This window comes from Onychostruthus taczanowskii, unplaced genomic scaffold (assembly GCF_017590055.1).
Source record: "Onychostruthus taczanowskii isolate IOZ18803 unplaced genomic scaffold, ASM1759005v1 scaffold6, whole genome shotgun sequence".
Classification (NCBI taxonomy): domain Eukaryota; kingdom Metazoa; phylum Chordata; class Aves; order Passeriformes; family Passeridae; genus Onychostruthus; species Onychostruthus taczanowskii.
Genome location: NW_024503679.1, coordinates 18,227,968 through 18,294,507, shown reverse-complemented (window position 1 = coordinate 18,294,507; position 66,540 = coordinate 18,227,968). Strand labels below are relative to the sequence as shown.

The 66,540-nt window shown below is 63.1% G+C and overlaps 3 protein-coding genes across 3 annotated transcripts in view; 2 read left to right on the top strand and 1 right to left on the bottom strand.

Moving 5' to 3' along the window:
* Positions 1–661: 661 nt before the first annotated feature.
* ANKRD34C (ankyrin repeat domain 34C) lies at positions 662–2,182 on the bottom strand. Its single transcript, XM_041419102.1, has one exon. The coding sequence runs from the start codon at positions 2,180–2,182 to the stop codon at positions 662–664; it is 1,521 nt and encodes a 506-aa protein (XP_041275036.1).
* Positions 2,183–34,812: 32,630 nt separating this feature from the next.
* On the top strand, positions 34,813–61,856 carry RASGRF1 (Ras protein specific guanine nucleotide releasing factor 1). Its single transcript, XM_041418478.1, has 26 exons — positions 34,813–35,088; positions 43,970–44,076; positions 45,060–45,207; positions 47,921–48,013; positions 48,661–48,914; positions 49,174–49,253; positions 49,601–49,794; positions 50,182–50,291; positions 51,078–51,196; positions 51,584–51,744; positions 52,557–52,620; positions 52,873–53,009; positions 53,276–53,358; positions 53,982–54,230; positions 54,503–54,873; positions 55,514–55,639; positions 55,749–55,919; positions 56,207–56,313; positions 56,865–56,977; positions 57,527–57,587; positions 58,634–58,783; positions 59,031–59,228; positions 59,975–60,054; positions 60,891–61,008; positions 61,276–61,344; positions 61,764–61,856. The coding sequence occupies exons 1-26, from the start codon at positions 34,813–34,815 to the stop codon at positions 61,854–61,856; spliced, it is 3,732 nt and encodes a 1,243-aa protein (XP_041274412.1).
* A 1,696-nt stretch (positions 61,857–63,552) lies between these two features.
* CTSH (cathepsin H) overlaps positions 63,553–66,540 on the top strand; it is an 8,235-nt gene continuing 5,247 nt past the window's right edge. Inside the window, exons 1-7 of the mRNA XM_041419111.1 lie at positions 63,553–63,713; positions 63,814–63,845; positions 63,916–64,021; positions 64,111–64,181; positions 65,157–65,261; positions 65,493–65,579; positions 66,135–66,190. Of these exons, the coding sequence (XP_041275045.1) occupies positions 63,638–63,713; positions 63,814–63,845; positions 63,916–64,021; positions 64,111–64,181; positions 65,157–65,261; positions 65,493–65,579; positions 66,135–66,190 (533 nt within the window). The 5' untranslated portion in view covers positions 63,553–63,637. The remainder of the gene's footprint in view (positions 63,714–63,813; positions 63,846–63,915; positions 64,022–64,110; positions 64,182–65,156; positions 65,262–65,492; positions 65,580–66,134; positions 66,191–66,540) is intronic.

Here is a 66,540-nt window from a genome sequence, read left to right as displayed (position 1 = left end):
GGGTCAGCCCGTGTCACCCGCGGTGAGCTGGCACCCCGGGTTCCCCCCGCAGCCGGGCTGGCACCATCCTGCTCGGGGGTTCAGCGCTTCCTGAATTCAGGCGCGGCGGGAGTGAGCCCCCTGAAGTTCAGACGCTTCAGAGTCGAGGCAAGCCCATCCCGGCCCACAGCCGGCGCGGCTGCAGCGGTGCCGGGCGAGCTCAGCCGCCGGAGCTCCGGCGCGCTCGGGAATCGCGGAGTGGAGCATTGTCTCCCTCTCCCGCTCCCGGAGAGCACCGGCACGGTCCGTGGCTGGATGGGTTCCGCTCCTCGAGCCCCTTCCCCTCCTGGAAGGCACTCCATGAACGCCTCGGCCCCAGAGATCACCAGCGGGGGCTCCGGGCCGGGATTCGGTGCGAGAACGAGCAGGATGTAAGGAAAGCGGATTGCAACTGGGAATAAGTGAACTGCAAGGTGGGATCCTTGGCACGAGGCTTGGCGATCGAGGACGGCGGGGGATCGATCTGCCGATCAGCCCGCTCCCGAATCAGCCCCTGGGCTCAGGGCCGAGCCCCCTGGCCACCAGCGTGTCCCCAGAGCCAGTGCCCACTCTGTGGGCACCGTCTCGTCTCTGCGGGGACAGCGCAGCTTTGGCCACTCCCTGTGAGCAAAGGGCGGCACGGCTACTGCGCCACGACCTCCTCAAAATCGGAGAGGTGCCGCATCTGCTCTGCCTGCATGGAATGTCTGCGGAGGAGCTTCCTGTGGGCTCTCCGGTCACCCCGCCGGGGCGAGCTGGGTGTGAGGGGCACCAGCGTCTTCAGCCCAGCAGCCAGCGGGGAGGCGGCTTTGCCGGAGCCAATGTCAGGAATCGGGGGGTTGGGGTTCACATTCAGCGGGGGCAGATATCCTGGCCTCGTGTGGGAGATGTGGTCCAGCAGCAGGGTCCCGGATCCTCGCCTCTCCAGCACGCCGGGCGGCCGGCGCCGGGCGGTGCTGGGCGAGGCGCTGGCGCTGCCGGACGGAGAGTCACAGCAGCCCTCCAGCAAGGCCAGCTGCGAGCCGCTCAGCCTCCGCCTCTCGGGCGGCCCCTTCCCCGCCTCGCTCAGCTGCGGGTCCCCGTTGTGTTCCGTGCCTGCCCTCCACCGGTGTGGGGTGTCCATCCCCGCGGCCGAGCCGGCGCTCTCCGGCTCCTCCGGCACCGCGGTGCTCCGGGACAGGCACGGGTGGGTGCCTGGGCTCTTCTCGTGGGTGCCTTTCCATGCCAGCGGCCCCAGTGCCTGCTCATCCACTGGGGGGAAGAGAGAGGGGTCCCTTCCCTTGCTGCTGCTGCTGCTGCGGGTGAGGGAGGGCTTTTTGGAGAGCGAGAGGTCGCCGATGCCCGTGATGACCTCAGTGTCAGCGCAGAGCCGCGTGTCGTCGCGGTGACTAGAGGCGGCCAGCACCGAGGGTGCCACCAGCCCCCAGGGCTCCGAGCGCAGTCGCTTCAGGCGGGGCAGGTGGGCTCTCCGGGCCGTGCCAGCTCTGCGGCCCGGGGAGGGTGGCTCAGCTTCCCCCGTGTGGGAAGGCTGTGGGGTGAGAATGCTGCTCTCCTTCTCGGCAGGGGAAGGTGCTGAGATGGGAGTTTTCAGGTGGGCACTGGAGGGGGCTGTGCTCTCCTCGAGGGGAGCCTTCTCCTTGAACTCCAGCGCAGGGGCAACGTTCAGGTACTGCTTGGCGGTCTTGGCGCCAGAGGCTGATGTGTCCATGGTGATGATGATCACCTCCTTCCCCTTGGCTCTGCAGGCATTCAGGAGGCGCTGCAGCACAGCCTTGTCCTCGGCGTTGATGGCGTGGACCAGCGCTGAGGCTCCTGAGTGGTCCTCCAGGCTGGGGTCTGCCCCACTCTCCAGCAGCAGGGACACCACGTCGCCCCCAGCCCCCCGGATACAGGCGTGCATGAGGGCGGTCTTCCCAGACTTGTCCTGGATGTTGGGGTCGGCTCTGTTGTCCAGCAGGTACTTCACCATCTTGGCCTTGTGGATGCTCTGCTGGTCGACGTGCGTGGTGATGCAGGCCACCATCAGCGCAGTCTCCCCCTTCTCGTTGCTCTCGTTGATGTAAGCCCCCCCTTCCAGCAGCAGCCGCGTCAGCCGCAGCCGGCCGAGCCACACGGCCTTCAGGAGGGAGTTGCCCCCCAGCTCCAGCTCCGTCACTTCATCCATGGCTGCTGCTTCCCGCTGGGTGGTGGCGCTGCTGCCTGTGGGGGAACGGCGGAGAAGAGGTGAGCCCGGCTGCTTCGTGCCTGCCGTCCTGGGATGCCAAGCTCCGGGCACTGCCCCACGTCCCACTGTCCCTGTGGCTGTGCCCTCCCACCCTGTGCAGACAGCTGCCCCGATGCCGTGGTTACCCCAGGAGGCCAGAGAGCTTCTGGTGGTCTCCACCGGCCTGCTGTGTCTGGGGGGCCACAGCACCAAGCCCGCTGGAGACTGTGTGAACTTCCCTGATGGCTTCCTGGGCTGGAGCCGGGATCTCTGCCTCCTCACTGCCGGGGGGAAGCACAAGCAGCCACAGTCATGCTGCCTATTGTGTTTCTACCGCCCCCTGCTCCTACCCCCCACTGGCCCGCGCTGCCACCCACTCCTGCTGCCCCCCGCTCCCCGTCTCACTCCTCAGAATGTTCCCAGAGCCCTGAGCAGCCGGTGCCCCCAGAGTGCCCCTGGAGAGGGCACAAGCCTCCCGGCCCTTCCCCACCCCTCCGTGCCCTCCATGGGGATGCTGCGGCCCCTGGACCGGCGGTCAGTGCTCTCACTGCTCCCAGCTCCCCCCAAAGGCGCCCACGGTACCCTCCCTGCCCGGGAGCTGCCCGCGGCCCCTTCCCGCGGGACCCCCCGGACCCGAGGGAGGGAGACCCGGGCGGCGGCTCTCCCCCACTCCCGCCGGGACCGGTGTCCCCCGCGCCCCTCCAAGCCGCGGCCATCCCGCTTCCGCTGCCGCCGCCCCGGCTGCGCTGGGGATGGTGGGGTGCGCTACCCCACCCGGTACCTGCTGCCGGTGCCCGTGGCTGTGGCCGGTGCCGCTCTCCGGTGCTGGTTCCGCTGCCCCGTGCCCTGTGCCGGGGCTGGTGCCGGTGCCGAGTGTTGGGTGCCGGTGTCTGTGCCGGTGCCGGTGTCTGTGCCGGTGCCGGTGCCCGGCGCTGAGCGAGGAGGAGGGCGCGGGGGGGCGGCGCGTCCGCCCGCAGGTGGGTGCGGGGAGCGGCGGGCGGGGGTGTCCGTGTGCTGGGGGCTGCGGGGTCTGTAGGGTCTGTGTCTGTGTGCAGGGGGCTGCAGGGTCTGTGGGGTCTGTGTCCGTGTGCTGGGCGCTGCGGGGTCTGTGGGGTCTGTGTGCGGGGGTCTGCAGTGTCTGTATCTGTGTGCTCGGGGTTGCGGGGGTAGGGTCCCTGTCCCTGTGCGGGGGTCTGTAGGGTCCCTGTCCCTGTGCGGGGGTCTGTAGGGTCCCTGTCCCTGTGCGGGGGTCTGTAGGGTCCCTGTCCCTGTGCGGGGGTCTGTAGGGTCCCTGTCCCTGTGCGGGAGTCTGTAGGCTCTCTGTCCCTGTGCGGGGGGCTGCAGGGGGCTGAGAGGTCTCTGTCCATCTGTGCCCACCCGTGGGGGTGTCTGTGCGTGCCCCACCCTGCTCCTGGGGCCCCCCAGACCCCGAATAGCTCTGAGCCCGCAGCTCTCCCCACCTGGAGCAGGGGGAATTGCGGCCCCCAAGCCCCCTGTGATGTTAAGGACTCCGCGGCTCGGGCGCACACCCGGGAGAGCCCGAGGGCACCCTGGGGCACAGGAGGGCTCCGTGCCCTGCAGGGCGAGCTGGGTCCCGCTGTCTGCTCCCCGGGCAGCGCTGCCCTCGGCGCCAGGGCGATGTGCAGCAGTGTGCCGGCCCTCCTTCGTCCCCAGCTCTCACAGCTGGGCAAGAGCCTGCTTCCCAGCAGCTTCCTCCACCTTCCTCCGTGTCTCTTTCGGAGCAGTCCCTGCAGAGAGGGAGCTCAGAGGAAGAGGGAAATGGTCACAGATGCCCCCGACCACCACCCTGACCCCCAGGGTCCTGCACTTCTGCAGACCATCGCAGCTCTGAGGGTGTTTGTCACCACACCCCCCGTATCACGTTAACATTTGGGGAATTTCTCTTGTGATTAATAAAATATAATCTAATATTGCAGCGCTCTTCATTCAGAGATGATGACAATGAGAATCAGAGTCAGCAGAGAAATTAAGTCAGTCTTACTATGTTAGGGAGCATTTGGCAAATCTTATGGCAGGTTCCTCCTGACTTGGTAACACAGACACTCTGCAGTACCTGCCTAAACTGGCCATAAACCCCCTAAAAATGTGTTTATCTGTCCATTTTCTGATGCATGAGCACACCAGTTTACTTGTAAAAAATAAACACGTTAACTCCTAACACCAACATAATATAAAGACCTTGACAAAATAAACATCTTAAAAATAAACTCCTGAAACTCACACATTTAGAAGAGACAAGCTGTGGTGGCAGGAGAAGCCCAGGCTGCCCAGGGCAAGCCCCCACATCCCCCAGCTGAGGGGGTCTGCTCTGCTCCCAGGGCACCCCAGACGGGTCAGGGATGGTGACAAGGAGGGAGGAGGTGCTTGTGGGGAAAAAAGGAAGGTCCTGGGTGCCTGATGATTGCAATTAGGAGAACGCTGGAAGCAAGGCTTGGGGAGCCTCCTCCCCCACAGCAGCCCCTTGGTGCTCTGGCCCCCTTGCTGCTGCTGTGAGTTCTCAGCCCTGTGCTGGACCCCAGGCTGGCTGCTGCTGGCTGGAAAGCTGTAATGGCCTATCCCTGAAGATGTTAAAACCCTAGAATTCCCTTTCCTGCTTGCTCAGCCCAGCCTTACCAGCTTCCAGGTGTTCAGGGGGTGGGAGATGCCCCAGCAGGGAGGGGAGCGTGGCGATGCCAGCTCCGGTATGCCAGTCCTGGGAGGGGAGCAGGGATAGCCCCTGCCCGCTGCCAGAGGGCCTCAAATCTGCCCCAGCCAGTGTGCCCACCTATCTTCATCCTCCTTGTCTTCCTCACCAGTATCTCTGCCGTCCCTGAGGATGCCATGGCAACGGGGCTGCAGGGATGGCTGCTGGAGGAGCTGCAGCTCTGTGCAGGGCTCTGAGCCACGGCTGTGATCTCAGCAGTGCCCGTGCAGCCTTGGGCAGCAGGATGGGCTGCAGACATGACTGGTTTGGGATGAGGTGCCTTTGAGGTGGCTGGGAGCCACCACGGGGGGCTCTGCCCACACGGAGCAGCCCTGGCAGGGTGTGGAGGGCTGGCAGGGCCTGGGAGCGCTGCAGTGATGCCAGTCCCCTGTGGCATGGGTGGCACTGGCACCCAGCAGCCTCACCTGGGCAGGGGGCTTCTTTCTGCTGGCAGGACAGAGAGGGGCGGAGGTGACAGAGCTGTGTCACTGCCAAGAGCAGCAGAGGTGCTTTGTGGGGCCATCCCAGCACTGCCCACCTGGATGAGCAGCCAGGGACTGCCACCCCTTCATTAGAGCCTGCTGGGGTTATGGCTGGGGTCTGGCCCTGCCTGGAGAAGGGGGAGCTGCTCTCTGGGGCTGTGACGGGGCTGTCTGCTCTCCGTGGGGTGCAGCTGTGGTTCCTGGGGCATTCGAGGGGCTGCAGTGCTGCCCTGAGGGATGAGACTGTGGGAGCAGGGACAGGATGGCCAGGGGCTGTCGGCTCCATGTTCTCCTCATCCCTGCAGGAGCTGCAGCCCCTGGCTGAGCAGAGCTGGGGAAGGACCTTGTCTCCATCTGGGGATGGACTTGTACGCTCTGCTGGCACCTCGGGGCTCCGGGCTCAGGCACAGGTGGTGCCAGGGCAGCCTCGCCCTGGGCTGGAGCAGCCCCGTGGCCCCGGAGGCTGCTGCTGCTGCGGGTTCTGCTTTGGGTGCTGTGCCGAGGGCTGGGTGAGTGTGAGTGGTTCCTGCCAGCTCATCCCTGCTGTTCCCTGCTCACAGCCATGCTCCCTGGGGCTGAGCACAGCCCTGGGGGAGCTCAGCCTCCCGGGGGGACCCCGGCTCTGCTGCTCCTGCTGCCTGGGGCACAGCCCGGGTCCCCCCCTGTGGGACACGCTGGGCACAGGGGGTCCCAGCCCAGCCTCGCCCCTCCTGGGGTTTCATGGAGCAGAGAGTCCAACCATGCCCACAGCACCTTGCTTTCCCTTCAAACATGACCCAGGCTCCTGTACCTGCTTTAATCGGGACCCTGATTTCTCCTGCTGGAAAAACGGGTGTGCTGGAGACCAACCAGCTAAAGTCCATTAGTCAGGGACAGCCCTGCCACCTCCTGTGGCCGTGCAGTGCCACACACTGCTGCTCCTTGTCCCCTCTGGTCCCTGGCTTTGGCCGGACAGTTGAGCTGGCTGTGGTGGGACCTTGCCCAGCCCGGGGCAGCAGAACGAGGGGTGGAGCAGGTGTCTGTGTGACCCCACAGCCTGTGGCACAGCACGGGGGTCTGGCACACACCTCTGGGGCCAGAGGGGGTGTTCCAGGGGACCTGGGGTGGGTGATGCAGTGGGTGATGATGCAGGTGGTGATGCAGCAGGTGATGCAGTGGGCGATGATGCAACAGGTGATGCAGTGGGTGATGCAGGTGGTGATGCAGTGGGTGATGCAGTGGGTGATGATGCAGTGGGTGATGCAGTGCTTCTGGAAGAGACTGCATCACCCAAAAGCAGCTGCATCATCACGGGGAGCGGCTCGGATGTCTCTATAGCAACCGTGGGGTAAAAATAGTGCAGCAGCTTTAGGGAGCTGTCAGGGCCTGGCAGGAGTGCTGCTGGGATGGGTGCGTGGGGAGCACAGGCTCAGGGGGAGCAGGGGTCAGGGGGGGCACAGGCTCAGGGGGAGCACAGGCTCAGGGGGAGCAGGGGTCAGGGGGGGCACAGGCTCAGGGGGAGCACAGGCTCAGGGGGAGCAGGGGTCAGGGGGGGCACAGGCTCAGGGGGAGCACAGGCTCAGGGGGAGCAGGGGTCAGGGGGGGCACAGGCTCAGGGGGAGCACAGGCTCAGGGGGAGCAGGGGTCAGGGGGGGCACAGGCTCAGGGGGAGCACAGGCTCAGGGGGAGCAGGGGTCAGGGGGGGCACAGGCTCAGGGGGAGCACAGGCTCAGGGGGAGCAGGGGTCAGGGGGGGCACAGGCTCAGGGGGAGCACAGGCTCAGGGGGAGCAGGGGTCAGGGGGGGCACAGGCTCAGGGGGAGCACAGGCTCAGGGGGAGCAGGGGTCAGGGGGGGCACAGGCTCAGGGGGAGCACAGGCTCAGGGGGAGCAGGGGTCAGGGGGGGCACAGGCTCAGGGGGAGCACAGGCTCAGGGGGAGCAGGGGTCAGGGGGGGCACAGGCTCAGGGGGAGCACAGGCTCAGGGGGAGCAGGGGTCAGGGGGGGCACAGGCTCAGGGGGAGCACAGGCTCAGGGGGAGCAGGGGTCAGGGGGGGCACAGGCTCAGGGGGAGCACAGGCTCAGGGGGAGCAGGGGTCAGGGGGGGCACAGGCTCAGGGGGAGCACAGGCTCAGGGGGAGCAGGGGTCAGGGGGGGCACAGGCTCAGGGGGAGCACAGGCTCAGGGGGAGCAGGGGTCAGGGGGGGCACAGGCTCAGGGGGAGCACAGGCTCAGGGGGAGCAGGGGTCAGGGGGGGCACAGGCTCAGGGGGAGCACAGGCTCAGGGGGAGCAGGGGTCAGGGGGGGCACAGGCTCAGGGGGAGCACAGGCTCAGGGGGAGCAGGGGTCAGGGGGGGCACAGGCTCAGGGGGAGCACAGGCTCAGGGGGAGCAGGGGTCAGGGGGGGCACAGGCTCAGGGGGAGCACAGGCTCAGAGGGAGCAGGGTGCTCCGGGTACGGGGCTCCAGGGTGTGGGGAGCTGGTTTGACTTTCCAATTGTGGAAAGGTCTGAAAACCAGACTGTGGTGCTCTGTGTCACTGAGCAGCCGGAGCTGCTCCCCTTTTTTGGGGTGGCATTGCTCAGTTGCTGGGCCTTGGAGAGTGGCAGCTCCTGTCCCTTGCTGGGCCCTGGGAGCTGGGCTGTGGGGCTGGGCAGCGTGCAGCTGATGGGCTCTGGGGATGCTCTGGGGATGCTCTGGACCTTCCTCCCTCGCTGGGAGCAGGGCTGGCAGCTGTCCTGGTGGGCAGAGGGGCAGGGGCTAGTGTTTGTCTCCCTGTCCTCACCCTTGGCCTCTTGTGCCCCTGTGTCCACCACCGCACCCCCGGGCACCCCTGTTCCCCCCTTCCCTCTCCCAGTCCTGCAGTTGCTGTTGCCTTGACAACACATCTCTCTCCCTACTCGATTTCCCCTTGGTAATCTGCACATTCTCACACCTCCACGGTGGGCTTTGCCCTGGGTGTGCTCCAGAGGGACGGCAGAGCACCCCTTACCTCAAAAGGCTGGAAGTGCCCTTGATACCAGGGTGGGAATCACCAGATCCCGGCAGGAGGGAGTGAATCTCTGTGGGAGGCAGAGGACGAGGCCACTTGTGCTGGGATGGGTGAATCACTGAATCCCAGAACGGGTTGGGTTGGAAGGACCTTAAATCCCCCCAGTGCCACCCCTGCCATGGCAGGGACACTGCCACTGTCCCAGGTGCTCCCAGCCTTGTCCAGCCTGGCCTTGGACATTCCAGGGATCCAGGGGCAGCCACAGCTGCTCCGGGCAGGCACTGAAGGGATGGAGTTACAATGCAATTTGTGTGATTATTTACCAATTAAGGTGAGAATGTGCTGTGATGGGGCAGGGAGACAAAAATGCTTGGACTCTCTGGGCACTGTGTTTATTGCTTGTGGCAATGGGTGATAAATTCCTTGTGGTTTTGGGGGTCTTTCTGGGGGTTTCCTGGGTTTTGGATAGGTGATTCCCAGCTCCGAGCTCCTGGAATCAGTGCTGCAGCTCTGATGCTGGCAGGGCACAGGTGCTGAGGTCCAGTGTGTGCCTTGCCATGGGCTGGGGATGCAGCTCTCACCCAGCACTGTCCTGTATTTTCTTAATGTTATTAAACTAAGTTTTATAAATATTCATGGCAAGAAAATCAATGCAAAAATATTCCATTCTCTTATTTTGCTTTGTTAATTTTAGAAACTCATTGTCTCTTGAGAAGCCATTACAGTGCTCTTTGGGTTGTGTTTAATTCCCAGTTCTGAGGAATCCCCACCGGGAACAGCAACAGGAAAAGTCAGTGCCTGGTCCCTGGGAATGGCAGAGGTGTGGGGCTCCAGACTGAATTGCAGATAAAGCCCAGCATCTGGGCTGCTGGATCCTGACTCAGCCAAAGCTGAGGGATGAAATGCCTTCAGCCTGGAGAAGAGAAAGCTCTGGGAAAACCTTAGAGCTCCTTCCACTGCCTGAAGGGGCTCCAGGAGAGCCAGGGAGGGACTGGGGGCAAGGCATGGAGCGCCAGAACAAGGTGGAATGGCTCCCACTGCCACAGGGCAGGGATGGAGGGGATATTGGGAATTAGGAATTGCTCCCTGGCAGGGCGGGCAGGCCCTGGCACAGGGTGCCCAGAGCAGCTGTGGCTGCCCCTGGATCCCTGCAGTGCCCAAGGCCAGGCTGGACAGGGATTAGCGCAGCCTGGGATAGAGGAAGGTGTCCCTGCCATGGCAGGGGGGGGATGAGGGGGGCTTTAAGGTCCCTCCGAGCCCCAAGCTCGCCTCTGCCCGGGTGGCACCGCAGCCGCGGTGTGCCGCGCTGCTGGCAGCTCGGAGGCGCCGAGCGGAGGCAGGGGAAGATCCGAGTTTGCACTCCTCGGAGCGCGTGTCGGAAGAGAACGGAGGGCTGTTTGATGACAGAGTGGAGCAATAACCTGCAATTAGCCGCGCTCGGTGCCTGCGGGGGCGGCAGCGGGGGGTGAGCGGGGCTGCGCTGCGCCGGGCCAGCGCCGCTGCCCTTCCCTGGAGGGCCCCCAGAGCAGGGCAGCCCCCCGAGACCCTGCCCTGGGCCCGGCTGGGCTCGGCTGCTGCCCTGCGTGTGTGCTGTGGGTGCCTTACCCTGCGCCCTCGGCCCCCGAGCCCCGCTGCCACCGCCGGGGGCTGAGGCGGGGCTGGCGGCGACAGCGACACGAGGGACGGCGCAACGCGCACACGCGTGTCCCCGCAGCCTTCCCTCGTGCCGGGCTCCGGGTGCTTGGCCCCGGCTGCCCCAAGGGCTGCATCAGCTTTAATATCTCTGCTGAGTGAAATTTCCTGGTGCGGCTTTCATGTCCGCCGGGGCACTTATGAAATATCCGGCCGCTGGTTTTAGTTTTTTTTTTTTTTTTTTTCTGAAGAAGTGGAATTTCCTATTCGGGACTTTAATATCAGGGCTACGTGCTCAGGGCGAGGAGCGGCGCGGCCCCGGTGCTGGCTCAGCCGCCGCGCCCCGTGCCCCGGCTCCCGCGGCCGGCCGGGGAATTCGGCTGCCTCAGGAGTTTTCCGGCGGCGCTAAGCCGCCTTTTCATGGCTGATCACCCCACCTGCCACGGGGGAAAGCCAAACACACACTGACAAGCCGCCGGCGGCTGTTTGCAGAGGGATCACGCGAGGTCCCGGCCCCCCGATGAACCCCTCATGCAGAAGCGGCTGCCAGAGCGCAGGCGCTCACATCTGGGGCTCCCACCCGTTTAGGGTTCCCGGTAGCTTCGGGCACCCACCCTGGCCAGTTTGGGGCTCCCGGAAGCTCCTGGTGCTCCCGGGGAAGCCCCCAGTGCAGAGGGATGCCATGGCCGGTCCAGTTCTGTCCCTCGACCAGGTCAGGGTGGGGTGGTGGGGACGACCCTCGTCTTTCCTCACTTCATTTTGTGGGTCCACCGCCACCTCCACACCTCCCGGAGCAGTCGAGGGGCTGCGTGGGCTGTGTGTACAGCAGCCCTGGGACCCCCAGGTGCTCCGAGCCCACTGCGGTGTGTGCCCAGAGCTGAGGCTCGGTGGGGTCACATCCTGCCCACCTGGCCTGGGTCTGGAGTCACGGGGGGGGGACACAAAGCCATCGACGAGGGGTGGCAGAGCCTGTCCCAAACACTGACCCCTCCCTCTGTGCTCCAAGAGGCTGCTCGGGTTTCATGGCCGGGGGATCCCTGGCATGGCACAGTCGGGGTATCCCTGGCATGGCCGGGACTGGCTCGGCACAGCGCTCGGTCCCCGGCATGGCCGGGACTGGCTCGGCACAGCGCTCGGTCCCCGGTGTGGCCGGGATTGGCTCGGCACAGCGCTCGGTCCCCGGCATAGCCGGGACTGGCTCGGCACAGCGCTCGGTCCCCGGCGTGGCCGGGCTGCTGTGGTGCCATCCACAGCCGGGGGAGCCCCGGGCACGGCCCAGCTCTCCCCAAAGGGCTGCAGAGGGAGAAGGGAGCCGTGCCTGGCACGCGGCGGTGTGGCACCACTGTGGCAATGTGGCAATTTGCCTGGGGGGCCGAGACTCCCACTGGGGCTGAGTCAGTGTCTGGGGCCAAGCCAGGGGTCAGGAGCAGGGGGCTCTGGGTTTAGGGGGTGCATCTTTGGGGGGTGGGTTTAGGGGTGCATCCCCTCCCCAGGCCATGTGCGTGCAGTGCCTGACACGGAGCTGCTCCTCTGCTTTGCTCCCTGCCCTGATGCCTGCTCCTGGGAATTTGGGGATCTGGGACACCCACCCGCGTGGGGCTCGGGGATCCCCTCCAGCCTTGTCAAGCAGCAGGGTGTGCCTGCAGGGCAGGTCTGTGGGGGTGGCAGTGCTTTGGGGAGCCCCGTGGGGCTGCAGCAGTCAGTGGGGTTCGGCCAGGCCAGGCTGTATCCCCTGGGGAAAGAAACCTGCTCCCTGTGCTGGTGCTGGCTCTTTCCTCTCCTCCCAGCCTGCATCCCTGGGCAAGCACCCCAGAATGCCAGCGTGCTGGCACTCACTCTGCAGAACCCTTCAGAGGGGACAGGAAAGATCTCACTGGTGGAAATAGCTGGAAAACTGGGAAAAAGATGGATATTTTGGAAGGGATCCCAAGGTGCTTTAGAGCATCGGTTTGTGGTGCAGGGGCAGCCTCTGTGGGACCCCCGGCAGCCCCAGGCTGGGTGGGATGTGAGCTGCAGCACCCCAAGGGGGATGGGAGCACAGACACCCCCTTACCTCATCCTGGGGCTCGCTGCCCTTGTCCCTCTGCAGTGCTCATCATCTCCTCCGACTGCTGTGCCTGGAGGTGGCTGGCAGGAACTCACCTAGAAACCCAGGGAAATGTTGGGAATAAATAGCTTCAAAGGGGAACAATTCCGGGCACAGGAAAGCACGGGAGTTTTACACTCATTTCTTACTTTTGTAACGATTCTTTACGTTGATCCCAAAGAATTCCCAGCTAACTTCACTGAAACACAAGCAAACAGTAACGCATTAAAAAGCATTTCAAGACCTCTTCCAAAAAAGATGCATTTTCCTGCTGGAGACCTGCTGCAGACGCTGAAAGGGAAAATCCCGGAGTGACGGGATCCGCCAGGTTTTAGTGAAAAAAGATACTTCTGTATGCCCAGCGTTTGCTTTGCGGCCGGTTTGTCCCGAGCCCACGTCTGGGGCTGCTGCTGCCGCTGGAGCCGGGGTAGCCCGGGGCCAGCAGGGCCAGCGCGCCAGGACGGTCGCTCGTGTCACTCGCGTACCCTTATCAGTTCTCCGTCCAACAGTCAGAGTGCAGAAGCTGGGCTGGAAAAGTGATAAGGGCACGAGAGCGGCCTCGGGAGGCTCCGCTGGAGCTGCGGTGCGAGCCGCAGGAAGCCGGGGACCGAGGTCGGGGTGTCACCCTGCGCCCCTTGTCGCGGCCGGCGCTGTCTGCGGCAGGCAGAGGGTGTCCCGGGGACCTCGGGGTGCCGCAGCCCAGCCTGGCCGCGCTGCCCGCAGCGAGTGCCCCGCGCCCCTGGGCTGCCTCTGCTCCAGCCCCCCGGACACTCCCCATTGACAACTTTCATAACTCAGTCCCCTCCCTGCGGGGAGGGACCGTCCCCCCGGGGCTGAGCCGGCACCCGGCCGGCGGGGCGCGGGTGGGACCTGCCCGCCGCCGGATTAAGCTGAATAAATCGCGGGGGTGCAGCCGGGCGGATTCGTCTGACGCTGCAGAAAGGCACCCACAGCCCCCACGGACCCCAGCCCGCCACTGCCGCCGTGCCGTGGGACGGGGGTGGCGGTGCCCCATTCCCCAGAGGAAGGAAAGCCCATCGCAGTGGCAGGGAAGGGTCTGGTGCCGCTGTTCCTGCTCCAGCTGCTCAGAGAGGTGTTGGGGCGCCTGTGCCAGTGGTGACACCCCGTCCTGTGCCCCAGGGCTGCTCCCCCTGTGTCACCACGTTCCCACGCTGTCCTTCACATCCCTCCTGAGCGGCTCCTCCATTCCCATGCCCGAGGAGAGCAGCAGAGCCTGCTGTGTCCCGGGCAGGCGTGGGCACTCTTTGCCACACAGCAGAGCCAAGGATGTCTGGGGGCCCTGGCCACAGCACCCTGACCCGGAGAGCCCCAGCCCTCCTGTTCTCAGCTGCAGCGCTGAGCCCGGAGCCGGCAGGGCAGCTCTCCCCTCCCCGCTGGGGCATGTGTGAGCCTGCCGTGGCCCCGGGCCCCTCGGGGCAGCCGCGAGGGGACTCGGGCTGGGCCGGAGATTCTCCCGGTGTGAGTCAGCGGCGCGCAAAGCCCCGGAGCTCCGGGCTGTGCCAGGCAGCTCGTCCTGGCTCAGCTGCCCTACGGCAAGGGACTTGCATCCTGTGGATGCACCCGGGGTCTGGCAGCGGCAGAGAGAAGGGTGGAGGTGACAAAGCAGCTGGCAATACCAGTGCCTTGGGCTGATTCAGGTGCCTGAATTACATCCTCCCTGTCCTCCTCCCAGCGTCTCCTCCCTCCTCACTCACTGCTTCCCAGGGCTTTGCTACCCTTTCCCAAGCACGGAACGAGCACAGGATGACATTGCAGGTGGAGATAGCATTTTTTTTTATTTTTCAAACTAGAACACCTCTGCAGATCCTGTTGGAGGACAGTGAGCTGTGGGAGCTCCTGCACACGTGGGACACCAAGGCCTGTGTAGGCTGCGGGCTCCGAGTGGCTGTGGCCACAATTCCTTCTGCTTTTGGTCCAGGTTTATTTGCTGCTCAAAGGACAAACGGTGGTGGTGGGCCCAGCACACCCGGCACATGGAGCAGGGAGGCAGCTGGAGGTGCTTGCCAGCGCTGTGCCACCTGTGTCCCCCGGGGCTGGGACACTGTCCTTTGCCCTTGGCCCAGCAGAGCCACCCCACAGGTGGGAGATGATGACAATCACTTCTGTGTTCTGGATGGTGAGGGAGAGAGGAGCTGGACAAACCAGGGCAACAGCAAAAGGCTGTGAGGGCAAGCCACTCATGCCAGGGATCCGTGTCCAACAAGCACCCCCTGCCCAAACTCCCCCTGCCCAAAGACCCCCTGCTTAAGCCAGGCATGGCCACAGCCCTTCTCCTCCCAGCTGTGAGGACTCTCAGGCGGTTTTGGGAAAGCCAGCGCTCCGGGGACAGCCAGCCCGGCCCCGCAGCACTGCTGGCGGCTCCCAGGGTGCTGCCACCCGCCCCGGCAGCGCCGGCTCCCTCCGGGCACGGCAGCAGCCAGACAGGGCCCCGGGGCTGGCTGCGGCCCGAGCCAAGGCTTTGATGTCCCTGAGCGGCGCTGGGCAAGCACAAAGACGCGGGTCCCGTGTTGGTTTTGGTGATTATGTAGCTGAGCGGCTCCCGGGATGTGAACATTCCAGAGTAAACAAGGCTGCTCCCCAAACGGGCCGCTTGGCACGGGCTGCTCGTTCCCGTGGTGGCACAGGGGCTGCTGCCCCCGGGCAGGGAGCGAGGGGCCGGGGCTGAGCAGCGGGGCTGGGACATCCCAGCGGGCCCCCGACCTGCAGGGCTGGGGCTGTCCCGTCACCTCCTGTCCCCCAGCTCTGCTGTTAAACGCTCAGAGCTCTCCCGCTGCAGAGGGGGGGAGCCCTGGCGGGCGGGGAACCCCCCTGAGCTGGGAGGAAATTGCAAATACCTCCGAACTCATCCCTCTGCCGGCTCGGAGCAGCCGGCTGGGACCCCTGAGGGTGCCGAGGGCCCTGGAGGGTCCCAGCAGCCCCCCAGACGGCAGCAGCCTCCTGTCCTGTGGGCACCTCGGGGCGGTGTGCCAGGACTGGCAGCAGACCGAGCTTCCCGAAGCTCCAGCTTGGGTCTGTGCTCGACTGCTTGGAAGGAACCCCACACAGCGCCTCGTTCCAGCCCCCCGACACGAGCAGGGTCTGACCCAGACCTTCCGCCAGCCCCAAAACCCGTCCCGCCCGGCCTTAAACGCTTCCAGGGAAGGGGCAGCCACAGCTTCTGCCCTGGCGAGGTGCCCGCGGTGGCGGTGGGGCTGCACTGCTTCCCGCAGCCGCTGGATGTCACCTAAATATGGGCTGTGCTGGCACGGCTCGGACCCGCTCGGCCCTGACCCCACAGAGACCTGATCCCACAGTCTGTGACCCCACACGGCCCTGACCCCATAGTCTGTGACCCCACACGGCCCTGACCCCACAGAGATCTGACCCCACAGTCTCTGACCCCACAATCTGTGACCCCACACGGCCCTGACCCCACAGTCTGTGACCCCACACGGCCCTGACCCTACAATCTGTGACCCCACACGGCCCTGACCCCGCAGTCTGTGACCCCACATGGCCCTGACCCCACAATCTATGACCCCACACGGCCCTGACCCCACAGTCTGTGACCCCACAGTCTCTGGCCCCGCGCATCTCACGGCTCCTCCCGCTGCTCTTGATGCCCCACTCACTCCCCGAGGCTCGGCTCCTGCTCGACTGGAATTGTCTCTCTGTTCCCACGGACACGTTTCCCAGCTGATGTCCCACTGGGGTTTCCCGTGTGGGGTTCTCACAGCCCCATGGGCCCTGGGGCGGCGGTCGCGGTGCCCTGGGCTCTGCCCCGGTGTCTCGGGGGTGTTTGCTGTGGGGTGAGTGACAACTGTGACATCTCTGACTGCACTGGCACGGGCTGGGAGTACCACACGCTTCTGTTTGGCATTTTTTCCCCTAGAGGGTAAATTATTCCTTATTAAGGTTCGTTTTGCCATCCACGTTGATCTGCTGTTGTGGCATGCTGCCTTTTAACACTCAGGTTTAGGAACTGCAAGAGAATCACAGAATCCTGGAATGGTTTGGGTTGGAAAGGACTTCATGGCCCCCCTCACCCCACCCCTGCCATGGCAGGGACAGCTCCCACTGTCCCAGGTGCTCCAAACCCCATCCAGCCTGGCCTTGGGCACTGCCAGGGGTCCAGGGGCAGCCCCAGCTGCTCTGGGCACCTGTGCCAGGCCCTCACCACACTCACAGGGAAGAATTTCTTGCCAAGATCTGACCCAAACCCGTCCATACCCAGCTGGTTACCAGCGTGGTGCCATCCCAGCCCGGTGCCCACCACCCTGAGGGGGCAGAGCTGATGCAGCCCCAATGCCAAACTTGCTTTTCCAAGCTCAGCCGAAGATAGCAGAACCCTGCCGGGCCCTCGCTGAGCTGTGCCTTGAGGTGCAGGTGGAGCCAGAGCCAGGAGCTGCAGCAGAAAGCACTGGGATTTGGGAAAACGTGTTTTTTCCATAACCTCCTACTCAGCTGTGGCAGGAGGAGGGTGAGGAGCTGCAGCGTGCCCGGCGCTCCGGCTGCCCCTCGGAGCATGGTCACTGCAGAGGGGTTGGGTCTGGGAGCATCCGGGAAAAACAAAACAGGGGATGTGTGTCCGCCTGTGCCCGCAGCCCCTCCCCAGCACTCACAGCCCCTCCCCAGCACTCAGAGCCCCCTGCCCTGTACTCAGAGCCCCTCCCCAGCTCTCACAGCCCCTCCCCAGCGCTCCGAGCCCCTGCCCTGTGCCCGCAGCCCCTCCCTGCCCTGCCCTGTGCTCTCTGCTGCAGGCAGGCGGCCCCAGCCTCCTCCCACTCAGCCCCTCCCTGCCCTGCCCTGTGCTCTCTGCTGCAGGCAGGCGGCCCCAGCGCTGTCCCAGCCTCCTCCCTGACGCCAGTGTCAGGGCATCCTCCGCGTTTCTGGGCTTTCCAGAAGAATGCAAATTGAATAAAGGATCAAAGGTCAGTGAGCAGAGAGCAGAGTATTTCTGGAAAGCCCGGGAGCGGCGGTTGCTCACAGCCTGGCGCACATGGCTGGCACTGGCTGGGCAGGCTGGACTGGCACAGGGGGGTCACAGCCCAGGGCCTGCCCCACGCCGGGATGGCAGCCAGCCTGAGTGCCCAGGGCTTGGGGGGACAGCCCTGGGTCACACAGGGGTCACCCCTGGCCTCGGGTGGGCGTTTGGAGAGCGAGGTACAACCTGCTGGAGTGAGACCAGGCGAGGCCACGGAGCTGCTCCAGGGCTGGAGCCTCTCTGGAGCCAGGCTGGGGGAGTGGGGGTGCTCACCTGGAGAGGAGCAGGATCCAGGGAGAGCTCAGAGCCCTGCCAGGGCCTGAAGGGGCTCCAGGAGAGCTGCAGAGGGACTGGGACAAGGCATGGAGTGATGGGACGCAGGGAATGGCTCCCAGTGCCAGAGGGCAGGGCTGGATGGGATACTGGGAACTTGGAATTGTTCCCTGGCAGGGTGGGCAGGCCCTGGCACAGGGTGCCCAGAGCAGCTGGGGCTGCCCCTGGATCCCTGCAGTGCCCAAGGCCAGGCTGGACACCGGGGCTGGGAGCACCTGGGACAGGGAAACGTGTCCCTGCCATGGCAGGGGTGGAACGAGGGGGTTCCTGGGATCTCTTCCAGCCCACGCCGTTCTGGAATTCTGTGATTTGGCAGCTGTTCTCCCCTCTCCCGAGCTCAGAGTGTCTCTGGCAGGCAGAGCAGTGCACAGCTGTGCTGCAGGTGTGTCTGGAGCCGAGCTGAGCGAGCGCTCCCTGCACTTTTCCAATTACAAACTGCATTAGAGTCTGATATTCTATAGGATAAAAGAATATCTTGACAATGGGCCGGCATCACCAGGAGCTGGTGCAGTGAGATGCTCCTTGGCTCATTCCAGGGACCCTCCCTGGCTCACGAGCCAGACTCCATTCCCAGGCAAAGCCCCCTTGTGCCCCTGCCCCACGGGACAAACACTGCCAGTGCCTCCAGGTGGGCACAGGGCTTGGCCAGGGGCACCCCCAGGCTGGGTGACCCCCAGAGCAGCCCTGTCCCCCAGCCCACGCCCCTCCAGGGACTCCGGCTGCACCTGGGCTCAGCCCACGGGCGCTTCTCCCCGGTGGCTGCGCCGGGGGACGGGCTCCTCCTCTTTCCTCATTCCCATTTATTTTTGGCTCCCAAGTTGTCATAAATGATGTGAGCTCAACAGTTTTTAAAATTTGAACTCCGAGCAGCTATTTAAAGCCTTGACAGGATGCGAGAGTGTATTAGGAGCTTATTTTTAGAGCCTTTCTTAGGGTGAGAGGCTCACTCAGCATCCCTGGCTCCCCAGTGACGGACTGAGACCAGCATGGGAACCCCAGCGAGCCCCGTGGGGCTGCCGGGGGTGACATCCCGGGTTTGGGGAGATGCAGGAAGCCCGTGCCTCGGTGCCAAGAGAAGCCAAGCAGGCACAGAGTGCCCAGTCACCAGATGTGTGGGATCAAGCATTGCACAGCAAAATGGGTTTGATTGGAGAGGGCTTTGGATGTGCCATCCAAAGTTCTTGTGATTAATATAGCAGTTAATTAGCATGGTGAAGGTTTTAAAACTTCTGTTAATTAGAGGTTGATGTTGCTCTGTATCCCAGTGCTTCAGGAGGGAGGAATCTTCCCAAGCAACACCATCTCTCTGAGCAGTGCTCCATTCTGACCTTGTGCACGTGGATTCTCCTCCCACTGTGCACCAGTTCTGGTGGCCTCACACATTTTATTCCTTTATTTTTATTTTATTTTATTTTATTTTATTTTATTTTATTTTATTTTAATTTTATTTTATTTTATTTTTATTTTGGATTTATATTTATTTTGGTTTTATTCTTATTTTATTGTATCCTGACTATTGTTCTGATCTGGTTTATTTTTTTTGGCCTGCACTTAATTAGTCATAATTCAGAGGTTTTCATAAGTCACACAGTGCACATGCTGAAGTGCTAATGAGGCATTTCCATGCTGAATCACCAACTAATGATTTACCACGATGATTTTGTTATTAAATCCCAACCCCTGGCTCTGGCGAGCAGCGCTGGGAGACGCCTGTTTGCTAATACACGGAGACAGTGGAATGCAAGCAGAAAATATTATGAACTCGTCATCAGAGCGCTGACATATTGATGTGGCACCTGCACCTGCCTGCAGGGCTTTCCGAGCCGCGCCGGTGAGGAGCCCTGACAGGTTGTTATCCGCAGAGCCAGGCTGCCTGCTCCGCACGGCCGGGACACGCAGCGCCCCCGTGGCACGGGAGGGAGCCGCGGGCACCCATCCCACCCCCGGGACCCTCGGGCAAAGGGGGCTCGCGGGGGCTGGGGTCTGCACCACCCGCCCTCACCACCAGGCATGAGGGCAACAGAGCACATCGTGGTACCCGGGGACATCCCGGTACCTGAGGGAATCCTGGTGCCCAGGGACATCCTGGTACCCGAGGGAATTCTGCTTCCTGGGGGAATCCTGGTGCCCAGGGACATCCTGGTACCTGAGGGAATCCTGCTTCCTGAAGGAATCCTGGTGCCCAGGGACATCCTAGTACCCGAGGGAATCCTGGTGCCTGGGGGAATCCTGGTACCCGGGGACATCCTGGTACCCGGGGGAATCCTGGTGCCTGGGGGAATCCTGGTACCTGAGGGAATCCTGCTTCCTGAAGGTATCCTGGTGCCCAGGGCCATCCTGGTACCTGAGGGGACATCCTGGTACCTGAGGGAATCCTGGCACCTGAGGGAATCCTGCTTCCTGAGGGAATCCTGGTGCCTGAGCGCATCTTGGTACCCAAGGACATCCTGGTACCTGAGGGAAGAGGGCATCCCGGTACCCAGGCACTTTCTGGTACCCCAGTGCATCCCAGTACCTGAGGGTATCCCGCTAGCCAGGGACATCCCGGTACCCAGGGACATCCCGGTACCTGAGGGCATCCTGGTGCATGGGGACATCCCCGTGCCCAGGGACATCCCGGTACCTGGGGACATCCCGGTGCCCAGGGACATCCCGGTACCTGGGGACATCCCGGTACCTGAGGGCATCCCGGTACCCTCCTGGTGCCCAGGGCCCAGGGACATCCCGGTACCTGGGGACATCCCGGTACCTGAGGGCATCCCGGTACCCGGGGACATCCCGGCCCCCGGGGACATCCTGGTGCCCAGGGACATCCCAGTACCCAGGGACATCCCGGTGCCTGGGGACATCCCAATGCCCAGGGACATCCTGGTACCTGGGGACATCCCGGTGCCCAGGGACATCCCGGCACCCGGGGACATCCCGGTACCTGGGGACATCCCGGTGCCCAGGGACATCCCGGTACCTGGGGACATCCCGGTGCCCAGGGACATCCCGGTACCTGGGGACATCCCGGTGCCTGGGGACATCCCAGTACCTGAGGGCATCCCGGTGCCCAGGGACATCCCGGTACCCGGGGACATCCTGGTGCCCAGGGACATCCCGGTACCTGAGGACATCCCGGCACCTGGGGACACCCTGGCACCCCGGTGCCTCCCGCTGGCTGAGGGGATGGCAGTGAATGCCCCCACCATGCTCTGTGCCAGGGTACCCAGTGCATCCCAGCGGTGTTGGGGCCAGGGCTGGGGGCTCATCAGGCTGGCGGATGGGAAGAGGGCTCCCGCTGCCCCGGGGTGCTGCCCGGGCGGTGGGCTGGCTAGCTGATCCACATTCCCAGTGCCGCATTTCCCGGTGCCGGAGCAGCATCCCGGACGCCGTGCCGTGTCCCACTGGCAGCAGCGCAGACACGACGGCACTTGTCTCCTCATCTTCTCGCTGTGCTGCTGCTCCTTGGCAGGCAGAGCCGTGCTTTGCGGGCTGCAGCGCCGGGGGCAGGTGAGCGCCGCGGAATTCGGATTCTCTCGCTGCCATCGGCACGCCGCAGCCCGGCGGCTCCTGCTGGTGGGAGCATCTCCGCGGGGCAGCGGGGAAGCGATGCATTTAGAGGGATTCTAGCAAGAAATTGCAAAAATGCCTCCCTGGGGCCGAGGTAAAGGGCTGTTAGCGGCGGCGTTTATTCATGAGCACAGCCAGCCAGGGAAGGGTGAATCTTGGAATTGTTCTGGGGGCAGAGCGGGGAGGTGCATCCATTTCTCTCCCTGCTCCACCTGCGCTGACAGTATTCCGTGTCTGGGGGGCGGGCAGGTCCCGTCCCAAGGGGCTGAGGAGGGTGGGGAAATTTCCTTGGAGTGACATGGGGGCTGGGACCAGCCAGATATTTTGGTTGCTGCAGGAATCCGTGTGTGCCAGGGAAGTTTGTAAATGGATGGGCAGGGAAGATCCTGATTAAAGACCCGTTTCAGAATCAGCTGATCTAGGTGGTGAGAAGGAGTATTTTGTGGATCAGCAGTGCTCTGTTTTGGGCTAAAGGGCAAAGAATTGACAGAGCCCTGTCATTGTCCCTGGATTGTATACAATTTTTCAGGTGAATAAATCTGTGAATCCCAGAACAGTTTGGGCTGGAAAGGACCTTAAATCTCATTTCATCCCACCCTTGCATTGGGCACCTTCCAGTACCCTAGGGTGCTCCAAGCCCCGTCCAACCTGACCCTGGGCGTTTCCAAGGATCCAGGGGCAGCCACAGCTTCTCTGGGCACTCTGTTCCAGGGCCTCTCCCCCTTCACAGGGTAGAATTCCTTCCCAAACCCCACCTAACCCTGCCCTCTGGCAGTGGGAAACCATGCCCCATGTCCTGGTACTCCAGGCCCTGGTAAACCTTCTCTCTCTGGCTCTCCTGTACTCTCCCAGTCCATGGATATTTGGAGAGCAGTGGCTGTGCACGGTGTGCCTGTGCCCTGAACTGCTCTTGTGTTGCCCTGGCACCTCCAGCTACACGTTCACCTTCTGTTTTGGGAGAACTCTGTCCCTCCTTTTGCTGTTGCTGTGGTTCTGGGTCTGAGGCAGCTCCCAGCCCCGTGGCTGCCTGCCAAACCTGGGTGCTGCCCCATGAGTGCTGCGGTGGCTTCGGTGGGACCCTGAGCCTCGTGGTGACTTTGGTGGCACTGTGAGCATGGCAGTGGCTTTGGGGTGCCCCCATGGTGCCCCAGCCCCGGGCTGCATTAACCCTTTCCCACAGCCCGGGCAGCGCTGGCACCCTGCGTGCTGCCGCGGCGGGGCAGGGCGTGCGGAGAGCACAGCAGGAATGCAGAATGAGATGAGATGTGACAGCCCGTCTTCCTGGGAACATCGATGTAATCTGCACCAGAATGTGCTCAGCCAGCTGGACTCGCCGCCAGCCCCAGCTCGGTGCCCGGGCGGGACCAGCCCCGGGCACCCCGGAGGTGGCTGGCGGTGCCCGGCTGCCCTCCCGCGTCCGGGCCGGGGGCCAGCAGCAATCCCTGCTCCGAGCCCCGGGCAGGGCTCCAGGCCGGCTCCGTGCACCCCCAAAAGCAGGCGGGGCCGTGCCGGGCTGAACCCGGAGGGCACAAACTCGGGGCTCGCCGACCCCGAGTTGCCACCCCTGCCACCTCTGCAGAGACCGAGGGGCCCCGGGCGAGCCCTGCCCTCACTGCAGGGTGGGTGATGATGGGCGGGCCCGCTGGGCTCTCCGGGGTCAGGGCTGCCCGTCCCCGGCCTCAGGAGCATCTCCAGGGCATGCTGGGGAGTGGGCTGGCAGCGGGCTGGCACTGGGCAAGCCGCTCTGCCTGCAGGGCTGGGCTGCCAGGGGCTGCTCCAACGTGTCACTGCACCCCTCGGCGTGTGATCCTGTCAGAGCAGGGACAGTCCTGGCCTGGGAGCCTGGCCACTGTCCCAGCAGAATTGCTCAGGCTTTGGCTGCAGTCCTTGCTCAGACACATGGCGTGAGTTTTCATCCACAACAGAGCAGCTGGGGCTGCCCTGGATCCCTGGCAGTGCCAAGGCCAGGCTGGACACTGGGGCTGGAGCAGCCTGGGGCAGTGGGAGGTGTCCCTGCCAGGGCAGGGCTGGCACTGGGTGGGATTTAGGGTCCCTTAACCCAAACCAGTCTGGGATTCGATGGAATTGCCCAGCATCAGTGCTGGAAGGCGGGGTGGGAAGGCTGGGGCAGCTGCAGGAGCAAAGCCATTCCTGACCCCACCTGCTGGGAACACCGTGGGGCCTTTGTGGCTCCCGTGCCAGCACCGGAGAGGGGGATGTACAGAGCAGCGGGGAAGTGGACGCGAGTCTCCATGGCAACCGGGATGGAAACATCATCAAAATGTGTCAAACGAGGGGAATTACAAAAAATAGAAACCCAGCGTGGTGTGGGCAAACACTGCAGCCTCACGGGGCTGCTCCTGACAGCAGCCTCCCTGTGCTGTGCTGGTGGTGCCAGCACTGTGCTGTCACTTAGGGGGTCTTGTGGCCCCCAGAGCAGCCGTGAGCAGACCCCAGCGCCCCCAGACCCACCGGGCAGCCCCTGGCTCCTCAGCAGCACGGGGACATGAGCCCTGCACTGTCAGCTCCAGCTGGGCACAGCTGGGCACAGACACGTCCTGCACCTCAGCTGGCACCAGGCACCTCTGCCTGAACCCCCCAACTAATTAATTTGTAATAATGAGCCATGTCCCTGCTTCCAGCTGGTTTTTTTTTTTTTTTTTTTTTTAAGTAAATGGATTTGTAACCAATTTGTGCTATTTTATCTGTCACTTACACTCCCAGGATTTGTAATTTTAACGCATGACATCAGTTAATCACAATTCTCTTCCAGCAATAGTTTTAATTAAAACCACTTTCCCTTTTTTTGGCTCATTCAGTGCTGTCACTGAGGGCTGCAAATGAGATCACAGGCTGGTGGTTGTTGTTGCTGCTGTTTTATATTCACCACTGACGTTAGGAGGTGGGGAGGAGCAGGGATGGGGCAGGGATGGAGCAGGGATGGAGAAGGGATGGGGCAGGGAGGGCGCAGGGATGGAGCAGGGATGGAGAAGGGATGGGGCAGGGAGGGCGCAGGGATGGAGCAGGGATGGAGAAGGGATGGGGCAGGGAGGGCGCAGGGATGGAGCAGGGATGGAGAAGGGATGGGGCAGGGAGGGCGCAGGGATGGAGCAGGGATGGAGAAGGGATGGGGCAGGGAGGGCGCAGGGATGGAGCAGGGATGGAGAAGGGATGGGGCAGGGAGGGCGCAGGGATGGAGCAGGGATGGAGAAGGGATGGGGCAGGGAGGGCGCAGGGATGGAGCAGGGATGGAGAAGGGATGGGGCAGGGAGGGCGCAGGGATGGAGCAGGGATGGAGAAGGGATGGGGCAGGGAGGGCGCAGGGATGGAGCAGGGATGGAGAAGGGATGGGGCAGGGAGGGCGCAGGGATGGAGCAGGGATGGAGAAGGGATGGGGCAGGGAGGGCGCAGGGATGGAGCAGGGATGGAGAAGGGATGGGGCAGGGAGGGCGCAGGGATGGAGCAGGGATGGAGAAGGGATGGGGCAGGGAGGGCGCAGGGATGGAGCAGGGATGGAGAAGGGATGGGGCAGGGAGGGCGCAGGGATGGAGCAGGGATGGAGAAGGGATGGGGCAGGGAGGGCGCAGGGATGGAGCAGGGATGGAGAAGGGATGGGGCAGGGAGGGCGCAGGGATGGAGCAGGGATGGAGAAGGGATGGGGCAGGGAGGGCGCAGGGATGGAGCAGGGATGGAGAAGGGATGGGGCAGGGAGGGCGCAGGGATGGAGCAGGGATGGAGAAGGGATGGGGCAGGGAGGGCGCAGGGATGGAGCAGGGATGGAGAAGGGATGGGGCAGGGAGGGCGCAGGGATGGAGCAGGGATGGAGAAGGGATGGGGCAGGGAGGGCGCAGGGATGGAGCAGGGATGGAGAAGGGATGGGGCAGGGAGGGCGCAGGGATGGAGCAGGGATGGAGAAGGGATGGGGCAGGGAGGGCGCAGGGATGGAGCAGGGATGGAGAAGGGATGGGGCAGGGAGGGCGCAGGGATGGAGCAGGGATGGAGCAGAGATGGAGCAGGGATGGGGCAGGGATGGAGCAGGGATAGAGCAGAGCTGGAGCAGGGATGGAGCAGGGATACAGCAGGGATATAGCACAGCCAGAGCAGGGATGGAGCAGGGGCCCTCTGGGGCTGCCCATCCAGCCCTGCGGGACCCAGTGACGGCACCGGGGCTGGAGGGTCCCTGCGAGGAGCCTGAGCGCTCCGGCAGCGCCATCCCCCGCCGCGGGAGGAGCCTTTGCCCGCGGCTCGGCTTCCAGCCGGTTCCTCTCTGGGCCAGGAGCCGCCCGCAGTGACCCTGCCCGGGCTGAAGGAGCTCAGTGCAAGCGCTGGAGCACGAGCAGCTTTGTCAGATCATGAGCTGTAATTGCCTCCACTTCACGGCCGACATCACACGCTGCTCACTGCAGACACGGCTCCTGATTCCCAAATCCGTGCCCGAAACAAACAGCTCCGACAGCGGCTCTGCTCTTCCGATCCACCCGTGCTCCCTGCCCCGACAGCTTGCTAACGAGCTTCCCGCAGCAGCCAGGAGCCGGGATGAGCCCTGACAGCTTCTGCCGAGCCCGCAGTGGGGCCGGGACCGCAGCGCGGATCCAAACCCGGATCCAAACCCGGACCCAGGTCTGCATCCAAACCCGGACCCAGGTCTGCATCCAAACCCGGCTCCAGGTCTGCATCCAAACCCGGCTCCAGGTCTGGGTCCAAACCCGGCTCCAGGTCTGCATCCAAACCCGGCTCCAGGTCTGGATCCAACCCGGACACAGGTCTGGATCCAGCCCGGCTCCAGGTCTGGATCCAACCCTGTTCCAGGTCTGCATCCAAACCCGGACCCAGGGCTGGATCCAAACCCGGACCCAGGGCTGGATCCAAACCCGGACCCAGGTCTGGATCCAGCCCGGCTCCAGGTCTGGGTCCAGCCCGGCTCCAGGTCTGCATCCAAACCCGGCTGCAGGGCTGCACCCGCGGCAGTGGCGCTGCCGGGGACAAGCTGTGCACGGTGCCCTCGGCGAGCGGCCGGGGCTGTGCACCAGCCTCGGTGCTCTCCAGCCCACCCTGGAGCGAATCCCACCGGTGCCGTGTCCTGGCACGTTCCCGGGCCACGGCCGGGGGTCCCAGAGCGCAGCTGTGGGTGGGGAGGCACCCCCGAGCCCCCCGACCCCGCTCCAGGCGGGCTGAGCCGGGACCAGGCGTGCCAGCAGATCTGCCCGTGCCGGGCTGAGCCGCCCCCCTGCCCGGGCTCCGAGAGGGGGTCTCACCCTCCGAGCAGCCCACCCTGCCCTGGCCACCCTCCCTCCCGCCGGGCGCCGGGGCTGGGAGGGAGCGAGGAGCGGCTGCTCCATCCCTCGGGACACACCGGGCACTGCCACCCCCTGCTGCCCACACTGTGACCACCCGCCAGCTGCCCTTGTCCTGGACCTGCTTTCCCACTGGATATTTAATTTGCTTCGCTCTTGGCAGACTAATTTGTTGCGTTTAAAAAAAAAAAAATCTCCCTTTTTTCTAAACTGCATTTTAGTTAGTCAAAGTGCAGTGATGCTGAGGTCGGATTTACACCTCCCCCAGTCCCCGGCCCGGCCTGGTGTCCCTGCTAATTGTGTGCACACCCAGGGATGGGTCCAACGGGTGGCATCCGGAACATTTTTAACTTAGAAAATGGGAAAAAAATCAAGTGATGACAAGCGTATTTATTTGTGCAGCCGACGCTGCCAACGGCTGGGGCTTAAAGGCGTATTTTTGCCATTTTCTGAAGTCACTTGGAACAGAGAGACCGAATCCAACGCGGTGACACCTCTGACGCCTTGGAAGGGCTCCTTCAGCTGCAGCAAAGCTCAGCAGGTTTGACATTTGAAACGCCCTCATTCCACTGCCAGGCAAAACCCAGGGCCTTTGCACTGTATTTTTCCTGCTGTTCCTCAGTGCAAGAATTCCTGCTTTTTCTGGTTTCACACATTATGAACACACCAGCTCAGGAAAAAAAAAATAAAATTCTGCTGTAATGATAAAATTGGCTGTGGAATAGCAGAAATCTGGCTTGCTCATGTGGTGCCAGGCTCTGGGGAGCTCTTGGATACCAGGGCTGCAGTCATTGTGTCACTGTTCTGAACACCAAACCACCGGGAAAGTGAGATTTTAAAGGACTGTTTGATGTTCGGCTTTTCAGGATTAATTCCTAAACGAAACCACAATCCCTGAGGTGCTGCCACAGGCAGGAGGAAACTGTCCCCTGTACATGCTCCCTGCTGCTCCCCAGACCCCGCTGCTGGAGGGGACGGGGATTTGTCCCCCTCCCTTCAGAGCCAGCAGCCAGGGACCCTCCCCAGCCCCTTCTGCTGGCACAGAATCCGCCTCTCTGGGTTCAGCCCGGGACAGGGGAGCGAGGCAGGAAGGATGCCGTGGGGGAGGGATGCACTGGGAGGGATGTAGGAGGGATGCAGCAGGAGGGAGAATGCAGCAGGATGTAGGAGGGTGCAGCAGGAGGGAGAATGCAGCAGGAGGGGTGCAGCACAGAGCCCTGACCCTTTCCAGCACCCCACCCTGCTGCTGCCTCACTCCCCGGCCACTTGGCCTGGGTTTCTCCTCCTGGGACTGAGACAGCCCTGCCAGGTCTGTGTGAGGCTGATGGAGCAGTGGGAAACCCTGGGATGAGGATCCATGGGCAGAGCAGCTCCAGGCTGGGAAGCCACGGGGTGAGAGCTGAGGGCTCATTAGCCCTCATTAGCTCTCATTAGCCCTCATTAGCAATGGACTCCAAGGTGCATGAGAGGCAATTCACCCGGCACAGGCAGCATCGCTGGGGGTGTTTCTGGGTCATTTTCAGGCATAAAAGGGGCAAACACTGCCCAGTGCGTGCAGTGGGGTCTGTGGGTCCTGGGATGTGTTTGTGGGCAGGTGATGCTGCTGCACAGCCAAGAGCTGGGCATTCCCAGGGGAATCTCCCTCTGCAGCTCCAGCTGTGCATGGAAGCTGACCAGGAGCAGCAGGATTCCTGTCGGAGGTGCTCTCCAGCCCGGGGCCAGGTGAGCTGAGCTGCGTGTGCTGGGGCAGCTGGAATGTGCTCCCGGGTGGTGCCAGCACCTGCCCTGAGCCCATACCCACTGCTGTCCTGCTTGGGGTTTTTGATAAGCAGGCTGGAGGGAAACAGGTCGCTGCTCCTGAGGCTCCTGGGTTACATAAACACCGGAGGAGCGAGCCAGGTTGTGCAAGAGCCTGGCTTGTCTGGGCGTGTGCTGTGGTTTGGGGAGTCGCGGAGGCAGGGACCTGGAAACAGGTCAGGTGAGGTGAGGTGTGAGCAAGGAGCTCTTCCCATTGAGGTTGGTGGGCATTGGCACAGGCTGCCCAGAGCAGCTGTGGCTGCCCCATCCCAGAACTGTTCAAACCCGGGCTGGAGGGGGCTTGGAGCAGCCTGGGACAGCAGAAGGTGTCCGTGCCCACGGCAGGGGTGGGATGGGCTTCAAGGGCCCTTCTCACACAAACCACTCTATGGCACAAGGCTGCCCGAGCACAGGAAAGCATCCCTTGGCCGGGAATGGCAAACCTGGAACGGCTGAGGATGGGAGATAAGGGAGCCCTAGGTGTGAGACAAGTGCGGCCAGGCTGGGGAGGATCCGACCTGTGCATGGAGAGCAGCTCTGCCTTTGTGTGCTCTGCCTCGGGAAGGGTGCCTGGGAGCAGGAGGGATCCCAGGACAGAGCCACGGGACCCCCCCAGACCCCCCCGCGGCACAGTGGGAGGTGAATGGGACCCTGCGGGGGCTGCCCGTGGGTCCCGGGAGGGAGGAATGCCGCTGGCTCAGTGGGATTTGAGCAGGCTTTGCCCTCCCACAGCCGCATTTTGCTGCCGTGAGTGCTAACTAGGTCAGGCAGGACGAGCCGTACCTGTACCTGTACCTGTACCTGCCCGGCACGGCTCGGCACACAGCCCCGCCCGCACCGGGACGGTGCCCGGGTGACACCGGAGACACGGGGGGCGGCGGCAGCGCCGGAGCGGGGCCGGGGGCTGCGGCACAGCCCTCGGGGACCCTCGGGCAACACCTCTGGTGCCTCCATCCTGCCCGGCCGCGCACAGCGAGGCAGCGAGCGCATCCCCTACAGCCTCTTCCTCCTCTTAGGGCTGAGCAATGCTCTTGCTAAAAACAGGAATTCTGCTATTTTAAATACCAGCGTGCGGGATGATTCAGTGTCTGCTCAGGCAGACACGAGGCAATGAGGATGTTGGTCTTCAAGCCTTATTTCAGGGGGAACCTCTTCCTTCCGTGCTGGGTGTCCCCAGCGGTGTGGTGAGGTGGAAAACCCCAGGAGACGGGACAGGGTCCGGTGGCTCCCCTGGGCTGGGACCAAAGTGCAGCTTTCCAGGAGGGGCAGAAGGTGCTGACCCCTGCGGCAGGATCGCCTCTCCAAACCTTCTTTGTTAAGGGTCTGCACAGCCCCCGGTGTCCCTGCAGCTCCCTGTACCTGTGGGGAGGGATTTTCCCTGCCGAATTTTCATCGTCGTGCTGCTTTTCCTTGCTCTGTGCCTCCAGCACATCCTCCCTCCTCCGGGTGGGGAGGTGAAGGTGTTGGGGTGCCCCAGCCCTGGTCCCTGCCCCCCTGCTTTCTGTCCTGGGGTAAAACCCTCCCTCCAGCACTGCCAGAGCTCTTACATGGATAATGTCACCGGGAGCAGTAGGCTTTAGTAGAAAATTCCCTCTTTCAGACGTGATTGATTTGGATTCCCCCCAGTCCTGGTTTCCAGGCACCGACGGCTGCTGGAAACGCTCTCCTGGCGACAGAAAATCCATGGGAAAGCAGGCGGCCTGATGAAGTATTCATGGGGATTTTTATCACTGGTTTTTACCCGCTGCAGGAAAGTCAGCTTTATTTTTAGTGAACGATGGATCCAGCAGAAACACAGGAAAAATATTCCATCTCCCTTGGAGCTGCATGGGGGGCACTGGAGAGGGCCCGTGCCTGGGAATGGGAACCAAACAATCTCCTAAGAGCTTCCTGGCTAGTTCTGGAGTGCTCTGCTGCCCCAAGGGCTGCAGCCTTGGCTCCTGTGGGCCCAGGCAGCTGAGCCTGCAGGGATTCCATGGGCTCCCTCACCCCCAGCCTGCCTCTGTCCCAGGGACCAGGAGAATGAACCACAGCTGATTCATCTGCTTATCCAGGAGAATCTCCCTGAATTAGCAAATGTTTTATTTGTTTCTGTCATGGACAGGAAAGCATCCCTCTGTGCCCAGCAGCTGCACCCATGGCCGTGCCAGCCCTGGGAGTCCCGGTGTCACTGAGCCCTGGTGGGACACTCACATGGCTTCAAATGGTCTTACAACTTATTTCCCAGCCAGCCAAGCTCAGCCTCTGCCTTCCCAGGGTTTTCCCACTGCCTTTTCCCCACGGGCACTGCTTGCTGCCCGGCCAGTGCTGAGATGTGCTCTGTCAGCAGCAGATGCTTAATCTGTTTAAAAATAAATCCATAACTCTCCTGTGACTGACGGGAATCTGTTACAGCAAATCCCACTGCAACGAGGAGCCCGGCCACGGCTGCCAGACTTCAGCACTTTCTTCCCTTCTCTGCAGGGCTCCAGAGGCTTGGGTCCCTCTGCTGTGGTAGCTCTGGAACTCGCCGTTCCCTGCCCGTGTTTTTGCCATTTACTGACAGCACAGGTGGCCCCTGGCAGGGACAGGGATCCTGGGCCTGTCCTTGCAGTGGCACGGGTGACCTGTGTGTGGCCTGGTGTCCCTGGCTGTGGGCTGGCCGTGGGCTCCCCACCGTGCCCTTGGGGAGGATAATCCCAGTGCCCTAAAGCAGCTCCTGACTGGGAGCCTCTGCCCTGCAGCAAGTGGGGCAAGAGCTGGTTTGGTGAGTGACCCCGTGTGCTGCCCAGGGTCACTGTCACTGCTGTGACACCGGGTGTGTGTGTCAGCTGCAGCCAGGGCCTGCTTCACCCCCCAGAAACAGAATAATATTTCCTGTGGCTTCTGCAGCTCCTTGAGCCGTCACCTCATAGCAGGCACCCGAGTGCCTTGTGCTCCCAGCTGGCTGCTGGAGAGGCAGGGAGAAAGGATTTCTTGGTGGCAGTAAGGAATGAGTCAGTTCCAGGGATCTGGGTGTTAAATTCTTAATTAGCAACAGCCTTTGGTGTGCAGGAGCCCAGCAGGGCCCTTCCCAGGGGTGCTGGCAGCAGCTGCAGCTGCAGGTTGATCCTGGTGACCCTGGGGTCTCCTGCTTGGGCACGGCGTGTCCAGCCCCAGGACAGATGGTCCCAGGTGACCCAGCCGTGCCACCTGCACCTTCCACTTGGGCAGGCGTGCCCAGCTTGGGGCCAGGTGAGACAGCCAGGCACGGGGATGGGGATGGATATACCTGATGACATCGTGTACCTGCAGGGACAGGAGACAGCTCTAAAATCCCAAAGCCTTGGCACGCAGGGGGTTCAGTGCTGTTCTGCCTGGCAGGTGGCAGACCCCAGGTGTAACCACAGGGACCTCGGCCTGCAGAGTGCAGCCAAACGTGGTTATAGACCCCCCCTCTCGGCCACAGCGCCTTCTGCGGGCCTGTGACACACAGCAGTGCCTAAAAACACCTGGTGGCCACATCCCTGCTGCGGGTGGGCTCGCAGGGTGTCTGTGCTGCTCGGGGATGCCCTGGGCACTGACAGAGCTCCCAGTGCTGTGACAGCAGGGTGGCACAGGGCCAGCTGGGATGCACAGACCTACCAGAGACCCCAGCAGTGGTGACCCCAGGGGACAGGCTGTCCCTGAGGGAGGGGAGGCTGCCTAGACCTACCAGAGACCCCAGCAGTGGTGACCCCAGGGGACAGGCTGCCCCCGAGGGAGGGGAGGCTCCCCGTCAGGGCCAGGGCAGGGTGAGAGGCTGCCTGAGGCAGGCAGGGTGCCCTCAGTGCCACGGAAGGACCCGAGGGATGGGGAGTGACACCTGTGCTGGCGGTGGCACTGGTGGCACGTGTCTGGGCTGGCATGGAGAGGATGCAGCTGCCAGCCTCGGCGGGTGTCCCCCACCCTGCCCTGGTGCACCAGAGTCTGTTTCAGCCCCAAGAGGAGAGCAGGCTCTGGGTGAGAGCACCGAGAGGCTCGTCCTGTGCCACCCTGGGGGATCAGGGCAGTGTATCCTGACTGAGAGCCTGGCACGCCGTGGGTCAGCTCCCTGCTCCTGCGCCTCCTCCCTCCAGGCTCGGTGGTTGCTCTGCCCTGGTGCCCCCATCACAGGGGTTCAGAGGTCTCTGATGGTGACTGTGCCACTCCCAGAGCTCCCTTGCAGCCTCCCCTGCCCAGAGCAGCGTCCCAGGCCCCTTGTTCCCCTGTGCCAGCTGTGCCCTCGGGTGCTGCTGCAGGTCCTGCTCCCTCTGCCTGGGGACCTGCTCAGGTTGTGCCCACAAGAGCCACGTCCATCCTTGTTTAACACCTCAGTGAGCAATTAAAGCACCTGGAAACCCCGGCAATCTTTGTGGGCAAACTCCCTGTCCCATGGGCAGCACACCAAGGCTGGCCCTGCTGGCCCTCAGAGGTGTGAGGAGCCCTTCCCTCGGCTGCTGGGCAGGAGGGCACACTGCAAACCCCTCCCCTGATGGATGCCATGTCATTGCAGGAAACACACCTCCCTTGGTGCCAGGAATCAGACTTTCCATGGCTGGAGCCCTGGAAGCTCTCAGTGATGTTTCCATCACCCCCTGTATCTTCCAGAGGGGGAGAACTGAACCAGCAGCACTGGGAATGCAGAGGCTGGGCCCCAACCCCAGCATAGTGCAACGCTGCCTGTCCCCAGTGCCAGGGTGCTGCTGTCCTTAGGGCAGTGGGCACACTGACACACAGAGTCCCTGGGCACTCTTCATGCCCAGGTACACCCCAGCCCCTCCAGGCACATCCCCATGGCCAGAGGGCTTGGCAGCTCCCTTCCATACAGTAATTATACAATTATTATTATTATTAATGCCGGCTTCCCAGCTATTATTTCATCCAGGACTTTTCAGGCTGCCACAAAGGGTCTCCTTCTGTGCCACTGCACTGTTCATACGTGGCAGCTTTGGCACAGGAAGCACCTTCTGCTTCGTGCTGGGAGCACCTCTCAGCCCAGGCGGGGGCCGCAGCAGTGAAAGGGGGTGCGGGACCCCCCTGATGGGGCTGGAGAAACGGGCAGGGAGAGAGCCCCGGCCGCGGAGGGGAGCTGGCCGTGCTGGAGCTGCAATCGCGCCTGCAGCTGGCTCAGGGGCACCTCAGCCGGGGACAGAAGCGGGAGGATGAGGGGCGGGGGGCGGCCCCAGCCCCGCTCGGCCCCTCTCTGGCACTGGCCCGGTGACAGCAGGCCGCGGGCCGTGTCCCCTGAGGTGGCCACGGGCCCGTGTTCCAGCAGCAGCCAGGCCAAGTAGCTCCATCCTGGCAGTGCCAGCACCCTTCCCAATTCCAGCCTGTTCCCTCCCGTTCCCATGGCAACCTGTGACCTCAGCGGGCGCCTTGGAGCCCTGCCAGCGTTTTCAGCAGAAATAAAGGCAGTGACCAGGGCTGTCCTGCTGTCCTCCCTGTCTGCAGGGGTCTGTCACAGCCGGGGCTCAGGGCAGCGCTGGCTCTGCCGCAGGACTGCCGTGCCACACTGCAGGTGCCACACTCACTGTGGCAGCTGGCTGTAGGAGGGCCTGGGGTACAGGGGCACCAGGGCACTCCCTTCCCTGCACAGGCTTCAGCTGCAGCCAGTGCCCAGCTCTCCAGTGCCCAGGTCCCAGCTTGGCCCCGCTCAGCAGAGCACACAAGGCCAGGATGGACAAGAGGGGCCGAGAGTGAGACAGACTGAAAGAAATGGAGAAACTGGTCCCTCTGCTCTGCCTGCTGGTGCCACTTCTCTCGAGGTCCTCCCCTGCCTCAGAGTCCCTTTTGGCCTGGGATCCCCTTCCCAGGGCTCCCATCTGCTCTAGGGTCCCTCCCGGCCCGAGGCTCTGGCTGTTCCTGGGGTCCCACGTGCCCAGGGGTCCCCCTTGCTCTCGGGGTTCTGTGTCTGGAGCTGTCTCAGCTCTGGCTGTGCTGGGGGTCGCTCTCGGCCCGGGGCTCCAGTCAGGGTCCCTTTTGGCCTGGGATCCCCTTCCCAGGGCTCCCATCTGCTCTAGGGTCCCTCCCGGCCCGAGGCTCTGGCTGTTCCTGGGGTCCCACGTGCCCAGGGGTCCCCCTTGCTCTCGGGGTTCTGTGTCTGGAGCTGTCTCAGCTCTGGCTGTGCTGGGGGTCCCTCTCGGCCTGGGGCTCCAGCCGTGGGCAGGATTCCATGCTGGCCCCAGGGTCCCACACGGCGGGGGTCCCTTTCGGGCCGGGGGTCCCTCTCGGCCCGGGGCTCCATCCGTGGGCAGAATTCCATGCGGGCCCGAGGGTCCCACACGGCGGGTTCCCTCTCGGCCCGGGGGTCCCTCTCGGCGCACGGCGGGGGTCCCTTTCGGGCCGGGGGTCCCTCTCGGCCCGGGGCTCTCTCTCTGTGCGGGTTCCCTCTCGGCTCGGGGATCCCTGGCGGTGCGGAGCTGCCGGTGCCGGTGCTGGCGGCGGCCCCGGCATCCCGCGGCCCGGGGGCGGCCCCGGCGAGCGCAGCGCGGCGCGACCACCCCCGCAGCCGGCGGCAGGGAAGGAGGCACGGGAGAGCGGCAGCCAAGGAGGGCCGCGGCTCCGCTCGGCTCCGCTCGGCCGGCGGGTGCGGGACGCGGCGCTCACCGGCACAGCCGGGGCTCAGCGGGGCCGGGCCGCGGGATGAGCGCCCGGCGGCTCCCCGGGGGCAGCGGGGGCCGCTGATGCTGCGGGGACCGCGGGGTCTGCGGGGGCGGCGGGGGTGGCTCGGCGCGGCCCCGCCCGCGGCGGGGGCCATGTGAGCGCGGAGCCGGCAGGATGCAGAAGGGGATGCGGCTCAATGACGGGCACGTCGCCCACCTGGGGCTGCTGGCGAAGAAGGACGGGGCCCGGCGCGGATACCTGAGCAAGAGGAGCGCCGACAACACGAAATGGCACACCAAGTGGTTCGCGCTGCTCCAGAACATGCTCTTCTACTTCGAGACCGACTCCAGCTCCCGGCCCTCGGGGCTCTACCTGCTCGAGGGCTGCGTCTGCGACCGCGCGCCCTCCCCCAAGCCCCCCCTCTCGGCTAAGGACTCCCTGGAGAAGCAGGTGGGCGACACGGGGGGCCCGCGGAGGGGGAGGGAGGATGCCCCGCGGGGGTCCAGGCCCCCCACCCCCGGAGCTTCCGGCGCCCGTGACCTGCCCCACGCGTGACCGGGGTGGGGAGGTGAGGATGAGGCCGCTCTGTGCGGGGGAAGGGGGACGATTCCCGGGGCTGCGATGCCGGAGCAGCGGGCGGGTTCATTGTGGGGGTGTCGGGCTCTGCCCGGGGCACCCCCGCTCCCCCTCCCGTCTAATTAACCGCCGGTAATTAGCGCGGGGCTGCGGGGCGCCTCCCAGCGGCCGCGCTGGGCGCTGCAGAGCCCCGCGCCCCCCGCGTCCCCCCCGGCCCGGCGGGTTCGGGGCTCGGGTTTCGGGCTCGGGGCTCGGGGCAGATGCCCCGGGGGGCCGGGGGCTCTGCGGGGCTCCCGTGGGGCGGCCCCGCTGTTTCCCAGACCCCGCTGCCCCTCCGTGCCCCGCGGTTTGCCCCGGCCCGGCGGTGCGAGCAGCCTGCGCTGGGTGCGTGGCGCTCGGCGGGGGCAGCTCAGGGCCTTGTTTTCAGGCAGATTTCACCCTGTTCCGCTCGCCACCTGTGCGCTTTGCACCTGCATCCCCATCCTGGCGGGGCAAAAGCAGAGCGCGGGTCCCCCGAGCCCCCCGTGCTGGCGCTGGGCTCCGGTGTCCTTTGCCACCGCTGGCTGCGGGCGATCAGCGCGGAAACACCAAAGCCCTGCCAGAGCCGGGGACAATCCGGGTGTCCCCCAGCCCCAGGGCTGCTGCGTCCCAGCCGTGAGGACCGCAGCCCCTGACGGGCCCCAGGGGTGGGCTTCTCCCGCCGCCTGTGCCTTTCCCAACTGGGCATTCCAGGGTATTCCTGGAGCAGCACGGCATGGAGGATGGCAGCCCCTGGCGTGTTTGCCTGGGGTGGTTTGCTGGAGCTGGGGTGTGCCGCAGCAGCCAGGAGAGAGGGGATGGTACCAGGAGGGGGAGAAGGGCTGGCTCCCAGCTGCGGGGGCAAACCCCGATCCATCGCTTCCGAGCCACCCCCAGTCTCCTCCTGGGGACAGGAGCCAGCTGCATTCACCCTCTGACCCCCTGGAGGTGTGTGGAGCGTGGACGTGTGCCCGTGGGTGGCACAGCGGCCCCGGGGCCCCTCGGTGGGAGCAGCGGGGGGGTCCCGGCCCCGCCATCCCGGGCTGGGCACGGGCGGGAGGCACCGTGCGTTTTGGGTCCGCTCTGCAGGGCTTGCATAATTACTGCCTGGCAGGCTCCGGGGAGGCGCCGGGAGTGCTGACTGCAGGATGGGGCCCCGGGGCACCCCTGGCACCCCGGGGCATGGGGCAGCGCGGGGGGGAAACCAGCCCCTGATTCTGGCTATTCCTGGCACCTGGAAAACCCTGCCAAGAGAACCAGGCATGCAGCACCACTGCTCCCTGGCACATCCCCTCCCTCCTGGCTTGGAGCACAGGAATATTTCCTTGTGAAGAGGAAAATGCTGTGGTTTTTGCCCAGCTGGGGCTCCTTCCAGCCCAGCTGTGACAAGAGGCACCTCGGGGGCTGTGGTGGCGAGGGGGTTCTGTAGTGGCAGGGGGTCACACTGCTGTGGTTGTCACTGCTGTCCCTTCAGAACAGACGTTGTGTGCTCCTAGTTCAGCTTCCATGAAGTTTACCAGCCTGGCTGCAATCTGTCCTCCTGGCCAGGCTGGAATCAAGCTGGGAATCGAGGCTCTGGGTCCTGTGTTTGGCTTTTCCACCCTGCAAACACCGTGGGGAGGCTGCCACAGCCCCTCTGCAGCTCCAAATGCCCCCAGAGCGCTGATGCTCGCTGAGCCGGGGGCTGCTGGCACAGGGAGCTCCTGCCGCGGCTGCGCGTGGATTTGCCGCGGTTCAGCGCCTGGCCTGGAATTCTGTGTAATTCCCGAGGCCGAGCGGGACTGGAAGCCGGAGCGCTGGGTGCCCGCTGCTCTGCAAGCTAATTAATGGCCCAGGGATGAGATAAGCGGCGAATGTTGATGGTGCGGATCCGCAGCCCGGCGGGCGGGACGAGCAGGTGGCACACCGCGCTCTGGGCAGGGTCCGTGCCCCCACGCCAGGGAAAGCCTCTCCTGGGAGCCAGCCGTGCCAGCAGCCTCCAGAGGGAAGGTGCTGAGGAAATTTCCAGCACTGCCCGTGATCCCAGTTAGCGGTGTGCTGAGGGTGTTTGTCTGTCCGTGCGGTTCCAGCTCTGAGGACAGTGCTCCTTGCAGCAGAGGAGCTCCAGTGTGGATTCCTTCCTTGCTGGAGTGCAGCCTGACAGGTTCCCAGCTCTCTGCAAAGGACAAACTTTAAGAGGTGGGGCTTTCAAACCTCCCCCCCTTTTAATGCACACGTATTTTGCTGTGGGGGGATTTTTTCCCTGGAACACAGTGAATTTTAGCACTGGTATATGCGAGAATAAGGGAGCAAAGACATGTGGAAAACTGGAACACCAAAGCGGGATTTGCTGCCTCTGGAAACTTTTGTTTTGTTTTTCCTGAAATGAATTTTCCCTCCAACCAGTTGGATGGGGAAGACAATTTCCTGCTGGGTGAGGTCAGGCTGTGGCCTGGGGCAGGGTCTGTGGGGTCGGGCTGGGGCTGGGGGCTGTGCCCTGGCTGCTCAGGGCAGCAGTGCTGGGAGCAGCAGGGCTGGCAGCCAGCCCCCTTTCCCCTGCTGTGGTGCCTGGGCCGTGGCACAGCCTGCTGCTCCCAGCCCGTGGGGTGTCAGAGATGGGATGTGCTCTCATGGGGTCTCCCTTCCGCTCCTGGGCAGGATGTGGGGTGCCCCAGGCAGGAGGGGCACGGCCGAGGTGAGATCCTGGTGGAGGAGCTGAGCAGGTGCGAGGTCCAGAGCTGATCCAAGCCCAAAGACACCCCAGTGTGGGTGAGGGCTCTCCTTTGCACGCCAGGAATTGCTTTGGGTTTGCTCCACGGATCCAGCCTGGAGCTGGATTTAGAGTCCCAGCATCACCAGGGCTGGAAAAGCCCTCTGAGCCCAACCTTGCCCCAGCAGCTCCGAGGCTGCCCCTGCAGCTGCGTGCCCCAGGTGCTGCATCCACACAGCTTTTGAGCATTTCCAGGGATGGGGACTCCACAGTGCCCCGGGCAGCCAGGGCTGGCTCCAGAGCCACATCCCAGTGCCACGGGCTGCTCCTGGGCAGGAGCCCTCAGACAGGGCCAGCGTGGTGCTGAGTCAGGCAGCGGAGCCCTCGGGCCCAGGCTCGGGAGCTGAGCTGTGTTCCTGAGCTGGGGCTGCTCCTGGGCACGTGGATGGCATTTCCCTCCCCTCTCCAGAGCGTTTTCCTGGGATGGAGCACCGAGTTCAGCCTGCCCCGTGGGCCCCATCCCGGAGACACTGGCAGTCTGCAATATCTGGGTGCCCTGAGGCCTGGCAGCAGCCCCTGCCAGCCCAGCAGCTCCAGCTGCCCCAGAGCCCAGCCCCAGGCCTGGTGGAGCCGTTCCTGGCAGTGCCAGAGCTGGGGCAGCGCTCCGAGGGGCAGCGGGGGGCTATGGACCCAACTGTGCCTGTCCCTGCGCTGCCCCAGAGCCCAGCCCCAGGCCTGGTGGAGCCGTTCCTGGCAGTGCCAGAGCTGGGAGAGCGCTCCGAGGGGCAGCAGGGGGGCCACAGGACCCAGCCGTGCCCGTCCCTGTATGAGGGTCCCCCTTGGTACCCCCAGGGGGGCTGTGGAGGGGGCTCAGGGGGCCAGACCCCTTCAGTGCAGCAGGGCTGAGCAGGTCACCCGTGGGCATCCTGAGCAGGGAGCTCCCAGGCTGTTCCAAGCTCCAGGACTGATGTCCTGGGAGCTGGATCCCGGATCCCAACAGCCGTCTGGGGCAGTGACAATTCTCCTCCCTCAATGTCATTCCAGGCAATCTGGTTTTTGGAGACTATAAACCACAATTTGTGGACTTAAACCTGAACTGTTCCTCAGCATTGGGGTGACACTGGGTTTTTAATTAATTAGTGTATTGAGTGATGCCATGTGGGGATTTCTGAGTGAGGGGGATGCTCATAGTGTTGGTCCCAGCCATGCCTGCATCACTGGATAAAATCAGGGGGAAAATTGATTTATTTTAATTATTTTATGAATATTTCTGTGCATGACTCCAGAGCCTGCTCCACAAGGGTGATGCTCACCTCTAGTATCCATTTCCAAATATCCTGACAGCCCATAGTGAAACAGAGAGGGGAAATTGCAGCCTCTGGGATATTTTTTCTTATTGTCAGCACGGAAATGAGCTGCTGGAGCATCCAACTCTGAGGTCCTGTTTTCCCAGAGCACATAGTATGTAGGTCAGGGATGTTAAAAGCTGCCATGGCTGGCTGTGGATTTTTAGACTCATCCATCCAGAGCAGGAAAATTCTCCTCCTCTTGCCCTTTGTGTCAGCTGGAATAACCATCAGCTTCACAAACAGGCGGGTGTGGATCTGCAGGGGGGACAGTTCCGAGGGTGATGGGGCATCCCTGTGGGGGAAAACCCCCCGTGAGGCACAGCACAGCCAGGGAAGGGTGACACTCACTGCTTTGGTGATGCTGGGGTGCCTCTCTCGTGGTCCCCCCAGGCTCACACGTGCAGTGACCAGTGCGGGGGTGCTGGGAGAGCGCCCACCCCCAGCCACAGCCACCCAGGGGCTCTGGTGGGTTGTTCAGGCTGAAAAAATGCCCTTCTGCAAAATTCTAAAAAATTCCGTGAGAGGCTGGTTTTATACTTCGGAAATAACGCGTCGCTTTAAAGCTCATTTGAATTTGTTTCGGAGCCTTTGTGCGCATCGGGGACCTCGGGAACGCCGCCCCCCGCAGCCGGGGTGGCCCGGGGCAGCGGGGGACTGTCACCCGGCGGGGTCACGGGGCTGGGGGTGCTCTGGAGGCGCTTTCACGTTCCCCTTGGTGACCTGGAGCGCTCCCGCGCCATTGTTTCGGGCAGAATTGCTGTGAATTGCTGTGAAATCCCCGAGGTGCGGGTGGCTGGGGGGCTGCAGGGGCTGTGTGTCCTGCGGTGCCGGACGGACTCACGGCCGGGGGTCCGGGGGATGTGCGGGCACCATGGGAACGGGGAGGATGGAAAACCCCGGGAGCAGGGATCCTCCAGGAGCCGCATCTGCTGTTCTGGCCAGCGCAGAGCGAGGGGATTGGGATGAGCAGGGTCGGGTCCCCGGGCTGGGAGTTGTTGAGGTGAAAAATGAACAAAAAACGGGTGTGAGGAGAAGCAAAGCGGCGCTGTGGGCAGCTCTGCCCTGCCCCGGGCAGCACAAACTGCCCAGGGACCCGAGCTGGGGCCGTGCTGGGGCTGGGGTCTCACACTGGTGCTCCCAGTGCCGGTAGCTGGCCTGTGCTGGCTCTGCCCGTGGGTCTGGCTCTGTCTGTGGGTCTGGCTCTGTCTGTGGGTCTGGCCCTGTCCGTGGGTCTGGTCCCATCCCTGGGTCTGAGTCTGGCTCTGCCCATGGGTCTGCTCCCATCCATGGGTCTGCTCCCATCCGTGGGCCTGGTCCCACCCGTGGGTCTGGCTCTGTCCATGGGTCTGGTTCTGCCCGGGGGTCTGGTCCCATCACTCGGTCTGGCTCTGTCCGTGGGTCTGGCTCTGTCCGTGGGTCTGGTCCCATCCCTGGGTCTGAGTCTGGCTCTGCCCATGGGTCTGCTCCCATCCGTGGGTCTGCTCCCATCCCTGGGTCTGGTCCCATCTGTGTGTCTGGCTCTGCCCGTGGGTCTGGCGCTGTCTGTGGGTTTGGTCTCATCCCTGGGTCTGGTCCCATCCGTGGGTCTGGTCCCATCCCTGGGTCTGGCTCTGTCTGTGGGTTTGGTCTCATCCGTGGGTCTGCTCCCATCCGTGGGTCTGCTCCCAGCCCTGGGTCTGGTCCCATCTGTGTGTCTGGCTCTGCCCGTGGGTCTGGCGCTGTCTGTGGGTTTGGTCTCATCCCTGGGTCTGGTCCCATCCGTGGGTCTGGTCCCATCCCTGGGTCTGGCTCTGTCTGTGGGTTTGGTCTCATCCGTGGGTCTGCTCCCATCCGTGGGTCTGGCTCTGTCCGTGGGTCTGGCTCTATCCGTGGGTCTGGCTCTGCCCGTGGGTCTGTTCCCATCCATGGGTCTGGCTCTGCCTGTGGGTTTGGTCCCATCCGTGGGTCTGCTCCCATCCCTGGGTCTGCTCCCATCCCTGGGTCTGGTCCCATCCGTGGGTCTGGCTCTGCCCGTGGGTCTGGCTCTGCGCGTGTTTCCCATGCTCGGGGCACAGCGGGCGCTGGGAGCGCTCCCGGGCTGTTGGTGCGACGTGTCACTGCCATGGCAGAGAGGGATCATCTTTAGGCGGAGATAAAAGGTGGTGGGAGTTTTATTATTCAAATATAAAATAACTTCCTCCTTGCCAGCACGCTGCACTTCCTGGGAATTGTGTGGGGATAAACTGGAGCAGCACAGGGAGGGGGATGCTGGCAGGAGCCGGGCTGGGCTCACAGAGCAGCCCTGGCACAGAGCAGCCCAGCCCTGGGGGCTCACTCCCTCCCCGTGGGCTCTGCTGCCTCCGACAGAGCCCTGCGAGTGCCAGGTGTGAGCTGGATCCCCCCTGATGTGCTGGGGGTGCCTCGAGTGGGTGCAGGGGGCAGAGGCAGTGGGGCAGGCGGGCACCTCTCCAGGCCTCCTGCTCCAGTTCCTGGGCTCTGCACCCCTTGTTTCACCCTGGACAAGCCCCGAGGCTTTCCCAGGGCGCTGGGGAGGTCAGGACGCTCCAACCCAGGCCGTGCTGTGGGCACAGGGCTCCCAGTGGTGCCCTCACCCACAGCAGCACAAAGGGCACTGTGCCATGCCCCGGGCACCCTGGGATGTCTGCCAAGGACAGCCCAGGGCTCGCTATCTCCTGCCAGGCAGGGACTGCTCTGGGGGGCTCCTGGAGTGTCTCCCCGTGTTTCCAGTCCCAGGGGGCTCAGCCGAGCTCGGGCTGTTGGTGTTGGATCCTGGAGAGGGAATGGGCACACTGTGCTCTCGCTCCTGCGGCACTGGGAGCTGCCAGGAGCTACCCTGGCCCTCAAAGGGGCTCCCCCGCTCCTCGCTGGTGTTTAGGGGGCATTTCCAGCCTTGCCAGCCTGATGAGCTCCTCTTGATGCAGTTACAAGGGAAGGGATGTCAGGTGGGTGCAAAGCTGGGGTACAGAACACCCCTCACAGGGATCACAGGTGTTTGGTGAGTTTTCCCTCGGAGCTGCCTCTGGCAGTAAAAGCCTTTGGGAGCGGGAGGGAGGGAAAGGGGGTGGGATGCAAAGCTGGGGAGCTGCTGCAGCCCCAGAGGTGTCCTGCAGGCAGCCCCGGGGCTCTGGGCAGCCTGAGCGTGGCAGTGGAAGGGGTGATGGATGGATGATGGTGTCTGACAGGGCTGTGCGATGGACGGTGGTGTCTGACATTGGGGATGGTCCATAAGGAGAAAGCTTGTCCACAGGACCAGCAGTGAAGGATCCTGCACTTAGAGGATCGGTGGCAGAGTGAAGGAGCTGCATCCCCAGCAGGGCCCTGCAGCTGCTGCCCAAAGGTGGAAGCAGTTCCTGAAGGAGGGCCCTGCCGTGCCCCTGGGCAGCTCCCGGCCCCCTCTCCTCCCCTGCCGGACCCGGAGGGGCTGGCTGAGCTCCGAGGGTGCCACCCCGAGCCCTGAGCCCTGCCTGGGCACGGGCTGGGGCTGCTGCCTCTGTCTGTGCTGCTGTGCCAGCTGTGCCCTGTCTCCCCGTCATGCCGGGCTCACCCTGTGTGCAGTCTGGGGGTCCTTGTCCCCAGCACCCCCGGGCCTGCTCGGGACAGGGGGGGAAGAGCCTTGTGGTGCCATCGGTGTTTCCGTGGCACGGCGGGGGCTGCCAGGCTGTGCTCCTTGGCTTCGAGGCAGTTTTCACCTGTGAATTCAGGTCCCTGATGAAACCCAGCGGAGGAGCAGATGATGTCAGGATGAGCTCGTTCCAGCGGGTTTGCTTTAGCCCGGTTATTCCGGGCAGTATCCAGCACTGCAGCGTGGTACCTGTTTCCTTGGAGACTGCAGGGAAGCAGAGGAGCGGCACAAACCCGGCGGCGGCGGCACCGCGCACAATTAGCACAAACACTGGAAATGTCAAGGGAGGCTAAAAATAGCCCCGGGCCTCGGCCACCCCCCCCGAGCCCCGGGAGGGGGACACAGGGACCCGGGCTGTGCTGCGGGGCTCCAGCCCTGCCCCGAGGGCCGGGATGGGGCAGGGAGCACAGCGCCAAGGAAGCCTCGAGGCTGGAAAACACCTCTGGGGCCACCAGGTCCCAGCATTAACCGTGGGTGCGGGTGGGATCAGCATCCCTGCTCCTCTGCCCGTTCCCCACGCGAGGGTGGCCCCACGTTCAGCACTGCAGCGCCCTGGCCTTGCAGGGTTTGGTGCATTTAGGTTTTCCTGGAGCTGGGTCTTTGCCCAGCAGGATTTCCCCTCGGATTTTCCTCGCCAGTGGCACGGCTGTGCTGAGGGCTCCTGGTGTGCCCAAAGGTGTTTATTGCAATGAGGCAGCCTGGGGTGGGTCAGGTATTCATGTGGGTCGGGAAGTGCTTTCTGCCAGCCCTGTGCGGGGTGTGACCGTGTCCCCTGTGCGGGGTGTGACCGTGTCCCCTGTGCGGGGTGTCACTCTGTCCCCTGTGAGGGGTGTCACCGTGTCCCCTGTGCAGGGTGTCACTGTGTCCCCTGTGCAGGGTGTCACTGTGTCCCCTGTGCGGGGTGTGACTGTGACCGTGCCCCCTGTGTGGGGTGTCACTCTGCCCCCTGTGCGGGGTGTGACCGTGCCCCCTGTGTGGGATGTCACCGTGACCGTGCCCCCTGTGTGGGGTGTCACCGTGACCGTGCCCCCTGTGTGGGGTGTCACCGTGACCGTGCCCCCTGTGCTCCCCCCACAGCACTACTTCACCGTTAACTTCAACCATGAGAACCAGAAGACCCTGGAGCTGAGGACCGAGGACGCCAAGGACTGTGACGAGTGGGTGGCAGCCATAGCTCACGCCAGGTGTGCCCCGTGCCCCGCGGGGTGGGGGGGTCCAGGTGAAGCCGTGCTGAGGGGGGTTGGGGGGCAGGGTGAGCAGGACACTTCTGCCCCAGGCCCATGCTGGGGACCCTGAAGCTGAGTGGGGGCTGTGCTCAGTTCTCCCCCTGTCCCCGTTGCCATCCCAGTCCCGTGCCACCGGCCACCCTGGCACTGCCTGTGCCAGCCTGCAGCCAGAGGGATTCACCCTCAGGCTGAAAGGGAAGGGATTCTCCTGGGACGGCAAACCTGGTGAGCACAGGGATTGTCCAGGCTGCTGTGTGTGCCCTGGCAGTGCTGGCACAGCCCAGCTGCCACGGAGAGCAGCCAGGAGCCAGCAGAGTGCAGGTGCCTCTGGGGAAGGACGAGAGGTAGAGCTGTGTGCAGGGAATGGGAGAAACAGCATCCCCTGCAGCCCCTGCCAGGGGCTGGGAATGGGAGAAACGGCATCCAGGAGCAGGGAATGGGACAAACAGCATCCCCTGCAGCCCCTGCCAGGGGCTGGGAATGGGAGAAACAAACAGCATCCCCTGCAGCCCCTGCCAGGAGCTGGGAATGGGACAAACAGCATCCCCTGCAGCCCCTGCCAGGAGCAGGGAATGGGACAAACAGCATCCCCTGCAGCCCCTGCCAGGAGCAGGGCTTTGTAGGAGCTTTTGCCACACGTGTCCTTCTTAAACTCTTGGAACGTGGCAGGTGAAACAGGTTTGGCCACGGGTGTTTGGGGGTCTTTTTGACTCCTGTGATTCCATCAAAGTTTGCTCTGTCCTTTCTGTTTGCCCCTTCGGGGAGCCCATGCCCGCCCAGAGGGTTCCTTTGGGAGCAGCAGCATTCCCAGCTGCCGGAGCTGCCCCAGGATCGCTGCCCTGCCGGGCAGGAGGAGCCCAAGCCCCATGCCCGGGGCTGGGGTCGTGCGGGGGCTCGGGCAGGCTCTGGGGGAGGGACGCTCACGGCCGTGTCTGCTGCAGCTACAGGAACCTGGCGACGGAGCACGAGGCGCTGATGCAGAAGTACCTCCATCTCCTGCAGATCGTGGAGACGGAGAAGACTGTTGCCAAGCAACTCCGGCAGCAGATCGAGGACGGGGAGATCGAGATCGAGCGCCTCAAGGCCGAGGTGAAGAGCCCGGCGCTGCCCCGTGCATGCACTGGCGCTCCTGGGCTGGCCCGTGGGGGACGGTGCCACCCCCGCGTGGGCAGGGTGTCACTGCTGCTGCGGGTCTGCTTCTCTTAGTGACACAGGGCTGGCCCTTCTCCCGCGGGAGGGCGAGGGCATCACCTCCCTAGGGATTTTCCAGCAAGGGGCTGTGGCTGTGCCATCCCAGCGCTGAGCCTGTGGGGGCTCGGGAGGGTTCCTGGAAGCTGCTGCAGCATGGAAGGGTTCACTGCAGCATGCAAGGGTTCACTGCAGCCAGGAGCACTGAGGAGCAGGCTGGGGAGCTGCTGCTTGCCTCTTGTGGCAGAGGAAAGCAGCCTCTGTATCCCAGAACGCCAGGACGGCTGGGGTTGGAAGGGGTCTCACAGCCCGTCCTGTCCCACCCTGCCCTCTCCGCGTCCCCTCTGCAGCACCCCCCCGGCAGCTGCAGCTCCCTCTGGGGCTGGGCTCCCAGAGCTGGGGCTCACCCGAGCGGGGCAGAGGGCACCTCGTGCTCCCCGGATCGCGGGGGTTGCTCCGTGCTGAGACCCCGAGCTGCTGCTGCGGGCTCAGCCCGGGGAGCCCCTGCCCGCAGCCTGCCCCGGAGCCCCGGCAGCAATTCCCTCCCTGGCGCCGGCTGCGGGAAGGGTGACACGGGGCCGGGTACGGCAGGCAGCAGCGAGGTGCACAGATGACTCAGCAGGCAGTGCCGGGGGACACGCGTGTCCCTGGGGCACCTGGAGGAGGAGGAGGAGGAGGAGGAAGCTCAGGAGAGGCCTGTCAGGGGGGTGATGCTCCTGGCAGAGGGGGTGCTGGCAGTGGTACCCCCTTTTCCTGGCCATCCTCGTGCCTGGCACAGCCTCGGCGTGGGGGCAGCCAGGACTGGGCTGGCAGGGCTGGGGCCTTGTGCCCAACCAGTCAGAACCCCAGCATCGCCCCACAAGGGGCATCTGAGGGGGCAGTGGGGGTGGTTTCGCCTGTCCTAATGGTGGGCTTTTCCTTAAATTTTGAATTTTTCAGTTAAAATGCGCAGGTTCATAACAATCCCTGACCGTGTGTTGGGATGAACAACAGGCTCTAAAATCTCCTCTAACATCTGATCCATACAATGAAATGGGGGGAAACAGATGTGTAGAAGCTGGATCAGTGACCATGAGCCTGTGGCCACCAGCTCTGGCGTGTTCCTGCTTTTTCCAAACAGTCCAAACTCCACCATTTTTCCTCCTTTCTGTCCAAAGGGGGACATCTTCCCCCCTCCCCCCCCAACAAAGTCCTCTTTCCAAGTTGTTTCCTTCAAAATCAAAATCAAAATCCAGATCACATTTTCCCAATTTCCCACGTTCTGGATGGCACATGTGCTGTTTCTTGCCTTTTCCTGTCACTTTGCAAGTGGTTTTGGCCGTGGGGGCCGGGACACGCGATGAGCAGAGGAGGGAGAGAAAGTACAGGGAGAAACAGTGAAACCAAAGCCTGGAGCTGATGGCTCTGATCCCACATGTGAGGGAAGCGCCTGGGGGGCTGCTCCCCGCCTGCACACTTTGGGGGCCAAATGCTCAAGATTTTACTGCCATTTTCTCTCCAAGCTGTGTTGACTGAGTTGCTGTGAAGGCATTTTTGGGAAGCAGGGATGGGGTTTGGATTGGGCACCCATCAGGATTTCCAGGTGCCGGTCCTGGCAGGGTTCAGAGGTACTGAGGAGTCAGTGACAGCTCGAGGAGCCCTGACAGCTCTGCCACCTTTCTTCACCTGCTTCATCCACCCCACCCTGGCGGGGTTTAAAAGCCATGTGGATGTGGCACTTGGGGACAATGGTGGGTTAGTGGCAGTGTTGTGATCGGGTGGACTTGATGGTCTCAGAGGGCTTGTCCAGCCTGCAGCACTCTGTGAGTCTGTGGTGCCCATTAGGACAGACCCACACAAGGTGTGCCTGTGTCTGTCATTAACCCAGAGGGTCACGCTGTTCCCTGGCACCAGGGATGCCCTCAACTCCCAGGATACCTTCAGCTGCTGGGATGCCCTCAGTCCTCGGGGTGCCCTCAGCTCCTGGGATACCCCTGGGAGGTGCTCGGCTCCCAGGAGGTGCTCAGCCCATGAGATGCCCTTGGCTCTCTGGATGCCCTCAGCTCCTGGGATGTGCTCAGCTCCCAGGAGGTGCTCAGCTCCTGGGATGCCTTTGGCTCTAGGGATACCCTCGGCCTCTGGCATACCCCCAGCATGCCCTCAGCCTCTGGCATACCCCCAGCATGCCTTTAGCCTCTGGCATACCCCCAGCATGCCCTCGGCCCCTGGGACACCCCCAGGATGCCCTCAGCCTCTGGGATACCCCCAGGATGCCCTCAGCCTCTGGGATACCCCCAGGATGCCCTCAGCCCCTGGGATGCCCTTGGCTCTCTGGATGCCCTCAGCCCCTGGGATGTGCTCAGCCCACGGGATGCTCTTGGTTCTCTGAATGCCCTCAGCCCCTTCTGGATGCCCTTGGCTCTCTGGATGCCCTCAGCTCCTGGGATGTGCTCAGCCCATGGGATGCCCTTGGCTCCCTGAATGCCCTCAGCCCCCGGGATACCCCCAGGATGCCCCTGCCCCCAGGATACCCCCAGGATGCTCCTGCCCCCAGGATACCCCCAGGATGCCCCTGTCCCCGGGATACCCCCAGGATGCCCCTGCCCCCAGCCCCTGCTCACCCCTGTGCCCACAGATCGCGTCCCTGCTCAAGGACCACGAGCGCATCCAGGCCAGCCAGAGCAGCGCGCCCAGCGACGATGACAGCGACATCAAGAAGATCAAGAAGGTGGGTGGTGGTGAGGGTCGGCACCCGGGGGGCCCAGCAGGCACGGCAGACGTGCTCCCTGGGGGCTGGAGGAGGTGTCTGAGCCGGTGCTTCTGTCAGCAGGGTTTTTAGGAGGAAAATGTGCTCTGCCCAGGCGGGAGGCATTGCCGGGAGCACGAGGCATCCTGGCCAGTGCTGGCTCCTGCACCTCCAGCCCCTCTGGCTTCTGTTCCCATGGCTGCCACAGCTTTTGTTGTGGCCAAGGAAAAGCCACCACCCCGGCAGCATTCCCACAGGGAGCAGCAGCTGTCCTGGGGGCCAGAGCCCTGGGCACAGAGCAGGACGTGCTGCAGGTGCCCAGCTACACAAGGAAGGGATCTGAAACCTCATCTCCTTCCACCCCCTGTCATGGGCTGGGACCTTCCACTGTCCCAGGCTGCTCCAAGCCCCATCCAACCTTCCCTTGACCGCTTCAGGGATGGGGCAGCCACAGCTGTGCCAGGTGTTTGGATGAGTTGTTGGATCCCCAGCCTGGAGGGCTCAGGGCAGCACCAGGAAGAGGCAGCAGCACACACACCTGGGTACAGAGCCAGGGACCCCCCGTGCTGAGCGAGGGTCCCTGCCTGTCCCCCAGCCCCGTCCTTAACCCCCAGCCCCTGCTCCCTCAGGTGCAGAGCTTCCTGCGGGGCTGGCTGTGCCGGAGGAAGTGGAAGACCATCATTCAGGACTACATCAGGTCCCCCCACGCTGACAGCATGCGCAAGAGGAACCAGGTGGTGTTCAGCATGCTGGAGGCCGAGGCCGAGTACGTCCAGCAGCTCCACATCCTCGTCAACAACTTCCTGCGGCCGCTGCGCATGGCCGCCAGCTCCAAGAAACCGCCCATCACCCACGACGACGTCAGCAGCATTTTCCTCAACAGGTGAGCTCTGTCAGCAGCATTTTCCTCAACAGGTGAGCTCCGTCCTGGGCTCCGGGAGCCCTGTGGCATCCCAGCAGCTCTGCACCTCCCTGGTGCTGGGAGTCTGCTGTGCACTGCCTCGGGCAGCTGCCCCCAGCCAGCACAAGGGCTGCCCTGTTCACCCCCTGCCATGGGGAATTTGTCTAATTCCTCTTTATTTACCTCTCGTTCATCCGTCTGTTCTTGGTTTGGCTTAGTCCTCTCTTGGTTCCTCTTCCAGCGAAACAATCATGTTTTTGCACCAAATTTTCTACCAAGGCCTGAAGGCACGGATCTCCAGCTGGCCCACGCTGGTGCTGGGTGAGTGCTGCTGCCTCCTCCTCCTCATCCTCCTGCTGCTGCTGCTCCTTCTCCTTCTGCAGCTCCGCAGGCATTTGCCAACCTGCAGCAAAACACGCTGCACAGTGTCCTGGCTTGGTCACGTCAGCCACACAGAGCAAACCCCAGAGTGACCAAATTCCGGCGTTGCTGGCTCTGCTGGGAGGTGGGGCTGGAGAGCATCACCATGTTCCATCAGACCCTCAGAGCTCAGACTGAGCAGAGCCGGGGGGCACGAGGAGCAGGAGACCCCGGGGCTGCCCTGGGGGGTCAGGGGCTGTGGCCAGGCGGGGCTGGAGCAGCCCACCCATGCCCTGCTCTGCCGGCAGCCGACCTGTTCGACATCCTGCTGCCCATGCTGAACATCTACCAGGAGTTTGTGCGGAACCACCAGTACAGCCTGCAGATCCTGGCGCACTGCAAGCAGAACCGCGACTTCGACAAGCTGCTCAAGCACTACGAGGCCAAGCCTGACTGCGAGGAGAGGACCCTGGAGACCTTCCTCACCTACCCCATGTTCCAGGTGACCGCTGCAGCCAGGGCCGGCCCCGGGCAGCGCACAGCCCATCCCCACAGCTGGCACTGCGTGCTGGGAGGCAGAGCTTGGGCGAGGGTGGGCTGGGGCTGGACCCTGGTGGTCCCACACGGCTCCTGGGCCATCTCTGTGGGGGCACTCCACGTGCTGCTGGCTCCCGGGTTATCCCACACCTCTGGGACTGGCACAGGGACCAGCAGGGTCCTGGGCACAGCCCCACGTTGTGCCTCCTCTTCATTCAGCTTTGGCACAAGGAGCTTCGAAGCTTTAACCGCTCAGGACAGGGTGTCCCCAGCCACGGCAGGAGCAGCCCAGGGTGGGCCCCTGCTGTCCCCTGTGCCCCCACTGACCTCTGCTCTCTCCCTTGTGCTGCAGATCCCCAGGTACATCCTGACCCTGCACGAGCTGCTGGCCCACACGCCCCACGAGCACGTGGAGAGGAACAGCCTGGATTACGCCAAGTCCAAGCTGGAAGAGCTGTCCAGGTGAGAGCTGGTGATCCACCCCTGCACTGTGGGACGGGTCCTGGCTGCTCTGGCCAGGGGCAGTGTTTGCCAGGGCTCCTGGGTGGTGAAATGAGGGCTTTGGAGGAGTGGGATGGCTCCGAGGGTCTGGTTCTGTCCTCTGTTCATGGCTGGTGGGGCTGCCCTGCGGGAAGGCACTGAGTGCCTCTGAGATCTCCACATGAGCACTTGGGAATTGCGCTGTGGGACGGGTCCTGGCTGCTCTGGCCAGGGGCAGTGTTTGCCAGGGCTCCTGGATGGTGAAATGAGGGCTTTGGAGGAGTGGGATGGCTCCGAGGGTCTGGTTCTGTCCTCTGTTCAGGGCTGGCGGGAAGGCACTGAGTGCCTCCGAGATCTCCACACGAGCACTTGGGAATTGGCCATAATTCCCTGCTTTTTATCCTCTTCCTCCCCAGCCCATGGACTGTTCTGGAGTGTTCTGGATGTCGGTGCCAAACCCACCCGCACACTTTAAGTTCTGTAAAGAGTTTCCATCCCTCTTCCCACTCCTCAAGGAGCAGGGATATCAGGAGGGGATGTGAATTTTGTGATTTCCAAGCACTCCCATTTCAGTATTTATCAGCCTGGAGGCACAGCCTGGGCAGATGTACAGGTCACCTCTGGAGCTCCTGGCTCTGTCTGGGTGGATCCCTTGACATTTCTTCAGTTTTGGTTTTACCTGGTGCAGCTCCACCTAATGTCCAAAGGGGTTGGGAAAACGTGTGCAGATCCCACCCCAGCTCTGATTTTCTGCTCTCCATCCCTCAGGATAATGCACGATGAAGTGAGTGAGACTGAAAACATTCGGAAAAACCTGGCAATAGAGAGGATGATCATCGAGGGCTGTGAGATCCTGCTGGACACCAGCCAGACCTTCGTCAGGCAAGGTCAGTGTCAGGGTCCCTCCCCTCTGTGGCGAGCGTGAGCCCCATGGCCCTGTCCCTGTCCTGTGTGCTCTGGTGGCCTGTGAGATTTAAAAATATTACTCAGTTCTGAGTTTTCACCGATCAGAGGCACATCAGCTTCGGGCAGCTCTGGCACTTTGGGCAGGTTTGCCCCTGCCCTTTCCCACCTCAGGGCACGGGAGGTGCACCTTGGCTGGTACTGGGAGGCAGCAGCACCACGCCGAGCTCTGCCCCTGGAGCAGCGCCCTGGGCTGGGGCGCAGGGTGGGCTGGCCGTGGTGCCCCCGCCGCTGGCACGACCCGGGCTGGTGGCAGCCCCGGGGCACGGCGGGGGCTGCCCCGTGCGGGGCTGACGGCGTGTGCCCCGCAGGCTCCCTGATCCAGGTGCCCATGTCGGAGAAGGGCAAGATCACGCGCGGCCGGCTGGGCTCGCTGTCGCTCAGGAAGGAGGGCGAGCGCCAGTGCTTCCTCTTCTCCAAGCACCTCATCATCTGCACCCGCGGCTCCGGGGGCAAGCTGCACCTCACCAAGGTGAGGGGCCGGGGGCTGCTGCTGCTCCCTGCCCGTGGGGGCCAGAGGGTGGCCCGGCTGTGGCCCCAGCTGGCCGGGCTCTTGGTGACAGAGGCGTCCAGGACCACCTCGGCCTCTCCTGGCACAGCCCAGGGATGCTGGGCTGGGAGCCTGCAGCCACCTGGATTTATTTCACGTGGTCCTTGTCAGAGCTGAGTCACAGGAGAGATGAGAAACTACGCGATCTTGATAAAAGAATTTACCCTGATTTGCAGCAGAAATGTTGACAGTCCGTTCTGGAAGAAACTGGAATCACAGCCCGGGCTGTCTGTAGCATTCCCAGCTCCTCTGGTTGCTCCCTGGGTTCCTGTGTTTATTTGGGGAAGTTTGGCAGTTAATTGAGCAAGAATCTTACAGAAATTGCTTGTTACTGGCATTAAATTATCAGTTTGAAGAATTACAGTCCGTGGCAAAGAGCTGATAATTGCAACAACAGACTTTGGGAAAATTAAATTTAAAGCTCCTATTAAATAATTTATAAACAAATTAGTTGATCAATTTGACAAGGAAAACCCAGAGATCCCAGCAGGCACAGATCTTTTTCCCAGTGAAAGCAGGTGCTGTGTGTGTGTCCCCTCCCTGAGCTGTGTGTGCCCCCCTGGGGACATCAACCTGTCCCCAGCCCTGGGGTGGGGGACAAGGACAGAGGAAATGTCAGCCCCTGGGGGGTCCCACTGCTGAGCCCTGACTGCCGGCCTTGGGGGGGCTGTGCTGGGGGGTCAGGGGATGCCCAGCCCCAGGGTGGCAGCGCTGAGCCCCCTCTGTCCCTGCAGAACGGTGTGATCTCCCTCATCGACTGCACGCTGGTGGAGGAGCCCGAGAGCACCGACGAGGACGGTAGGTGCTGGGGCGTGCCTGGGGAGTGGGGTCACATTCAGGTGCCAGTAGATTCAAGGGATCCACGACTGAGGTTTAATTAGATTCATTATTTACTGAGAACCAAGCAGACCCACACTTAGACAGACCTGACCTTCCTGGGGCAGCCAACAGCCCACAAAAACCTGAATAAACCCTCCTTGAAAGCTGGCTGGGAGAGAGGGGAAGGGAAAGGCTTTCCCAATCACTGTGTGGGCTTTTTCTGTTCCGAAGCCAAAACATCAGGACAAGACATTGACCACCTTGACTTCAAAATCGTGGTGGAGCCGAAAGATTCCTCATCTTTCACCGTTATCCTCGTGGCCTCGTCCAGGCAGGAGAAGGCTGCATGGACCAGTGACATCAGCCAGGTAGGGCCCAGCAGGGAGGGGTGTGGAGCTCTCAGCACGAGGAGCTGCCACGGGGTCCCTGCTGGGCCGTGGCGTCGGTTTGGGCAGGCAGGTAACACCGGGTCTGCCGCGTGCCCGCGGCCCCTCCGCCGCCCTGCGCCTGGGTTTGCGCCCCGGGAGCTTTCCTGGTGGCCCTGGGTCTGGGGAGCTGCACGGAGCAGGGATGTGGCTGCTCTGGGGAAAGCCAAGCCCTGACTTCCTCCACCTGCCGCCCGTGTCTCTCCCAGTGCGTGGACAACATCCGCTGCAACGGGCTGATGATGAACGCCTTCGAGGAGAACTCCAAGGTCACCGTGCCCCAGATGATCAAGTGAGTGTGCAGGGGGCACGACACAGCTCCTGGGGCAGCCCAACGCTGCCAGGAGCCTCGGGAGCGCTGGCACCTCCCCGGGACCTCACGGCCTGCCATGTGCTCCGTGGGCTGTCCCAGTGGGGTGATTAGCAGCCTTAATTAGCTGCTGAGGGGTTTGTGTGTGCTGGGGAGGTGGGAATGCCAAAGGGGAGAGTTCGGAGAAAAATTAACAATAGTAAAGAGGGGGTAAAAGTGCCAGAAGGGAGGGGCACGGGGGTTGTCCTCCCTGCAGGGGTGCAAAGGCTGTGCTGGGACACGTGTGGGACTAGGGGGGTGGTCCCAGCCGGGGGGACGGGGCAGCACGGGGTCTTCCTGCCCCATTCCCTGCTGCCAGGCAGGGGAGGGGGCTTGGCTTGTGTGCACCTGGGGATGGCCCCTCCACATCCCTCTGCCTGCTGAGCACTCCACCCCTTCCAGGAGCCCATTCCAGGGTGTGGATGTCTGGGTTTTCCCCTGGGAGCATTCCCAGCCAGGTTTTCCATGGGGACACCCCGTACGAACAGGGCTCCTTCCCGCACCGCTGCCCATGGTCTCTTGGTTTCGTTCCAGGCTGGAACCACAGAAATCTTGTTTCTCTGCAGGTCTGATGCCAGCTTGTATTGTGATGATGTTGACATTAGGTTCAGTAAAACGATGAATTCCTGCAAGGTCCTGCAGATCCGCTATGCCAGTGTGGAGCGGCTGCTGGAGAGGCTGACGGACCTGCGCTTCCTGAGCATCGACTTCCTCAACACCTTCCTGCATTCCTACCGCGTCTTCACCACCGCCCTCGTCGTCCTCGACAAGCTCATCACCATCTACAAGAAGCCCATCAGTGCCATCCCCGCACGGTGAGGCTGCACTGCTGCCAGGGACCTGTCCTGTCCCTGGTGCCCCCCCGGGACTGTCACTGCTCCCCGTGAGCTGTGCTACCCCCAGACAGGGGAAGGAGATGGATCCAAGCTCTGCGGGTGTCCCCACTCCTGGGAGGGCCAGGTGCTGCCCACGGGGTGGTGGGGCTCACGTTGGCTCCGCTGCTGTGCCTGGGGGGACGCCCTGGGGGGATCCCCACGACCTCCAGGGCAGGGCCGGTGCCAGCTCAGCCTCTCCCTGTCTCCGCAAGGTCCCTGGAGCTCCTGTTTGCAAACAGCCAGAACAACAAGCTGCTCTACGGGGAGCCCCCCAAGTCCCCCCGGGCCAACCGCAAGTTCTCGTCGCCGCCGCCGCTGTCCATCAGCAAGTCGTCGTCGCCCAGCCGCCGCAGGAAGCTGTCCCTCAACATCCCCATCATCACCGGCGGCAAGGCGCTGGACCTGGCGGCGCTCAGCTGCTCCTCCAACGGCTACGCCGGCGTCTACTCCTCCATGGCCCCCTTCAGCAAGACCACTCTGGACATCAACAAGCTGTACGTGTCCAGCAGCTATCCCAACAAGATCCCGGACGAAGGAGAAGCGGCCTCGGAAAAGCAAGAGGAGTCCCTGCCCGGAAAGCAGAGTGAGTCCCTGTGGGTTTGGGCATGGGGGGCTCTGGCACAGAGGGGCTGGTTTAGGTGCATGCACAGAGAACTCCTGAAACCTCAGTGATTTTTAATGTGCACACAGAACTCCTGCCTCCTGAAACCCCAGTGATTTTTAATGTGCACACAGAACTCCTGCCTCCTGAAACCCCAGTGATTTTTAATGTGCACACAGAACTCCTGCCTCCTGAAATTCCAGTGATTTTTAACAACAAAACCAAAAATCTAATGTGCACACAGAACTCCTGCCTCCTGAAATTCCAGTGATTTTTAATGTGCACACAGAACTCCTGCCTCCTGAAACCCCAGTGATTTTTAATGTGCCACAGAACTCCTGCCTCCTGAAACTCCAGTGATTTTTAATGTGCACACAGAACTCCTGCCTCCTGAAATTCCAGTGATTTTTAACAACAAAACCAAAAATCCACCCAAACCCCCCCACCTCAAGGAAAAATCCTGTTCTAAAGTATCCCACAGAAACAGCAGAACTCTGTGGCTTTCCCATACACGGTGGCCGCATCCCAAGCTGGAAAGGGCCAGACTTGAGGAAAATGGGAAGAGCTGAAAGGTGGCTGTGTTTGTGTGCAGCGGGTGTAAAGGGGCTCCCTGTCCTCCCAGGCTCAGAGGTGTCTGTCAGGGAAGAGTCGGACACGGATCCCAACCACAGCGATGAAGCAGAAGCTGAAGCTTCCCCAACAAAATCTCCAACAACTCCCAAGTCCATCAAGTGCAAAAATTCATCAGGTAACGAGCGAGGTCTGGGGGGTGCCCGTGTCTCGGGGGGCTGGCACGCGTGGGGCCCTGTCCGGGCAGCAGCAGTGCTCACAGGTGTGTTGGATTTCTTCTCCCGCAGATTTCTCGCTGTTTTCCTACAACAATGGCATGGTCATGACGTCCTGCCGGGACCTGGACAGCACCCGCAGCGCCCTGTCTGCCACCTCCGCCTTCGCCATCGCCACGGCGGGGGCCAACGAGGGGACCCCCACCAAGGAGAAGTACCGCAGGATGTCCCTGGCCAGCGCAGGTACCTGCCCCGAGGGCGTGCCTTTGGGGTGCCCCTTGCCACCAGAGGGGTTTCCCTGCAGGCACACTGTGGCCGGGGGAGCCCGGAGCCCCCAGAGCCCAGCGCCTGCTCCAGGTGTGCCCTGGAGTCTGGGCTTGGCACTGCCCGAGGGGTGTGCAGCTCCCAGGGGCCGGGTGTCCCTCCTGGCACGGCGGCTCGGGGAAGGGGGGTGCTCCTGGCAGCCCCAGAGCGGCCGTGAGCCCTTCCTGAGGGAGCTGTGCCTGCTGAGGGCCCTCTGGCAGTTTCAGGCTTCCCGACGGACCAGCGGAACGGGGACAAGGAGTTTGTGATCCGGAGAGCAGCCACCAACCGCGTGCTCAACGTGCTGCGGCACTGGGTGTCCAAACACTCCCAGGTGGGCAGCGCCTCCCTCCCTCTCCCCCTGCGCCCTGCCAGCGAGTCCAGCGGCGTGCTGGGCAGCTCAGCCAGCATTGCTGGCAAGGCAGTCTGGCACTGAGGTTCTGAAGCAAAGCAGTGTAGACGGTGGGAGCAGGGAGCTGGGAGCCCGGCAGGGAACAGGGGTCACCTCCAGTGTTTGCACAGCTGGGCTGCAGAGGAGGGGAGCGGGGCCTGCTGTCACCCCTGGCTGGGCGCAGAGCAAGGGGAGTCTCTGGGTTTGCTGCCTGATGGGATGCCCAGGATGGGTCAGGGCTCTCCCTGCTGTCCTGTCCCTCCTGCACTGGTGTCGGGGCAGTGGCAGCAGTGCCGTACTGGCTGTCACCGGGAAGTCACAGCTCTCCCAGGCCTGGTGATGCTGATGCAATGGAAGTGAGTGAGCCCGCTGCCCTCCCGTGCTGGGATTGTGCTGGAAGAGGCAGCCCCTTGCCCAGCCGGGAAGGAAGCAGCTCTGCTGGGATCAGGGTCACTCCCAGCACAGTAATGCCAGGGCTGTGCTGGCCTTGGCAGGACTTTGAGACCAACGAGGAGCTGAAGTTCCGGGTGATCGCATTCCTGGAGGAGGTCATCCACGACCCCGAGCTCCTGACGCAGGAGAGGAAAGCAGCTGCCAACATCATCAGGTGAGGGGCTGCGGGCAGGAGGCTTTGTGCCAGGCTTTTCCTGGCACTGCCAGCTGCTGGCTGCTCCTGCTCTCACCTGGCAGCACAGCAGTGCTCAGCAGGGACCGTGCCGGGGCTGGGAGCGGCAGGGAGGAAGATGAGGAGGAGGCTGGGCGGTGCTGGCTGCCCTCAGCCTCGGGACACGGCGGGTGTGACCCCCCTGGAGCCCGGCCGAGGTTCTGTGCTGAGCCCAGGGGGTGCTGGCCCCTGCTGCCGTGGGGTCCTGCCGTGGCACCGCGGCTGCCGGCGCCAGGTTTGTGCTGGGCAGGGCGGCTCGGGCACTCAGGGTGTGCCCACCCCGTGCTGAGGGCAGGGCACTTGTCTTGCAGCAGGGCTGGCCCTTGTGGGGCCGCGTGGCCTCGGCTAAGGAGTGTTTTTCTCTTTAAAAGGAGGAATGGGGCTGAGGGGGTCTCCTGAAGCACGGGCTGAGGGTTGCAGCGTGCCACGCTGCCCTGCTGCAGCTGTGTGGCTCTTTCCCAGCTGCAGTAATCCTGTCTTTCCGTGCCACAGGACCTTGACGCAGGAGGATCCAGGAGACAACCAGATAACCCTGGAGGAGGTCGTGCAGATGGTAAACACTCCTTCCTCCCCTGCCTGCCTGCCCCCTCTGCCTTGGGCTGGTGGAAGGGGAGCAGCCAAAGGTCCTGGTGCGCACTCAGGGCAGAGCGAGCCTCCGAGGCCAGTGCCAGGGTGCAGCTGCAAAGCAGGAAAGGCTTTCTGGGGAGGGGCCAGCTGTGAGCACAGCTGGATCTGTTAGGGCAGAGGCAGCACCAGCCAGCCCACAGGCACATTATTCCCCCTGCAGTCAGCAGAATGGCTGCAGAGGGCACGGAGACACCTGCCTGCTGCTGCCCGTGCCTGCTGCAGGGACATGGGAAAGCCCCAGGGGCTCCCATCGTGTCCTCTGTGTCCCCAAACCCGTTCCAGTCCCAAGCGAGGGGGCTCTGGCTCAGCCAGGATCACTGCTGCTCCCTGGAAAGAGAGCCCTGGGAATATGTGTGGATTTAGAGCCCCCAGCGTGGCTGCAGAGCACTTGCTGCCCTTCTGCACTGAAAAAAAACCCAACCAAACCTGTTCCCTGGAGAACACAAGAGCCACTTGAAACTGCCCTGCAGCACCTAAAACACCCGAGATTCTGTCCCCTGGCTCTGCTGCTGGCTCCTGCAGGGGGGCAGTCCCTCCTGGGCTTTGTTTGAGCTGTTGCCTAAAACTTTGTGTTCTGGAAGCTTCCTCTGAAGGGGAGAGAGCAGAAGAGCCCTGAGGGCTTTGCTCTGCCCCCCAGGCGGGGCAGCAGCGCCCTGCAGCCAAGGGTGCTGGATGTGAGGGTGCCCTGGGGTTTGGGGTGCACATCATGGGCAGGGGGCTGCGTTGTGCTGTACCTCCGGGGTGCTGCAGCCCCCTGCCCTGCACAGGGGCCACTGGTACCCCCTCCCCATCTCTGGTGTGCCCCACAGCTCACCCCAGCTCTGGAGGAGCCCAGCCAGGGTTTGTCTGCTGGAGCTTTCACAACCCCTGTCCCAAGGGATTGTGCAAGGGGCTCCTGCCTTGCTGGGCTCTGTGTGTGTGTTGATCTTGGGGAGTTCTCCTGTGTCATCAGGGCTGTTTGGGGTTTATTAGGGTGGAATGCTGGTGGGGTTTGTTATTTTGGAAATAAAAGCTGACCTGAGCGCTGTGGTTCGCAGGGAATTCTTTGGGCAAGGCTGGATGAAGCTGGAGAAGAACGAGAGGACTCCGTACATCATGAAGAACACAAAGCACTTCAACGACGTAGGTGCAGCTGCAGGATGGGCGCAGGGGGAAGGGCACGGGGGAGGCAGCTCAGCCCCCTCCCCAGGGTGGGGTGCGGGGGGTCCCCTGCCTGCCCCGGGGAGCCCGTGCGGGTGGAGCCAGTCCTGCTGCAGCTGCTCCTCGTGGGGCCGCAGCGGCACGGGGTGGGGGGGATCCAAAACCCGCCGTGAGGCTGGTGTGCCCAAACCCACGCTAAAGGCCGGGCCGGGGGCCGCGTGTCCCCAAGGTCAGCAACCTGATCGCCTCGGAGATCATCCGCAACGAGGAGATCAACGCGCGCGTCAGCGCCATCGAGAAGTGGGTGGCGGTGGCCGACATCTGCCGCTGCCTGCACAACTACAACGCCGTGCTGGAGATCACCTCCTCCCTCAACCGCAGTGCCATCTTCCGCCTCAAGAAAACCTGGCTCAAGGTCTCCAAGCAGGTAGGGGTGGCCCCTCCCGGGGAGGAGGCTTTGCCCCGGGGGGGGTGTTGGGGAGGGATGAGGTGTGTTGGAAAAGAGTTAGAAACGGGGAAAGGGGTTTCAGGTTGTTCTCTGGAGGGTGTGGTGTGTGGAGAGGCACACCCTTGGAGTTGGGATTATCCAAGGAATCACAGGATTGTTTGGGTTAGAAAAGCTCCCTGAGACCGTGCAAGTCAGCACTGCCAAGGCCACCACCAACCCATGTCCCCAAGTGCCACATCCACATATCCTGTAATCCCTCCACTGACTCCACCACTGCCCTGGGCAGCTGTGCCAGGCCTGGACAGCCATTAAGAAATTTTCCCCATATTCAATCTAAACCTCTCCTGGCACAACTCCTTTCCCCTTGTCCTGTCACTTGTTACCTGTGAGAAGACACTGGCCTCACCCAGTTAAAGCTCTCTGAGCTGGCACCACTGTGGGCTCCCACCAGCCAGGGGCAGTCGTTTTTGCTATAAAATGATAAACCTGTGAATGAAAACGGGCGAGGGCAGAGGTGGGAGCAGGGGGAGGCACAGCCTGCTCCCCTGCAGCCAGGTGTGACAGCCAGGGCACACTGCACTGTGGGGCTGCAGGAACAGTCCGTGGGTGATGTCCCTGGGCAGGGTGGGCTGGACGTGCCCCCGTGGCTCGGCAGGCTGCCCCCCAGCCCCAGGGAATGGGGGTTCTTCCAGGCCCCCTCCCAGCAGCTCTCTGGTTTCTTGCAGACGAAGGCTCTGATTGACAAGCTCCAGAAGCTGGTGTCGTCGGAGGGCAGGTTCAAGAACCTGAGGGAGGCACTGAAAAAGTGAGTGGAGGGTGCTTCTCCTCCTGCCCCACGGCCGCTCTGGGGCCTGCAGGGTGGGGGGACCTGAGCTCTGCTCCCAGGATCGTTCAGAGCCTGCACTGAGGGGTGTCCTGTGGAGCAGCACAGTGGCTGGCAGAGTGATCCCCAGGACTGAGCTGCTCCTTTGTGCAGCACGTGGAAAGATGGGAATAAAAGGGACTGCAAAGGGAAAAATCACTGCCAGACACCAAAGAACAATTTTCCCCATCACTATCATAAAATCATCGAATCCCAGAGTGGTTTAGGTTGGCAGGGACCTCAAAGCTCATCTTGTTCCCTTCCTCTCTGTGGGCAGGGCTCCCTTCCACTAGACCAGGCTGTCCATGGAAGCTTCTAAAGGTCTGTCTGACCCTCTGTGCTGTCAAAGCTGCCCCAGCTCATCTCCTGCATCCCGTGGCTTTGTGAGGGCCACAGCCACAGGTCCTGCCTGTCCTGCTGTGCTGCTGGGGATGAGGCCCAGCAGACCAGGAGCCTTCCCTGGGAGAGCTCTCCTATACTAGAGAGAATCCTTCCAGCCCTGCTGACTGCAGAGCTGATCCCTTCTCCTCTGTCCTATATCAGAGAGAATCCTTCCAGCCCTGCTGACTGCAGAGCTGATCCCTTCTCCTCTGTCCTATATCAGAGAGAATCCTTCCAACCCTGCTGACTGCAGAGCTGATCCCTTCTCCTCTGTCCTATATCAGAGAGAATCCTTCCAGCCCTGCTGACTGCAGAGCTGTCCCCTTCTCCCCTACCCTGCCCCAAGCTCCAAAGTAAGAAAGTTTTATTCCTGATTTCTTTCTGGCTCACTCCTGAAGTTGTGACCCCCCGTGTGTCCCCTACCTGGGCATGTACCTGACGGACCTGGCGTTCATCGAGGAGGGCACCCCGAACTACACCGAGGATGGCCTGGTGAACTTCTCCAAAATGAGGATGGTGAGTGCTCCAGCCCACTGGCATGGGCACAGGGGCTGGGCTGATGTGCTTGTGGCCCCGAGCTCTGTGTGCCCCGAGCCTTCTGCACAGCACCAGGAGGCCACATGTGTCCCCTGCACACAGCTGGGCTTGCTCCCAGTGTCTGCAAGAGACAAAAAGGCCTCTGCACCGTGCTGTGCTGGGTGCCCCTGCCCTCCTGGGCCCTGGGCCGGGTTCTCTGCGTGATGGCTGAGCCACGAGCACCTCCTGTGTTTTATCCCTGCACAGATCTCACACATCATAAGGGAGATCCGCCAGTTCCAGCAAACCTCCTACAAGATCGAGCACCAGCCCAAGGTACAGCCTTGTCCCCAGAGCCACGGGCAGGCTCTGCCCTCATCTCCCTCTTCATCACAGCATCTACGCCTTCAGTGCCTGGCAGCTCCATGCTGGAGCCTGTTGGAGGGGCCGGGGGAAGGAGGGAGGCTGTGGGGGCTCCAGCAGGCTCCCCCCGCGGTCCCCAGGCAGCTGCAGCAGAGCCCTTGCTGCAGAGGGCAGCTCTGGACGGGCCCGGGGTGCTCGAGGGTGCACCGCACAGGCTGAGAAGCAGCGATGGAGGGGCAGCACGCCCTCCCCAGGGAGCAGGGCCGCCGTGCCGCCCCGCTCCGGCCGCCTCTGCCCCGCACGAGAGCAGCTGAGCGCCGTCAGACCGGGCTGGCAGGGTGCGGGTGCCCTGCTGCCAGGCTGCGTCCCTCACGGCCCCGCTCCGTCCCCAGGTGACGCAGTACTTGCTGGACCAGTCGTGCGTGATGGACGAGGAGTCCCTGTACGAAGCTTCTCTGCGGATAGAGCCCAAGCTGCCTTCGTGAGCGGCGCGGCCGCCGGACACTCGCTGTACCCCTGTACATAGCCCCGCTCCCGGAGCGACCCCCGTGTGTGCTCCCCCGGCCCCCGCCCCGGCCGCGCTCGCGTAGGATTCCCCGCCCCGTCACGGTTTAACGCGCCGACACTTCGCTGGAGTCCCGGGTTCTTTTCCATGATGTTACTTTTGTCATTTGTTCCTCCTGGGGGGCTGGTGGTCGGGCAGGTGAGTCCCCACGGGGCAGGTGAGCCCTGTGTCCCCGTGTCCCCATGGGGCAGGTGAGTCCCTGTGTCCTTGTGGGACAGGTGAGTCCCTGTGTCCCCGTGGGGCAGGTGAGTCCCTGTGTCCCCACGGGGCAGGTGAGCCCTGTGGGGCAGGTGAGCCCTGTGTCCCCGTGTCCCCATGGGGCAGGTGAGTCCCTGTGTCCCCATGGGGCAGGTGAGCCCTGTGGGGCAGGTGAGCCCTGTGTCCCCTTGGGACAGGTGTGTCCCTGCGTCCCCTTGGGACAGGTGTGTCCCTGCGTCCTCACGGGGCAGGTGAGCCCTGTTTCCCCACGGGGCAGGTGAGTCCCTGTGGGGCAGGTGACCCCTGTGTCCCCGTGGGACAGGTGTGTCCCTGTGTCCCCACGGGGCAGGTGAACCCTGTGTCCCCGTGGGACAGGTGAGCCCTGTGTCCCCACGGGGCAGGTGTGTCCCTGTGTCCCCGTGGGGCAGGTGAGCCCTGTGGGGCAGGTGAGCCCTGTGTCCCCGTGGGGCAGGTGAGCCCTGTGGGACAGGTGTGTCCCTGTGTCCCCGCGGGGCAGGTGAGCCCTGTGGGACAGGTGTGTCCCTGTGTCCCCGTGGGGCAGGTGAGCCCTGTGGGGCAGGTGAGCCCTGTGTCCCCGTGGGGCAGGTGAGCCCTGTGGGACAGGTGTGTCCCTGTGTCCCCGCGGGCTCAGCGGCAGCACACAGCAGCTCTCGCTCGGACAGTGCTGGCGGTTACATCCCAACTCTGTAAGGTGGGAGAAGGGAGCGCATTAAAGGTTGTCGCTCGGTGTGAGCTGCCCTCTCTGTGTGTGCCACCCTGGTGCTGGCCGGGCACGGGGGGCCCTGGCTGCTGCCCTGGTCCCTCCCAAGCTGGGAAGATGGAAGCATCCCCTCGCCTCTCCTCGCTGCATCCGGCTCCTGTTGATATGCTGTAGATCCGTACCCTTGTGCCCACTCTGAGTACCATGACGTAGAGTTAGAGATGACGAGTGTTTTTATTACATCTACTGTAATCCTGGCTAACCACCCGCTAGCAGGATATAGTAATGTAGTGCTTATTCTGTGAATAGTACCTGGGTTTTTTACATTGTACAGTCCCTGACACGGTTCCCCGGCAGTGGCAGGCATGCTCCACTCACACAACACTTGCTGTAAGCAATACCTCGTGGTATGGGAATTCTCTTTCAAGCCCTAAAACTATTTCAACTTACAGCTTGTTTGGGAAAAAAAAAAAAAAAAAGATATTTCCATTTTTTTTGTAAAAATATATGTTTCCTGATTACCTCTTGCTAATAAATCTATTCTATCTCAGGGTGAACCGGGGTTTGTGATAGTTTTACCGGCGGGATAATGCCGGGCCCGCCGGGCCGCGGGCCACGCCCAGTGCCGGTGCCACGCCCAGTGCCACGCCCACCTCCCGCCCCGCCCCTTGTCCCGCCCCCTGGCCGCGGCTCGGCCAATTTCGGCTGCGTTCGGCCGTGCTCGGCTCGGCTCGGCTCGGCTCGGCCCCGTCCGTCCCGGTTCGGCCCGGCCCGGCGCGGCCATGGGCTGGCCCGTGCTGCTGACCGCGGCCGCGCTGCTGGCCGCCGCCGCCGCCGCCTGGGAGCCCTCGGCCGAAGGTACAGGGGCACCGGGAGGGCAGGAGGCCACTCGGCACGGCCCGGCGCGGGGGGAGGCGGCGGCAGAGCCGCGGCGCTGACGGGCCCGTTCTCTCCGCAGAGGAGCAGCTGTTCAAGGCCTGGATGCTGCAGGTGAGGCGCGGGGCAGCGGCCGGGCCGGGCCTCCGCGCTCGGCGAGCCCTGAGCCGCCGTGTCCCCGCAGAACGAGCGGCGCTACGGCCCCGAGGAGTACCCGCGGCGGCTGCGCATCTTCGTGGGCAACAAGCGGCGCGTGGAGCGGCACAACGCCGGCGGGCACAGCTTCCAGAGTAGGAGCCCAGCCCCGCCCGGCCGCGGCCCCGCCGGCGCTGGGCAGCGCGCCTCGCTGAGAGCAGTGTCCCCTTTCTCCCCGCTCTAGTGGGCCTCAACGAGTTCTCGGATCTGACCTTCGCGGAGTTTAAAAAGCGGTACCTGTGGAGTGAGCCGCAGGTAAATGCTGGGAGTGCGGGTGGGCGGGGAAGGAGGGGGTCCAGGTAACGGTGAGGGGGTTCTGGAGTGACCTGAACTCTCATGAGTGGGTTCTGCAGTGACCTGCACCCCCGTGAGCAGGTTCTGCAGTGACCTGCACCCCCGTGAGCAGGTTCTGGAGTGACCTGCACCCCCGTGAGGGGGTTCTGCAGTGACCTGCACCCCCATGAGCAGGTCCTGGAGTGACCTGAACTCTCATGAGGGGGTTCTGCAGTGACCTGCACCCCCGTGAGCAGGTCCTGGAGTGACCTGAACTCTCATGAGGGTGTTCTGCAGTGACCTGCACCCCCGTGAGGGGGTTCTGCAGTGACCTGCACCCCCGTGAGCAGGTCCTGGAGTGACCTGAACTCTCATGAGGGTGTTCTGCAGTGACCTGAACCCTCGTGAGCAGGTTCTGGAGTGACCTGAACCCTCGTGAGCAGGTTCTGCAGTGACCTGCACCCCCGTGAGCAGGTTCTGCAGTGACCTGCACCCCTGTGAGGGGGTTCTGCAGTGACCTGCACCCTCATGAGCAGGTTCTGCAGTGACCTGCACCCCCATGAGGGGGTTCTGCAGTGACCTGCACCCCCTGTGAGGGGGTTCTGCAGTGACCTGCACCCCCGTGAGCAGGTTCTCCATGACCCACACCCGCTGCAGGGCCAGCACCCCTCGCTGTGCTGCCTGCCATCTGGTCTGGTCACATCCTGTGCCACCAGGGCAAGAGCCAGATGAACTCTGTTCCCCACTCTCGTGGCTTTCACTGCCTGGGCCCTGACTCCAGCCCAGCTGTGTGTTCTGCTGTCAGCTCCCTGAGCCCTGGGGCACTGCAGCCAGGGGTGCGGGCTGGTGGGGCTGCAGTGGCCAGTGTGTGCTGGTCACCAGCCCTCACGCTGGCAGGGTGGCTGTCGTGGGCCACTGGCCTGATGGCTGACCACAGCCCTCCTGCCCCGCCTGCAGAACTGCTCAGCCACCAGGGGGAACTTCCTGCGCAGCTCTGGGCCACGTCCCGACTCTATCGACTGGAGGAAGAAGGGGAATTTCGTGACACCCGTGAAGAACCAGGTGAGGAGCGTGTGACAGCCACAGGGGCTGGTGGCTGCGGGCAGGCGCCGTGCCTGTGCCAGGGGAGCTGCCCTGGGGCTGTGCTGTGCCTGCCGTGTGCCCTGGCAGGGGCTGAGCAGAAGGCTGAGCCCAGTGGGGAATGGGGGCTCTGCACTGCTGCCATGCCCCCCTGCCCGTGTTTTGGGGAGGCTGGTGAGCCTGCAGGACCTGGAGCTCCTGTTCCTCGTGCAGGGTGCCTGCGGGAGCTGCTGGACCTTTTCCACCACGGGCTGTTTGGAGTCTGCTATTGCCATTGCCACGGGAAAGCTGCTCTCTCTGGTAAGAGGGTTTCTGGGCTTGGAGCCCTTTGGGGAAGCAGGATGGAGCCAGAGGGGCTGGAGGCTGCTGGGAGCAGGTGTGGAAATAAGCTGTGCCTGGCCCTGCCAGCCAGCCTCACTGCAGGCAGCACATTGGGACATGTTGGTTTTTCAGCTCCCAGAGGACTTACATTCCTGAAGAACTAGAAAGACAGTAACCACTTACACAACTTAGCAGAAGAACTGAGGGTTGGGTGTGTGAAAAACAAACCTGACCTTTGGAAGACATTTCAGCCAGTCCTTCTGGGGGGGGGATGGATTCCTGGCAGGCGTGAGGAGGAATGCCCCTGGCAGCCAGGGCATCCCAGGCTGCTGGCTCCAGGTCTTCCTTGTCGGCCTCCCTGGGACATGGAGCCGTTTCCAGGTGACTCCCAGGGGTGTAGCAGTGCTGTGGGGGTCGATACAGCCAGCTGCACAGACAAACCAACTCTCAGTTCCTGCTGTGCAGTTGCTTTTTGTGTCACTGGCTCTGAGCACAGCTGTGGGACAGTCACTGACTCAAAACCCTTCTCTGCAGGCAGAGCAGCAGCTGGTTGATTGCGCCCAGGCCTTCAACAACCATGGCTGCAGTGGGTAAGTCAGAGAGGGCCAGAAAGAGCAGAAATTAGAGAATCTTACACCCTGTGATGGACAGCCTTCCTCCAGATCGTGTGTCAGGGTCCTTCCACATTATGGAATGGCTTTTGCCTTACCATGGCTGCAGTGTGTCAGGGGAAGCAGCTTTGGATTTGGTTGCTTATTTTAATTCCACCCTTCCTAGAAGCTAGGATGTTTCAGTAAATCTCCAGCATTTCCCAACCTCTTGTTCCTCATTTGTTAGTTTTTATCTGAGACTGTTTATCTGTTTCTCACATGGCAGCCATAGGCTGAGCTCTGGGACAGCAAGGGGATTTCTGGGTGTAGTTCTGCCCTGGGTCACACAT

What these genes read in the sequence shown, in the direction of transcription:
- ANKRD34C (XM_041419102.1), bottom strand. Translation starts at nt 2,182, where the DNA reads ATGGATGAAGTGACGGAGCTGGAGCTGGGGGGCAACTCCCTCCTGAAG.
- RASGRF1 (XM_041418478.1), top strand. Translation starts at nt 34,813, where the DNA reads ATGCAGAAGGGGATGCGGCTCAATGACGGGCACGTCGCCCACCTGGGG. An exon ending in TCGAGCGCCTCAAGGCCGAG is followed by an intron (nt 45,208 to 47,920) that starts GTGAAGAGCCCG and finishes CTGTGCCCACAG; the next exon opens with ATCGCGTCCCTGCTCAAGGA. An exon ending in GCAAGCTGCACCTCACCAAG is followed by an intron (nt 51,745 to 52,556) that starts GTGAGGGGCCGG and finishes CTGTCCCTGCAG; the next exon opens with AACGGTGTGATCTCCCTCAT.